Source organism: Gouania willdenowi, chromosome 12 (genome assembly GCF_900634775.1).
Source record: "Gouania willdenowi chromosome 12, fGouWil2.1, whole genome shotgun sequence".
NCBI lineage: Eukaryota > Metazoa > Chordata > Actinopteri > Blenniiformes > Gobiesocidae > Gouania > Gouania willdenowi.
Window position 1 is genome coordinate 82503 of NC_041055.1, and position 69424 is coordinate 151926.

At 39.2% G+C, this 69424-nt stretch overlaps 5 protein-coding genes across 15 annotated transcripts in view; 4 read left to right on the forward strand and 1 right to left on the reverse strand.

The window, feature by feature from the left end:
- The window catches only part of LOC114472812 (RILP-like protein 1), a 51686-nt gene extending 48049 nt beyond the window's left edge, over positions 1–3637 (forward strand). For both annotated transcript variants that reach the window (XM_028462068.1, XM_028462069.1), the window contains one exon: positions 692–3637. In XM_028462068.1, the coding sequence (XP_028317869.1) occupies positions 692–824 (133 nt within the window). In that variant the 3' untranslated portion in view covers positions 825–3637. The remainder of the gene's footprint in view (positions 1–691) is intronic.
- Positions 3638–7915: 4278 nt separating this feature from the next.
- Positions 7916–21512, forward strand: LOC114473638 (N-lysine methyltransferase KMT5A-A-like). 5 transcript variants are annotated; one of them, XM_028463399.1, is made up of 7 exons: positions 7916–8173; positions 9687–9822; positions 9872–10067; positions 17479–17566; positions 17624–17683; positions 17770–17894; positions 20814–21512. In XM_028463399.1, the coding sequence occupies exons 1-7, from the start codon at positions 8165–8167 to the stop codon at positions 21022–21024; spliced, it is 825 nt and encodes a 274-aa protein (XP_028319200.1). In that variant the 5' UTR covers positions 7916–8164; the 3' UTR covers positions 21025–21512. The 5 variants fall into 5 exon arrangements, with proteins under 5 accessions (XP_028319200.1, XP_028319197.1, XP_028319196.1 ...); XM_028463396.1 differs by having other exon boundaries at positions 7922–8173; positions 17482–17566; positions 17770–17960; XM_028463395.1 differs by having other exon boundaries at positions 7923–8173; positions 17770–17960.
- A 639-nt stretch (positions 21513–22151) lies between these two features.
- Positions 22152–50990, forward strand: LOC114473361 (BRCA1-associated protein-like). 2 transcript variants are annotated; one of them, XM_028462931.1, is made up of 14 exons: positions 22152–22527; positions 25499–25660; positions 26473–26662; positions 34683–34872; positions 38025–38138; positions 42573–42721; positions 42787–42862; positions 42949–43087; positions 45441–45550; positions 45648–45737; positions 48899–49002; positions 49071–49210; positions 50494–50701; positions 50907–50990. In XM_028462931.1, the coding sequence occupies exons 1-14, from the start codon at positions 22449–22451 to the stop codon at positions 50944–50946; spliced, it is 1791 nt and encodes a 596-aa protein (XP_028318732.1). In that variant the 5' UTR covers positions 22152–22448; the 3' UTR covers positions 50947–50990. The 2 variants fall into 2 exon arrangements, with proteins under 2 accessions (XP_028318732.1, XP_028318731.1); XM_028462930.1 differs by having other exon boundaries at positions 50904–50961.
- Positions 50991–53459: 2469 nt separating this feature from the next.
- Positions 53460–60102, forward strand: LOC114473456 (torsin-4A-like). 2 transcript variants are annotated; one of them, XM_028463093.1, is made up of 4 exons: positions 53482–53590; positions 53868–54022; positions 58189–58629; positions 59154–60102. In XM_028463093.1, exons 3-4 carry the CDS (start codon positions 58189–58191, stop codon positions 60009–60011), a joined length of 1299 nt encoding a protein of 432 aa, XP_028318894.1. In that variant the 5' UTR covers positions 53482–53590; positions 53868–54022; the 3' UTR covers positions 60012–60102. The 2 variants fall into 2 exon arrangements, with proteins under 2 accessions (XP_028318893.1, XP_028318894.1); XM_028463092.1 differs by lacking the exon at positions 53868–54022 and having other exon boundaries at positions 53460–53590.
- Positions 60103–67319: 7217 nt separating this feature from the next.
- The window catches only part of LOC114473535 (voltage-dependent anion-selective channel protein 2-like), a 12074-nt gene continuing 9969 nt past the window's right edge, over positions 67320–69424 (reverse strand). For all 4 annotated transcript variants that reach the window (XM_028463223.1, XM_028463221.1, XM_028463224.1 and 1 more), the window contains 4 exons: positions 69316–69424; positions 68787–68937; positions 68657–68714; positions 67320–67818 (listed from right to left, as the gene is read on the reverse strand). The exon at positions 69316–69424 is cut by the window's right edge and continues 113 nt beyond it. In XM_028463223.1, the coding sequence (XP_028319024.1) occupies positions 67727–67818; positions 68657–68714; positions 68787–68937; positions 69316–69424 (410 nt within the window). In that variant the 3' untranslated portion in view covers positions 67320–67726. The remainder of the gene's footprint in view (positions 67819–68656; positions 68715–68786; positions 68938–69315) is intronic.

Sequence of the window (69424 nt, forward strand, 5' to 3'; positions counted from 1 at the left end):
CACTAGTAGTTACAGTAGTAGTTACAGTAGTAGTTACACTAGTAGTTACACTAGTAGTTACAGTAATAGTTACACTAGTAGTTACAGTAATAGTTACACTAGTAGTTACAGTAATAGTTACACTAGTAGTTACACTAGTAGTTACAGTAATAGTTACAGTAATAGTTACACTAGTAGTTACACTAGTAGTTACAGTAATAGTTACAGTAATAGTTACACTAGTAGTTACACTAGTAGTTACAGTAGTAGTTACAGTAGTAGTTACACTAGTAGTTACAGTAGTAGTTACACTAGTAGTTACACTAGTAGTTACAGTAATAGTTACACTAGTAGTTACAGTAGTAGTTACACTAGTAGTTACAGTAGTAGTTACACTAGTAGTTACAGTAGTAGTTACACTAGTAGTTACACTAGTAGTTACAGTCATGGTTACACTAATATTTACAGTAGTAGTTACAGTCGTAGTTACAGCAGTCTGTGCCTTAGGATGAAATGTTAGCACTAGCGTTGCTAAGTCCATGCTAATGCTAATCCTAACCCTCTGTGCCTGTTGATCAAACGTTAGCGTTGCTAGGTCCATGCTAACTCTAGCTCTCAGCGTGTACATTTCTCTGTGGATGAAACGTTAGTATTGCCAAGTTCATGCTAATGCTAACGTTAGCTTTCTCTGTGTACATTTCTCTTTCCTCAGGTTTAGTTTCTTCTCTCGTGACAAACAGAGATCACAGCACAACACGCCATTGGACGACAGCGCCGGCTCGTGGGCGGGGCCAGATGATGGCGTTTACACAGAGCAAGCACAGGAGGCGCTACAGCACACATAGTTAGCGTTCCACACGCCATTTATCACCAGATCATTGATGATTTATTTAATAACAATTAAAACAAGGAAAAGAAAAGGATGAACATTAGGAAACTTCTAGAGATTCACACATTCATTCATGTTTTCTTCAGGGGCATTTAAACATCAGCATTATTTAAACATCAGCATTATTTAATAATCAGCATTATTTAAATATCAGCATTATTTAATAATCAGCATTATTTAAATATCAGCATTATTTAATAATCAGCATTATTTAAATATCAGCATTATTTAATAATCAGCCTGATTTAAACATCAGCATTATTTAATAATCAGCATTATTTAAACATCAGCATTATTTAATAATCAGCCTGATTTAAATATCAGCATTATTTAATAATCAGCCTGATTTAAATATCAGCATTATTTAATAATCAGCCTGATTTAAACATCAGCATTATTTAATAATCAGCCTGATTTAAATATCAGCATTATTTAATAATCAGCCTGATTTAAATATCAGCATTATTTAATAATCAGCATTATTTAAATATCAGCATTATTTAATAATCAGCATTATTTAAATATCAGCATTATTTAATAATCAGCCTGATTTAAACATCAGCATTATTTAATAATCAGCATTATTTAAATATCAGCATTATTTAATAATCAGCCTGATTTAAATATCAGCATTATTTAATAATCAGCCTGATTTAAACATCAGCATTATTTAATAATCAGCATTATTTAAATATCAGCATTATTTAATAATCAGCATTATTTAAATATCAGCATTATTTAATAATCAGCCTGATTTAAACATCAGCATTATTTAATAATCAGCATTATTTAAATATCAGCATTATTTAATAATCAGCCTGATTTAAATATCAGCATTATTTAATAATCAGCCTGATTTAAACATCAGCATTCTTTAGATAATGATGCTGATATTTTTTATATATATACTATTTCTAACATCCCTGATAAAGGTCAATCTTCCATTTGGAAAGTTTCCAACCTTTAAAACTCCCAAAATGTTGCAACTCGAGCTGAAATGTTGTTTTTTTAAGGTGGTATTTTGAAAGGATGCTAATATTTATGTTTTAATATGATACTCTTTTTTAGAATCACTTCCAATTTCCGGTTAATTCCTATAAATAATCATTAAATGTTACATTTTGGATTATTCTTGCCCTTTACAACCCGTATTGTATCACATTTATGATTTTTATGGCCTTTAAGCATAATTAGAGCTTAATGTATGGTAAATAATTTATTTATGAAAGGGACATAAAAACACATTAAAGTTTCTCAGACGAACATTTGACTCTGTTTGAAGCAGTTATTGTTCAAACATGTTTTATTGTTCCATAAATATTCATGTAACAGTTGGTTGTGTTTATAAACACATTCTGCTAATTTAGAAGCCATCACTGCAGTGGTTTGTTTATTTATATTTGGTCACCCTCATAACAAAAGTGGCTCAGACCTATTTTGTCATTTTGAGAAAAACAAAAAACTTAACATAATTAACACCATTATACTAAATTCTGTTAAATCAGAATCCTTTTATTGTCATTTTTATAAGCACAATGAAATTAAAAAAATATAAAAAACATACACCAGTAATAATCAAGTACTTTGTGTCCAAACACTGATCTAATGACATGTTCTAACCATCACATAATGTTCAATAGTGAGTTCTGACTTGAACTTTTTCAATTTTTCATACAAAAAACAAAAGTGTAAAAAAGAGAAATTAAATGTATATAATAAAAGTCACGTAGGAAAGTGACTTTTATTATATCATATTATATTATATATAATTGATTAAGGAAAGTGACTTTTATTAGTGTCTGAATGAACAAATAAAATCTTTCTATGGACCACTGGGGTCACAAGTTTTTACAGTTTTACATCAGTTATAAAATATACAAACACCAAAAAAAGACTGAGAACAGCAGTGTAGAGTGGTTCATGTAGCTACAGCTTTATATTACCACATCAACCAGTTTGTTTTTCTCTTCTTAGTCATTTTTTATTTAACGCTCAATTTCCATTGGCCGAAGCTGGTCTGACCCGCCCACTTTATTAGAGTTAAGGTTAGCCCTAACCCGGATCGATTATCACACTGTGTGTGTGCGTGTGCGTGTGTGTGTGTGTGTGTGAGAGAGACAAGGGTCAGAAAATAATGTAATAAGAGAATATATTGCAGTTCTTACGTCATCACATTATTTATAACAATAACAAACTGATGATGTAATGACCTACGTTTACATTTTCATTCTTTAGGAAACATGTTTTTAATTAATCTGATTTCCAAAGCGTTTCACCTCCACAGCTCAGACTTTTTACTCTTAACATTATTTATTAAAGGTTTGAACTAAAGATGACATAAAAATACAATTTGTCCACAAGGAAGAAAAGATCGTTTAAATGTGTTTTCATTTATTTTTACAATGAGTTGCATTTTAGGTTTTTTCCACTAATCATTCCAAAAAAAACTAACTATACCAAATTAATCAGTACCACTTATGATAAAAGGTGTAAAATGACTCATTGATACCTGAGAAACACTCACAAATTCAGGAATGAATTAATAACAAAAACACTTTGATGTTTGACGCTTATATTTGTGAAAACTCTGAAAACATTTCTAACAAAACAAGCTGCTTTATAATGTTTGAATTGTAAAAGAGATGACAAGTATTAACACATTTACTTTGAAAAACCACCTCCTGTTCGATGAAAAAATGTCTTGAGCTCATTGATTTGTGATTGTATCTCATGTGAAATGATAATAAAAGTCAATAATGTTTCAAATCATGCAAAACGTTTCCCTTTTCTGTTGGGGTTGTTTGGTTTAATATGTTTACTAACAGTTCAAACTGTGTGATATTATCGTACTGACAACATTTACCAAGGTCTTTCACAGAGACTCAGTCATTGTTATGCTTAGCACTATCAGCAGCTACAGAACCCTGAAACCTCTGAATCCCAGACCAGTGCCTCTAAAACCTTTGACCAAATAAATCCTGTGTCCACGTTTGACCTTTAACCCTTCAACATGACTTCGTCTCATTTCATTCAAAACCACTACGACAGTTGGGGGCTCGTCCGGGATCTAAATACATCAGATAATGAGGGAAGTGCAGAAGGTAGGGTTAGCTGGTAAATGATAAAGAACTCGTCAAAATCTTAATTTGTGATGGTGAAATAGTATGAAAATGAAAATCCCCCAAAACAAAGAGACGTGAAGCATGAAGGGTCTAAATTTTTATATTATTTAACTCTGCCGTGCTATCGTTTCTCCCTTGGTTTCTATTTCCTCCTTTTCCTACTGGAGACCAGTCTGGGATTGTTCTTCCTTCCTCGTCCTCTGTTTCATCCTCCTGTGAGTCAGGTTCTGACACGGACACCACCCATGTCGCCATGCTTTCCTTCTCCGTCTTCCAGCCACCAGCAGCTCCACCCAGGAAACTCCCAACCACAAGATGAGAGTCCTTCCTCTTGTTCTACTTCTTTTTTGATTTTCCGGCAGAATAGACGCATCAAAGGCGTGTTGCTGCCCCCCACAGGTCCCGTGTTTCCTCACATGTGGTCCATATCTACAGTAAGTGCTGCTTACCCTTTATGGAAAGTTGATGGAACATATATTAGAGATCAGAGCTCAGTTTCCTGTACTAATGAGATCTTTAACTGTACTAGTTTAGCAGTAGAACACTGAAACATGTACTAGTTAACTAGTAGAGGAAACATCTCAACATGTTAACTAGTATGTGCTAAATATCCACTAGTTAACTCGTAACATGTATTTTGTGTTTACTAGTGAACCTCAAAATGTTTACTAGTTAACTAGCTAGAGCCAAGATGTAAACTAGTTTACCTATTTTTTTAACATTACTAGTTAACTTGTTAGGATACAGTTTTTACAAGTTAACTATTAAAAGCAAAAAGGTTGACTAGTTATACTAGAGATGGCTTTATGAGTCATACTAGTGAGGCTCTAAATGTTCACTAGTAGTACTAGTACTTCATTTACAGGCCCTTAAACACTACAGCTACTGTATATCACCAAACCTTTGGCATTTATAGCACCTCAGTGGTGGGGGGTCATAAGGCCTCATGTTGTTGCTAAGGTAACACATATATACTTTAGCAGGCATGCAGTGACATGCCGTGACCACTAGGGTTGGGTAGGCAGGGCGTTGCAAATGGGGACCACCAATGTCAAGTTCATATGTTTCTAAAATATGTATGTATGTTAATCTAACAAAATCAACATCATAAACACCATTAAAGAAACATAAACATTATTTAATATAGCCTCCATACTCTCCAACAACATATATCTCATGACACGACAGCACATCTGTTGTTTGTGTTGGAAACACAGAAACATGGAGAAAATGACAACAACAACAACTCAGAACATCCTCAGTGAGGATCATCCACAAAGTCAATCCTTCCTTTTGTTCTATTCACTGTAGAAAGAACCAACAATGTTCTGACCTTATCTTTGCTGAAGGTCTGGTAGCTCAGGTGTTGGTCTCCATCTTTTAAAAGATGTTGTTTTTCCTCAAAACAAAGTTTCTTTATCGTCTCTAGCGCTGTCATCCTGTAGTGTTATCCCGCCCACTAGCTAGAGAACGTAGCAGCAACCACGCTGGATCAATAAGCCTTTTCACGCTCTCACTCTGGTTCAGTTCTTCTGGAAAAAAGAAAACAACATTAAAATAAATACATAACAATCAAAAGTTGAAAGCTTGGAAGAAGGAGTGGAAACAGGAGGAGGTGTGTCACTGATACTGTTTATAACATCAGTTTTATTAAAGTGCTGAGATAAGCAGAAAGCCATGGTCTCCCTGAGTCTGAATGTGTGCGTCGTTCCCGGGTAGGGTCCACTGGAGACCATGGAGGTCAGGGCTTGTCGTTCAGAGTCCCATCAATGTGTGATACTGGATCCATACTAAGATTAACTACCCTTTGTTTTAACGTTTGTCATATTTTGTGTTTTATAAAAATGAGCATTTTAATGTACACTATACAACTATCTTTTCTTTCAAGACTTAGTGGTTCTATATCATGCAAATCAACTTTTTTGAGCTTTTAACCTTGTTACAATGTAAATTTTTTATCAAAAACACCCCAAAGTATTTTTGGGATTCCTTCCTGCATCTCTGAGAGATCCTCAATAATCTGCTCTCTGAGCTGCTGCTCCGCCCTCTTATGAAAAATGGGCGGTTCATAATTCTAGTGACGACCCCTCAAGGAAATGCCTGCTGACAGTGCCACGCCTCCACAGTGAACATACACGCCCATTCTCTCTGGTGCTAGAGGCCAAAAAACATGTGTTTGAATAGTCGTCGTACTTTCTTATCCAGTCTGCACAGGGAAAAGAAACGGCCTTTGTTTTTGTACCAAACCATAATGTCTGGGAACCAAAAATGCTTGTTCGACTGCGAAAGTCCTTGGAATGTGTTCAAACGTCCTAAAGAAGAGTCTACTCACCAGATGTGTTTGGATTTTATCTCTGGGAGCGCGACACACCATCCATCATCCATTAGTCTGTGACCGTCACTTTAGAGAAGACGACTTGGTGAACCTTGTTCAGTAAATTACATCTTTTTATTTTTATTTATTTATTTATTCAGTTTATTTCCGACATGGTTACATTCACTTTTTTTTTTTTTTTTTTTTTTTTTTTGTACATGCCGAAAAAGGAGACGAGAGAAGCAGTTTGCTTATCTGGGTCCCGTCCCCTGTTTTACCATCGCAAATTTACATGGGTTTACATGTCTCTCTGGTCAAACATTCTTGAGTTGTTCTGAACAGTCCTTTTTTGTGTATTTTCATCTGTAGTCAGTGTTGTCTTGTTTTTATTCCTCCTCCTCTCTATCGTTGTTGGTGTTGGCCTTGTTCCCTGCCAGATGTTGTTAGCATTCCTCCAGTTCAAGAATAGTTCCTCTTTCGAAGGTGTTTGGAAGGTTTTTCCCTTTTCATCCATAATGTCACCACTCGGGAATGTCTCTTTTGGACACACAAGTTTACAGCTTGTTTTGTCTCTACATCAAGGTTAATCCAGCTGTTGTTAGTTCTATTGGCAGTGTTGTATTTTCCACTGTTAGATTTAACTTGTATAAACACATTATTATATCTTAGTTCATAAGCAAGGTAGTAATTTCATTGTACAGGAAAACGTGTTTCTAACTGCACATATGACAATAAACACTTTGAATTTAAATTTAATATAATCCTTAATCACCCCACCACCTAGCAATTGAAATGGATAAATGACAGACCTTTTTTACTCTTGGTTTCCACATTTAATTCAGTCTCCGTAAAATAATCACAGTGAGTTTTGTTTCCAGTGTTTATATAGATCTGGGTCCATATCCATGATTACCATCAGTAATGTTGTTGTTTAGGTGGATCCTTCGTATTTTCCCAAGTCTTCCATCGTTTTGATGAGGATTGGTTTTCCGTTCTCTTCTCCCAGTGGTGTGATGTAAATCCTGCAGTTCCTTGTCCACGTCTTTAAAATCTTTCCTCCTTTTTTTATTTGGCGTGCCTTCCATGCGATGCTTGCATTTTTTTTTTGTCAGGCTTTCATTAATAAAAACCTTCATTTCCTTCAGCTTTCTTCCTTGCTTCAGTAGTTCTCCTTTGAATTTCATATTCGTGAAGGTTATTTTTACAGGTCTGTTATCATTTTTCTTTGGCAGGAGTTGATGTTTGGCATCAAATGTAAAGTGCATTACAAATAAAATGTATTATTATTATTTTTATTCTACTTTACATTATTGAGCTGTTACAGAACAGGACAGTTTACGTAACACAAATAAAATAAAATTACAAATATTCAAATAAACTTATATTTATTGTCAGTGACAGCGACATCCAGTGAAAACAAAGGAAACTTGTACTTTAATTTTTATAAAAATACTAAATCAATAACTAAAACCCAACAGACGACACAATTTACCACTTCTATTATAAATGTTTCTGCTCGTAATAATATGAATGAAAACATTTATTCATAGTTAATATAAAGCTTTTATTTTAATAAAAATAAATAAATAATAAACCTGCACTACCGCTGTCCGCTGGTAGACGGCGTAGTTTCCCGTTTCTTGTCTTTATATGAAGCCGTAACAAAGATGGCGGAGTGCGGCTGTGGGACTGCTACGGTTCAGCTCACGGTCGTTTCTAGCGGCTCTGACGGGACACATTGAGCGCTGAAGCTGGCTGTGGTGTTGGCAGGAGTCTGTCTGACGGACCGGGCTCCAGGTGAACCTTTAGCCGGGTTTGTGTCCACGTTAACCGGGGAAGAGTCGGGACTACACGTCGGACATGAACGGGGTAAGTTAGTCCTTTGGTTCAGACCAAGGCTTTAACCAAACAGATATATGTGAATTAGCCTTTAAAAACATTTATCACATTAAAACTGCTTCATAATGTTTATTATATCATCTGTGTGTTGAAACATGTGAAAGATAAAGCTACAGATACATCAATGGGAGCCTTTATTTCGTCTGCTAACGTTAGCTTGTCTTGATTCAATGAGAATCACTAGCTGTCCATGTGATAGACGGAGCCCACTCAGCTTGTTTTCAGTGTTTAGTCACAGACACGGTGAACACTTCTATTACTGCGGAGAATCTACTGGTTTAAAGGTCCAGGAACAGTTTAAAGGGACTGCTGGTCTTTAATGGGGTGGAGGTGGATCAGTCCAATTCTCCTGAAGCTCCTCCCACAACAATCACAACAAAGTAAACAACTATTATTACAGCATTAATGTCAACAATAATGACCAGCCTCACACTGTCACGTGATTATATTTATTGACTGTTTATTTTGTGTCTGTTTGATACAATTTAACACAACTTTTTAACTGATTATATAAATGTATTTTTCCCTTCCGCTTGTTCAGGTGTAACACTGCTCTCTCTCTCTCTCTCTCTTTTTTTTTTTTTTTTTTCATTTTTTGCTCATAAACAACTTTCCTAATTAAGTTTAGCTCCTCCTTCCCTAGGGAGGGCTGACACTCACTAATGTTGTTTCTTTATTTTTAACAAAAACATGAACATAGTTGTTTTTGTGCAAAGAAAGGACATCATGTGAAGTATTTTTTTTAAAGTATTGCCCCGTCTGTCTCATCTGTAGTATAAAACTGACAGAACCATCAGCACAAAGCAGGTTTTTTCTGATTATTGATCAAATCTTGATGCCATTCTGACAATTTTAAAGAAAAGGAAACTAAAGGAGTCAGAAACTAAAAGAAGAACCTGCAAGTGGTTTTAAGATTAATACTTTCCATCCAGTTATTCTTTATCCATTTAAATCAGTCTAATTTAAAAGCTAAACTTTAACTAGGGCCCTATGAAATCTTTTTATTATTATTATTATTATTATTATTATTATTCTGTTTCACTTTTTTTTTTAAATTCTATTTTTTTTCTTTCAGAAAATGTAATAATTAAACAAAAACGTATGTCAAAAATAAAAATGTAATTTAAAATAATGAATAAGCTACAATTAAACGGTAGATATAAATTGAACTGACATGGATTATTCTGACTGAACCAATGAGATGATACATTACTCCATAACAAACGTTCTTTGCCTCACGATGACAACGTTTTAACCACATTCTGTCATTTTCCGCGTTCAACAGTGGATTGTGTTTTTATTAGTGGATTCTGTTAATGTGGAAGTTTTAGGGCCTATTTGACCATTTCCTCTTTAGTTCACACAGTCATCACTGAGTAGAAATGTGGTTTCCTCCAATCATGAAAAGTTGTATTTTTCTATGCTTCGTTACATTCTCATTGTGAGCATTATTTATTCAGGTTCCGCCCCTCTTTGCTTACAGGAAGTGGTCTGTCAGTGCGCCTCGGTCACCGTCCTCAGCTGCCCCAAATCTCTGTCTTTGCTCCACGATGAGAAGACGACCCTCAGGCTGACACAGGACGACCGCCACTCGCCCGTGTGCCTATTGCAGAGCGAGGGTACAAGCCATCAACCCTCACTACAGTGAAGCACTCATGGTGACTCCAGCCTGTTTTATCTCCTCAGGGAGGATGTCCAACGGTGCTGTGAAGCCTGAGGTGATGGACGTCCAGCGCTCACCGTCCTCGCTGCTGCTCAGTAACGGCTCCCCGTGTGCTCCTCTACACAGCAGCAACGGCAACGGCAACCTGCAGAGGAGAGGAGCACGAGCCAGGGTTATGGGAAAGAAGTCTGCACGCAGGGTGTAAGCATCCATCAACATTTTATTAGTCTGGACCAATGATAAAAGATAAATATATAACCTTTATTAGTCTGGACCAATGATAAAAGATAATATAACCTTTATTAGTCTGGACCAATGATAAAAGATAATATAACCTTTATTAGTCTGGACCAATGATAAAAGATAATAATATAACCTTTATTAGTCTGGACCAATGATAAAAGATAATAATATAACCTTTATTAGTCTGGACCAATGATAAAAGATAATAATATAACCTTTATATAGTCTGGACCAATGATAAAAGATAAATATATAACCTTTATTAGTCTGGACCAATGATAAAAGATAATAATATAACCTTTAATAGTCTGGACCAATGATAAAAGATAATAATATAACCTTTATTAGTCTGGACCAATGATAAAAGATAAATATAACCTTTATTAGTCTGGACCAATGATAAAAGATAATAATATAACCTTTATTAGTCTGGACCAATGATAAAAGATAATAATATAACCTTTATTAGTCTGGACCAATGATAAAAGATATAATATAACCTTTATTAGTCTGGACCAATGATAAAAGATAAATATAACCTTTATTAGTCTGGACCAATGATAAAAGATAATAATATAACCTTTATTAGTCTGGACCAATGATAAAAGATAATAATATAACCTTTATTAGTCTGGACCAATGATAAAAGATAAATATAACCTTTATTAGTCTGGACCAATGATAAAAGATAATAATATAACCTTTATTAGTCTGGACCAATGATAAAAGATAATAATATAACCTTTATTAGTCTGGACCAATGATAAAAGATAATAATATAACCTTTATTAGTCTGGACCAATGATAAAAGATAATAATATAACCTTTATTAGTCTGGACCAATGATAAAAGATAATAATATAACCTTATTAGTCTGGACCAATGATAAAAGATAATATAACCTTTATTAGTCTGGACCAATGATAAAAGATAATAATATAACCTTTATTAATCTGGACCAATGATAAAGATAATATAACCTTTATTAGTCTGGACCAATGATAAAAGATAATAATATAACCTTTATTAGTCTGGACCAATGATAAAAGATAAATATATAACCTTTATTAGTCTGGACCAATGATAAAAGATAAATATATAACCTTTATTAGTCTGGACCAATGATAAAAGATAATAATATAACCTTTATTAGTCTGGACCAATGATAAAAGATAAATATATAACCTTTATTAGTCTGGACCAATGATAAAAGATAATAATATAACCTTTATTAGTCTGGACCAATGATAAAAGATAATAATATAACCTTTATTAGTCTGGACCAATGATAAAAGATAATAATATAACCTTTATTAGTCTGGACCAATGATAAAAGATAATATAACCTTTATTAGTCTGGACCAATGATAAAAGATAAATATATAACCTTTATTAGTCTGGACCAATGATAAAAGATAAATATATAACCTTTATTAGTCTGGACCAATGATAAAAGATAAATATAACCTTTATTAGTCTGGACCAATGATAAAAGATAAATATATAACCTTTATTAGTCTGGACCAATGATAAAAGATAATAATATAACCTTTATTAGTCTGGACCAATGATAAAAGATAAATATAACCTTTATTAGTCTGGACCAATGATAAAAGATAATTATATAACCTTTATTAGTCTGGACCAATGATAAAAGATAATAATATAACCTTTATTAGTCTGGACCAATGATAAAAGATAATAATATAACCTTTATTAGTCTGGACCAATGATAAAAGATAAATATATAACCTTTATTAGTCTGGACCAATGATAAAGATAATAATATAACCTTTATTAGTCTGGACCATGATAAAAGATATAATATAACCTTTATTAGTCTGGACCAATGATAAAGATAAATATAACCTTTATTAGTCTGGACCATGATAAAGATAATAATATAACCTTTATTAGTCTGGACCAATGATAAAAGATAATAATATAACCTTTATTAGTCTGGACCAATGATAAAAGATAAATATAACCTTTATTAGTCTGGACCAATGATAAAAGATAATAATATAACCTTTATTAGTCTGGACCAATGATAAAAGATAATAATATAACCTTTATTAGTCTGGACCAATGATAAAAGATAATAATATAACCTTTATTAGTCTGGACCAATGATAAAAGATAATATAACCTTTATTAGTCTGGACCAATGATAAAAGATAGACATTCCACACATACACTCTACACACACACACACACACACACGTTCTCATTTCTCTTTCATTCTCATTTTATTGTCATGATCTATTTTTTTTTTTTAAATCAAGCTTTATACTGAACAACAACAAAAATACACAATGTCTCCACAACATCAATAAACATGTTATGGGAGAAATATATATGAAATGACTCAAAAAACACAAATGACAAAATAAACACACAAAATGACAGAAAAATACACATGGACAATACATTTGCACAAAAATAACTGAAAAAGATACTATAAAAATACACAAAATGACTCAAAACAATGAAAATACAACAAAAACGTACAAAATGTCGGAAAAATGCACAAGGAATAGAATGTGCACAAAAGAAAATGATAAAAATACACAGTTTGTGTTTTTTGAATGTGTTGAAGGACAATAATAACAATGATATAACCTCCACCAATCACGAAGCGGTTCTGTTTTATCCTCCGTTTGTCTTTCTGTCTGTCAGTGTGTTAGCAACTATAGGTTACTTTAGTAACCCCTGTTCCATGAGTAATATGAGTGAGATGTCTCACTATTGGATACACACTCCCTATAGCCCTCAGAAGCACTTTTTTCAATCCGCCAAGCGCTGATTGGCTGGAAAAGAACTGTCCATCTGCCAGGGACACTCCCACCCTCTACAGTAGTCCCGCGTATATTGTGGGGTTACGTTCTAAAAATAACCCGCAATAGGCAAAATCAGCGAAGTAGTTAGCTTTATTTTTTACTATTATACATGTTTTAAGGCTGTAAACACTTTATACACTTTTCTCAGACATGAATTAACATTTCTCTCTTGTTGAAACACTTTCAAAGTTCAAACCTTTATAGATTTTAAAACATAAACCTGTTTTCAAACATACAACACTTCAGAGTCACACTGCTAGTGATCAGATATTGATGCCAAATGCATTCTGAGTCTTTGTTGACGATGACGTCACATCAACACGTACACCGGTCTGTTCACCCATTCAACCATGGAGTAGAAGCTGTAGGACACGCCCTTTATAACCAGGACCGGGTTAGGATGGATTAGGTGTGGAGGAGAATCAGTGAGGAGATGGCAATAGCAGGTAAAAGTTCTCTCTCTAGCACTAAGCTGGCATAGCATTAGAGCTAATCACACCGGATTTTTTCACTGGTGGTTTATGTTTATGAGAGGAGAAAAAGGAGCACAGCTCCTCACTTCAGCAGGCAGTGAAACCGAGTTGGATGTGTTGCTGGTGGGTAAACGCAGCATTAGCCAATCAGGATGCAGAACACAATGCGCTGTAAAAAAAAATGCATCCAAAATTGCACTGTAAAAAAAAATCCGCAAAACACAGAGGCCGCGAAAGGTGAACCGCGATATAGCGAGGGACTACTGTATAAGAGGGAGGGCAGATGTGCAGTTCCTCATTCAAAATAAGAACTTCTACTCACTTGTTTGAGCAAGAAGGGTTGTCTGGTGAGACATCTCTCATAGAACTGGGGCTACAAAAGTAACCTAAAGTTCTATTTCATAATATTTTGTGAGATGTCTCACTATGGGATATGGGAGCTCCCGTAGTGCAAACATGCTTATCGAGCGAGAAAAAAAAAACAGCCCATAAGGCAGAGTCTGTTATACATCAGGACAGCAAACAGTCCAGCATGTAAACCCGGACAAACGTCAGGGGCGAACAGACACTCCCCTGAACAAGGCCCAGGACGTGGCACTACATCAAATCGAGTGTGCGTGCAGGTGACAGGTGTTGTGCGTGCAGGTGACAGGAGACAAAGAGCTGATAGCTCCTCCTGAGGCCTCCTAAATGTTCATGTACATGTGTATCGCGCAGACTGAACATGAAAAATTATACCGCTGCTCATCCTGCGAGGCAGGAAGGCCAACAGGTCAAAGGGAGATGAAGAGTCGACCACCGTCTGCACAAAGGCCGGGTTGAGCACCAAAATCCTCTTCACATCACCAGGGAAGAGCTGAGCGCATGACGGAGCTTGTGTGCTCCCTTCACAAAAAACGGCCGATCAGCAGGAGCTGACTCACCGTTTAATCCCTAAAGCCCACATGACACGCTGTGATTGCCGCTAAATACACTTTCACAGTGGAACAGGCTACGCGCTTGTCAATCAGGCCCTGCAGGGATGATAAGATCACTCCCCCCGGGCCCTGAAAAGGGGTGTGACACCCCAGGAGAAACCAACCCTTGAAACACTGTAGGTTTTTTTTTTTTTTTACATAACCTCGGTTTCATGAGCAATATGAAAGACGTCTCACTCATATTTATGATAAAGAACCCCCACTTGCATTCATACAGAAATCTAGTGGAAGAGGCCCGGGCGCCCTGTAAGCTGGAGACCACACACTGTGAGGGCATTCAGGGGCCAAGCCCACAGTCCCAGTCACTCTGGGTGTGGTTGAAGATCGTTCCTCCCATCTGTGACAGCAGATCATTGCGCAGCGGGAGCTGGTAAATCTCTGCCAGCCAGTGCATGGCTGGCCAGTGAGGGGCCACCATGAGAGCATGATCCTGCTTCCTCACTCTGGACAGAGTGGGGGGTATTAGGGCTAACGGGAAACGCGTAAAGCAGTGTGTGCGGCTAGACGTGCGTCTACACTGAGGGGAACATCCGTGCCATGCAGGGAGAAAAACAATGCACGCTGCGTGTTTGTTTCCGTGGCGAACAGATCCACCTTGGCCCATCCGTAACGGGCCCACAACTGTTGCACCACCAGTGGTTGTAGCCTCCATTCCCCATACACCGGCGCGCCCCTAGACAGCAGGTCCGCGCCTACGTTCTGGACTCCGGGAACGTGCATCGCTCTAAAAGAAAGGAGATGATCGCAACTTCACAGAATCAGCCTGCGTCCTAGCAGCAGTAGCCGACGGGAGTGTAAACCACCTTGGCGGTTAATATACTCCACCATCGTGGTACTGACAGTCTCCACCAGGACATAATGTTCCCTGAGAGATGGGAGGAAGTGGATCAGCGAGAGGAACACCGCTGACATTTCCAAATAATTTATGTGACGAGGTGGATGACGTGGATGGCCAAAGCCATCAATCCGAGTAACCGGAGACATAATCTGAACTGAACAGATTTGCCTGGTCGAAACAGCGTGAGGCATGCCCTAAACGTCTCCACCCGTTGCGCTGACGGGTGCTCTCGGGTTCAGTGAGAGGTCGAAGGAGAGCTCACAATATTCATAACGTATTCCCCGGAAAGCAAATCTCAGGTACTTTCTGTGAGGGGGATATATCAGAATTCAGGTCGACAGACGTGAACCAATCTCCCTGATGCACCAGGCGTAAGAACTTATATGAACTTATGAACTTATATTTCCTGAAAAAAACTGTTCAAAGCCATTAGATCCAGGATAGGGCGAATGCCAGTCCCTCCTTGTTTGGGGACCAGAAAATACCTGGAGTAAAAACTGCTCTGGGACAGTGCTTGTGGAACGATCGAGTCTGGTCCTCTGCTCAGCCGCGAGCCGATCTCCTCCTGTAATACATGGGCCGGGTCTCCCAGGGTCTGAGTGTGTATTACACCGGCAAAACGGGGAATGACAGCCGCAAACTGCAGCCTGTAACCCCTCTATTGTCGCAACCAGCACCCATGGTGGAGCTGCGATCACTGACCATTTCTCCCTCTTCAGTCTTCAACCTGGGAGGCAATGGTACGGTGGCGCCCTCGCCCGGCGGCAGGCTGCCAGTGGCCGGAGAAACCATTTGTGGTGTAACTGTGCCCTCCTGAGGCGACGGATTGCACACTACCAGAGGGTCCAACAGGAATGCGGTGAAGCCCTCTGTTGGCGGCAGCCTCCCCAACAGCAGAGGAGCCGACCCTGTCACAGCGGCACCCCAGGAACGAGCGTGCAGTACTGCTAGTTTCCGGGACAGTGTGGTAATGGGAGCTCCACAGCATCCAACCTGCAGAAGGCCAAGGCCTCCCGCCGAGTGGAGACAACAAGTACCCTTACCAAGCTATTTATAGTACAGGATTGTGCTTTCTCATGCTGCGCCCCTGGCCTTTGGCCGGGGGACTTGGGCAATGTAAACATCATCTTTATTTGAACATGTGTGTGGATGCGTGCTTGTGGACGTGAATAGGGGGGCGTGAGTCAAACTTCCTGTGAAACATGTCCTCTCTCGACCATCCGAGGGAGACTGACGTGCGCAGGAGCCCAGAAGGCGTTGAGGGCCGTGGTCTGGGACAGCAGCAGATGTGCTAGGGTCCGTGAACTCAGCAGCGGGGCTGTCACCGCGGTCGTACCGGAGTGAGAGGCCGCTGAGGCCAACGTGCATGCCATAGCGGCAATGTTGGAAGGAGCAGTCAGCCGGAGCTGAGGCTTGGGTTTTTCACGCCTTGCGGCAGTGAAGGACGGCACACACGAGACCGGAGGCGCCAAGTGGTGATGTCTGGGAGCTCTGGACCTGTTGGTGCAGAGCACCGGAGTGCGAGAGCTGCTTGAGGACCGTGTGCCGAAGCAACAGCGTTGGAGAGAGCCGACAGCCAGAGCTGGGGCTCTGAATTTTACTTACCTGTGAAGGAGCAGCACTTACTGAGCAGAGCAAGGTAAGCGCTGGTTGCTTCTCGACCTGTTGTGGTCCACACAACGCGTTTATACTTACTAGTGCCCGGCGACTGAAAAACCCCAAGGAAACTGCCTGTGGACAGTTTAGCTAAGAACGCGAGATGTGCATGAAAGAGAGAAGAAGTGTTTGAATGAGGAACTGCACATCTGCCCTCCTTCTTATAGAGGGTGAGTGTCACTGGCGGATGAACCGTTCTTTACCAGCCAATCAGGGCTTGGCTACAGGGATTGTGTATCCCATTGCGAGACATCTCATGAAATATTATTAAATAGAACTTGAAAAGTTATGAACGGTTTTAGATGAAATTTTTAGGAACATTGATAAATGGGACAAGGAACAGGTGGTGATCTGGCTACCAAAAGAAAATATATACAGTACATTCCATTAATTTTCCCATCCATATTGTGGAACTTTTTGTTGATGTCACATTGATGGGTAGTCATAGTAATCCTGTTAACCTTGTAACCGTGACCGGAGCGTGTTAGCTGAGCTCGAGCTGCTTAGCGGAGGTCTGTGCTCTCCGAGTGCTTTTCAAGGTATTATTATTATTGTTATTAATAATAATATATGTTTTCTTTTCAGCAGTGGAGTGAAGAACTCTCAGAACAGAAAAGTAACAGACTTCTATCCAATCAGACGAAGCTCAAGGAAGAGCAAGAGCGAGCTGAAGGTGAGGTCATGTGATCAGAGGTTTAAATGGTGATTGATGAGCTGATGTGTTTCTCAGGGTGAACAGAAGAAGCTTCTGGATGATCTGATCACTAACGGGATAGAGGAAGGGATGGAGGTAGGTTCACGTGTAGCAGCTTCACATCACGCTTCGTTTCATCTTCCACTGATGTCTCATCTCCGCCTCCTCTTTCTCCATCACAGGTGCAGCTGATTGAAGGAAAGGGTCGAGCCGTGTTCGCCACCCGTTGTTTCCAGAAAGGCGACTACGTGGTGGAGTATCACGGGGATCTGCTGCAGATCACGGACGCTAAGGAACGAGAGGCAGAGTATGCTCAGAACCCTGCTACTGGCTGCTACATGTACTACTTCCAGTACCTCTGCAAGACCTACTGGTACGGCTACGCCACGCTAACATTTATTTACCATAGGTTGGGTATGCCACGCTATGCTAGCCTGTATTTACCGTTTGATGGATATGTCACGCTATGCTAACATTTATTTACCGTAGGATGGATGCACCAAGCTATGTTAAAATAATTTACCATAGGATGGATACACTATGCTAACATTTATTTACTGTAGGATGGCTATGCCATGCTATGCTAACATAATTTACCATAGGATGGATAAGCCATGCTATGCTAACATTTATTTACCGTAGGATGGATACGCTACGCTAACTTTTATTCAGTGTTTAATTTGGTTCTAAATACATTTACACAATATTTGAGGAACACAAACACTGACCATGTGTTTGGTTTGGTTTGTGCTTCTGACGACTGATTTACTTGAAATATATCTCAAAGAAAGCCAGGTTTTTGAAAAGAAATCAGATGAAATCAAAATTAGGAAGTATTTCGTAGAATTGTAAGTAAACTATAGATATAAATTAAAACCTGTTAGCTGGCCATAGCTGCTTTACTACCAAGTAAGAGTGTGCGATCTGACGATATTAGATCATGAAGGATTAAAACTTGACAACGATCTGCCAACTCACAGAGATGGTAGAACTGTCTATAGAGCACATTTCATCTATCGCGGTGTCTTCTGTGTCATATGTCTGTGACCCATACATACACAGCACATTCAAAGGTTTTTATATCTGTCAAATCACACTGTTTACTAGTCAGGCTCATGTCAGCACTACAGATACAATAATTAATCAGAGCTCAAAGCTCCGCTCCTCCTCTCTTTCAGTGCACAGACACAGTGCGAGTAGCTACATCCTGTGTTAGCGGCTGCCTTAGAAGCTCGGTGCAGATGCTCGTCTGTCCTGTTAAACTCCATCAGTTTTGAGTTTTGAAGCACTGAGAGACGTTTGAAGTAAAAAGACTGACTAAAATGTCATTCTTTGTGTTTGGTGTTAATTGTACTTGAACCAGTTTGATACATTTCTTACATATATTTTTAAACATGTTTGAAAAGTACTTAAGAGTGATGATTTTAATTAGGTGAATTGGTTTGTTTTGCTGGTAAATAACTTGAAAATAGTCTAATGATCTTAATGATAAAATAATGATCGTGAGTTTACAGAGAAAAAATTGTGACATGAATTATTTTCCATATCGTCCACCCCTACTACCAAGCTGTTTATCATAAAAAGGGGCTGAGTGCAGGCCGCCCGGTCTGGGGGGTGGGCTTGCTGGCGTCTGTAGGGGGATTGGGGCCGGGTTGCTTGGCGCTTCGAGATAATGCTGTTTGCTAGGGGGCGGCGCTAGCTGTTCCGGTGGTTGCGGTCGCTGTCGGCCGCCTGGTAGATCTGTCCTGCTATCTGCGGACCGGGGGTGGGTCCGGGGCGCCCTTGCCTGGGGCTGCTGTTCCACACCGGGTGTGTGCTGTTGGAGTACCTCCTTCCCGCAGTGGTGGCTGCTGGTCGCTCGCGCTCTGGTGGGGGGCATTGCCTTGTGGCTTGCGCTGTCCGGTGGGCAGCGGGGCCTGGGCTGTTGTCCTTGCGCCATCTGGGGCTGTGTGGTCTTGCTGGACTGTGGCCGGTTCATGGGTTGGAGTGGGGAGGGGGCCTCCGGGAGGCTCCCCCTCGGTGGGTTCTTGGTCCCCGAGGGGTGCTCTTGGTTGGATGGATTGGATGTTGGTGGGGGGCCTTTGGGTTGGCGGTTGGGGTCTTTGGTGGGGTGCGCTGGATCCTCGGCATCTTGGTGCTTTGGGCTACAATTATGCAATAAAATACATTAATTGCAGCATGTGCAGACAAGTAAAAAAATAAATGCATAAATAAATAATAGGGGCGGAGTTTGCAGCATTGGACCATTCACAAACATGGAGAGCAACTTACGAGGAGGGCCGTGCTAAACATTGAGCATCAAAGAAGAACTTCATTATGTGATTGCATGTATATTATTTTTACGAGTCAGTTTTCATATTTAATGAAGGGCTGATGGTGATTTTGATTAACAGAAAACGATTGTAAAACACTGCATTAATTAGTGAAGGTGATCTATTCATCTGTTTGATCAGTTTTATTATTTATTTTACTACAGACGGATGTGTGCAGGGGGGTGTGTCTAAAGCTCCCCAGCTGCATCACTGTCTAAAGGAAGCAGGAAGTAACAGTTAACCAATCATGACAGGGATCACATGGTGGTTAAAGTAATGGTTACGCCCCTAATGTTTGATGTATTGTACATAATGTGTTAGTAGATTTTTTGTATTTCACACAGACTTTATGACCTCACCTGCTGTCAGGTAAAGGCCTTCTTTGATTGGCCATATGTGCAGGTGAGCGGGGAAATGTAGCTAATTCAAACTCTCGCCATGATCCAATCAGGATCAACTATCAATGGGCAGCTTATTGGTCAGGAGTTACCATGGTGATTTACCTCATTGAGCAGTTTAAAGAAGATCCAGGCTTAATCCAGGAAGTTATTGTGACAGAAAGAATCCATGTTTGTGATGAAAATGTTAGTAAACGTTTGTTTCACTGTCTCACTAAGCCTCTCATCACCTCACTGTTTGTGCTTTGGCTCCTCCCATCACCTCACTGTTTGTGCTTTGGCTCCTCCCATCACCTCACTGTTTGTGCTTTGGCTCCTCCCATCACCTCACTGTTTGTGCTTTGGCTCCTCCCATCACCTCACTGTTTGTGCTTTGGCTCCTCCCATCACCTCACTGTTTGTCCTGTGGCTCCTCCCATCACCTCAGTGTTTGTGCTGTGGCTCCTCCCATCACCTCACTGTTTGTGCTGTGGCTCCTCCCATGACCTCACAGCTGTCCTGTGGCTCCTCCCACAGCGTTGACGCCACCAGGGAATCGGGGCGAATGGGTCGACTGATCAACCACAGTAAAAACGGGAACTGCCAAACGAAACTCCACGACATCAACGGCATCCCTCACCTCATCCTGGTGGCGTCCCGCGACATCGACACGGGGGAGGAGCTTCTGTACGACTACGGCGACCGCAGCAAGGCCTCCATCGACGCCCACCCCTGGCTCAAGTACTGATGGGGCGGAGCCATGGACTCGTGTACAATAATGCCTTAGAAACAGAATGTGTTCCTTTAGCTCTGCTCTAGGTTTATTTCTGGGTTTCTACGAGCTTCAGCACATTTCTTTTGTACGTTTTGTATCTTTAGAGCAGCTTGATGCAGACATCACTCTCAGCTCTGCACTTTTATACCTTTTTTTAAAGAGTAACGCATTACTCCACTTCCTCTATTTATTCATCCTTTTTTCAATCAAACAAACATTACTTTGATGCAAAGTATTTTTAAAAGTGTGTGTGTGTGTGTGTGTGTGTGTGTGTGTGTGTGTGTGTGTGTGTGTGTGTGTGTGTGTGTGTGTGTGTGTGTGTGTGTGTGTGTGTGTGTGTGTGTGTGTGTGTGTGTGTGTGTGTGTGTGTGTGTGTGCATTCATGGCTCAGTTTAATAACATCAACATTGTTAGCATTTTATTCTCTTTTGTACGCATTAAAAGATTCATCATGTCTGGAATCTGCTCAAAGAATTGTTTTTTAACATTTTAAACTCAAATTATTTATTTCTAAACAAGATTTACTTAAACTTCAACACCTCAAAACGGAGGTAAAGGTTATAGTAAGGTGTAAGAAAAGATTCAGAGGACAGTAGTGGTGAAGATAGAAGGTGATCAGGAGGAAAATGGAATAAACTCAGTAGAAGATAATGATAAAATAGAGATGATGCGTCCTATTGGATTAATCAGAAAGTTAGAAATAAAGTGATAGAAATGATAAAGTTTGTAGAACAAAAGTACAGAAAGATAAAACAATGAGAATGAAGAGTGTGTGTGGAATGAAAGTGTTGGATATGTTTGTGATTGGACAGAACAGAGTATGAAGGTATCTGGGATTGGTTTGAGGAAAGTTTGGAGATTAGAGGAGTGTTCAGAACTGAAGGAGGTACGTGGCAGAGATGTCCAAAGTGTGGTGAGGATCATAGGTTGGAGGAGTGTAGAGAAGACGTGAAGCTAAAGTGCTGCAACTGTGGAGGAGAACATCAAGTAATGGACAGGAAGTGGAGAAATATTTAATGATCTCAGCTATGCTGGGGTGGGGTGGGGGGTGGGTGGGCAATGAACCACACAAGAAGAAGAAGAATGCAGTACCTCCTCCCTCCTGTAGGGGCAGCAGCTCAGCTAATCAACACACGTTTCTATCAGCTGAGCAGTTAGCACAGTTAGCTGCTAACACCGACGCAACAGAGCTTAAACTATTATTAGTAAATGTTACAGTTATACTCTGCTTCATCTAAAGCAAGCGACACACATACTGTTAATTATCATGTAGACACACGGATAAATGTGTTTTTATATCTTTTTAACCACTTCGTTAGCTTGCATTAGCAGCTAGCTAGTAGCCGACAGCACCTGGTTGTTGTGGTTCTATCGGATTGTTAGTTTGTTTTGACCACATGAGCGTGTCTCTGGTTGTGATCCGTCTGGAGTTAGCCGACCAGTCTCCGTCTCCACTGGGCTTTCAGTACTCCGCAGGTGAGCCTTTAGCTTAGCTTTAAAGTTAGCTTCAGAGCTAACTGTTTCCTTTAAACAGTGATTTTATTAGCTCCACCTCACCTTGATAATAAACAATACTTTGTCAGTGTTTTTGTAGATCTTCAAAAAGCATTAAGTCATACAAAAATACTATATAAAATGTACAAATATGTTATAAGAGGAGTGTCATGTTAATGTGTAACTACTAGTTATTAAAAAGACAGGAAACATAAATAATAATATAAAATCAGATGTTTGGGGTACCCCAAGGCGCAGTCCTTGGACCTCTACTTTTTCTTATTTATGTGAATAATATTGTCAGTGTCATATTTACCAAAGTGTATATTATTTGCAGATGATACTACCTTATTTTTCTCCAGAAAAAATCTAAAACATGTCTTAGAAATTGTAGAGAACAAAATTAGGAAGTTTATAAAATGGTTTGATATTAACAGGTTGTCCTTAAATATTGGTTAAACTACATTTAGGATTTTTGGTGAAAAAGCCTCAGATGTTCAGACTTTTTTATTTATTGAAGGAATTCAAATACGTGATTTATTTTAGGTTAACAAATTGTTATATCGTGATTTTATTTGTCAATCATTATCTGTAAAAAAAAAAAAACTTTATTTCAATAGTTTTTTAAAGCTATAGGGAGCCATTGTATAAGAGTCAAAGGGCCACATTAGGCCCCAGAACCACAGGTTGCAGACCCCTGCTCTGGTAGAACCACAGCTGAACATCTGTCCTGGTATCATAGTCCATCAGTTCTGGTCCCTCCATGATGATTCTGATGAGTGTGTACGCTCTATTGCTGAGCTCAGCACATTTTACATTTTTACTGCTGCTCTCAATGTGAGCGTGAACTCAGTGATCGACTTGTTATGTCTGACTCTGTTCATGGACCCCACACACACACACACACACACACACACACACACACAGAGATGCCCACTCACCAAACACACTCACTCGGATGTGACCAGATAAAATTTTCACTCGCACACACTGAAAAAATACTCGCATAAGCGACCATTTTGGTCGCAGTCTAGAGCCCTGATTTATGAGATGAACTATAATTAAAATCACTTGACTACATTTTATCGTTTAAAATGGCAATTAAGGTTCAGTTTATTTGTTTTTTGGGGTGAGGGATGAGAACTGATTAATCAGCAGGATTCATCTAACCAAACATTCCCTGTCAGAGAGAAGCTGTCCTATGACAGTCGATAACAACACGCTAATTTAAGCCAAGTGTTTTCAGCCTGGTTACGTGCGTGTTCACATAAAAGGGGTGGAGCTTGCAGCATCTGACCAATCAATGGAGAACCTGACAGACTGAGTGTCTTTACAGGAGGAACAGATAATGATCTTAAACAAATATAATGAATATAAATCTATGATGACAGTGAATATAACAGTTAGTGCAGCGCACACCAGGAGGGAAAGCTGGCAGCAAATCACCAACTCTGTTATTGTGTAAAAGCGTGAGATTATTTATGATATGAATCTATTGGATGATAAACAGACTCTTTATTATCTCTTATACATACACTTTGAACTGATTTATATGTTTATTTATATATTTATATATATATTTACATGTTTATTTATATATTTATATATATATTTACATGTTTATTTATATATTTATATATATATTTACATGTTTATTTATATATTTATATATATATTTACATGTTTATTTATATATATATTTACATGTTTATATATATATTTACATGTTTATTTATATATTTATATATATATATTTACATGTTTATTTATATATTTATATATATATATTTACATGTTTGTTTATATATTTATATATATATTTACATGTTTATATATATATTTACATGTTTATTTATATATTTATATATATTTACATGTTTATTTATATATTTATACTGCATCTTTCTCTGACCTGGTTTTTATCTTTTTTATTTTTTTATTCTTGCTGCTAATCCAACGTAATCTGGTTCTGAGTTCATCTCTGATGTTATGTTGAATGACCATAAATTAATGTAATGATTTAACTCATGTTTTTCTATTCAAACGTATTGATCACACACACACTGGGACGAGAACACATTGTTTTCATTACAGTCATCCTCAGTGTATGAGTTAATAAATGAATATGATTTCACCCGTCATATATCAGCTGACTGTAGATCAGTCTATCAGACATAAATCTATATCTTTCATAAATGATGTCATCAGTAAATGAAAGGATGAATTTATCATTAATAATCTGTCAGATGTATGCCAACCAGGGTCTTCTATCACTGGGCAGCTCGTTTTACTAAGGAGGCGGAGCTTTAGTACTCGCTAAGATCCTAGCCAGAACAAAACTTTCAGCCTAAGTTACCATGGTGATTTAGCTCCGTAAGTCGTTGATGAGCTTTGTAGTCCAGCACATACTGATTTAATCCTAGAAGTTAGCACAATAAAAGCTAATCTAGCTTCATAATTAAGGCCCTTATTATAATGAGTTATAGTTGTCAACCTACAGTAAATCTATATTTATTCTCTTAACTTTTACATAAGTACAGTTTGTACTATTACTTTGTGCTCTGAAGAAGCTTCAATTACAAATGACTTTTTTTTGATATTTCAATAAAATATTATTGCGCATCAGATATTTTAGTGTACATATGTATATGTTGTGTTTTGTTTTTATTGTGCAATGTCTTCTCTGTACTGTGTATGTCTACATTATGTTTGTAATGCGTGTGTATGTCTTGTTTATCTGTTTATTTACCTAATGCTGCTGAAACACTGCAGATTTCCTCTTTGTGGGACAAATAAAGCTTATTTTATCTTTTCACCACCTGTTAGTTTATCTTTAAATTCACTAAACCTTGTTTCTAATGTGTAATTATTGGGTTTTTGTCCCATACCTTCATTTTTCCTTTGGTTTTATTTTGAAATTGGACGGTTTTCCTTGTTTCCCTGTGGTTTTCAGTGGACGACATGTCTGACGGCGAGCTACGGGACAAAGCTCTGGGATTGGCTGAACACGCTCTGAGTGGAAAGTCTGAGCTAGAGCGATCAGCGCTGCTGCATCAGCACATTGGGAGCAGAGCCATGGGGGACATGGTCATAGAGACCTTTGAACTCAGCCCAGGTAGGAGGCTGGACACCAGGGGTGGGCTCAATTACATTTTAATTATCTATGTTCAATTACAACTCAATTTAGATTACACTGACCAGCATTTTTTCTGATTACAATTAAAATTTCAATTATTATTTTTCCACTGAAAGACAATTACAATTATGTTCTCAATTATTAAAGTTAAATTACAATCAAAAACAATTACCAAGCCTGAAATAAATAACCCTATGAAACATCTTTTCTCTAGTGTTAGCTTTCTGTTAGCATCTCTAATGCTAACGGGTCAGTTTGACCCATGTCTATAATCAGCTGTAAAATACACTTATAAATATGATTTATAATCTAATTAGTTTCTAATCTATTGATTACCTTGTTAGGCTTCCTGATCAATGAATATATTGGTATTAATATTTATGTTGTGGGCGTCTGAGACTACCCCTAGATTTAAATTTTGTTTAATCTTTTTAATAATGAAATGATTCTCAATCAAAGTGAATATGAAACATATTTTAATAATTAAGTACGTCTGTGTAAGACATAGAACTGGTTCCACAGGTTCATTTAAATTATAAACAACACTTTTTATAGAACGTTCATGTCAATTACAATTAAAAAAGTCAATTATCTCAACTCAATTACAATTAAATTACGATTACAACAGCAACAGAGTTTTCCAATTACAATTACTGTTAGAATTACGTCATAATTATCAGTTACGTGATTACAAATATAATTGACCCCAACCCTACCAGACACCACCTCACACCTTGGTTTATCTGAGCAATGTCTGTGGGGGTGTGTCTTAAAGTGATGTGTGTGTTCAGATAAAGGTGGAGGTGAGAGGCAGGAGGAGGAGCTACAGGCAGCTAAAGACCACGTTGAGGAGGAGGGAGGAGCCACACCCATCGCGGCCCCTGACTCTCCGTCCAAACTGCTGCCTGATCAGATCTCCTTCTTCAGTGGGAACCCGTCAGTGGAGATCATCCACGGCATCATGCACCTCTACAAGACCAAGTGAGTCCCTCAGTCTGATGATCATAGAGCTGGGCAATATAGACCAAAACTCATATTTTATCTCTAAGTGTCAATATATGATATTAATCTCAATATTTTAACTATTAAGTCTGAGCAGAATGATATGAAAAATGAGACACATTAACTAACAGCTGATCAATATGTTCCACTTTTGGCTTTTTCTCCTCTGAGGGACAGCACGTGTGAGTGAGTTCTGTAGTGTGTTTTGTTTAGATGAAGGTCTGGGTTCAGGATGATCCAATCACATGATCAGAAATCAGACCCGATCACGTGATTTCAGACTCGATCAGAATCTGACGTTATGTCCCGATCAGGATATACAGTTGTGTGTGAAAGTCAGGGCACCCCTTTAAAAACAGCATATTTTATATATTTAAAAAGTTATATTCATATTTACTGTCTCTCTGGTATATGGGAAAAAAAGACAATATTGTCAGGAAACATTAATGCATAGTTACATTTTATTTTATAAATTGAACAAAATTACAAAAATGAAAAACATAATTTTGGCATGTGCAAAAGTCGGGGCACCCTACAGCATCAGTACCTTCAGTACTTAGTAACACCCCCTCTGGCAGATATCACAGCTTGTAAACGCTTCTTATAGCCAACAACAAGTCTCTGGATTCTATTATTTGGGATTTTTCCCCATTCTTCCTTGCAAAAGGCTTCCAGTTCTGCAATATTCCTAGGACGTCTTGCATGCACAGCTCTTTTAAGATCTACCCACAGATTTTCGATAATGTTTAAGTCGGGAGACTGTGAAGGCCATTCCAAAACCTTCAGCTTGCGTTTCTTGAAGTAGTCCATGGTGGATTTGGAGGTATGTTTAGGATCATTATCCTGTTGTAGAAGCCATCCTCTTTTCAGCTTTAGCTTTTTTACAGATGCTGTGATATTTGCCTCCAGAATTTGCTGGTATTTATTTGAATCCATTCTTCCTCCACCCGAGCAATGTTTCCTGTCCCACTGGCTGCAACACAACCCCAAAGCATGATGGATCCACCCCCATATTTAACAGTTGGCAAGGTGTTCTTTTCATGAAATGCTGCTCCTTTTTTTCTCCAAACATACCTTTGCTTATTGTGGCCAAAGAGTTCTATTTTAACTTCATCAGTCCACAGCACTTGTTTCCAAAAGTCATCAGGCTTCTGTAGATGTTCTGTTGCATATTTTTGACGTTGTATTTTATGATGAGGTCATAGATAAGGTTTTTTTCTACAGACTCTTCCATGAAGGTCTTGTTTGTGCAAGTATCGGCGCACAGTGGAAGGGTGCACCACCACTCCTGAGTCTGCTAAATCTTCCTGGAGGTCTTTTGAAGTCAAATGTGGGTTTTGGTTTACCTTTCTGACCAGACTACGAGTTGTTCTCTCCGAGAGTTTCCTTGGTCTTCCAGATCTCTTCTTGACCTCCACAGTTCCCCTCACCTGCCATCTCTTAAATATGCCTCGCACTGTGGAAACTGCAAGCTGAAAACGCTTTGCTATCTTCTTGTAGCCCTCCCCGGCATTGTGGGCATCAATTACTTTCATTTTTTCTGTCTAACACAGCTTCTTAGAGGAACCCATGGTTGCTGAGTGTTTGTACAAGGTTTGTGGAGTCGCCGTATTTAAGAAACCCTCAAATTGGCACCAGCTGGCACTCCCTAATGACAATTGTTGACACATGCTTCAGGACCAATGAGCTGGTAGAGGTCTGAGCTTGTAAAAAGAATCTGACACTTTGAAACTCTCAGGGTGCCCCGACTTTTGCACATGCCAAAATTATGTTTTTCATTTTTGTAATTTTGTTCAATTTATAAAATAAAATGTAACTATGCATTAATGTTTCCTGACAATATTGTCTTTTTTTCCCATATACCAGAGAGACAGTAAATATGAATATAACTTTTTAAATATATAAAATATGCTGTTTTTAAAGGGGTGCCCTGACTTTCACACAACTGTATATGTATATTTATTATCATTATAGGGGTGGGCGGTATACCGGTTCATACCAAATACTGCTATATATTGTAGTTATGATATACATGTTTAATACATACTTGCCAACCCCCCGATTTTCCCGGGAGAATCCCGAATTTCATTGTACCTCCCGAAAATCTCCTGGGGCCACCATTCTCCCTATTTCTGCCCTGACATTGTGGGGGCGGACCATCCTTCACTGAGCGTCGTTTACGGCCGGACAATAATAACGATTACACCGCATAAGAAGAGGAAGAAGAGACATGGCGGCATGTAAGAAGAAGAAATATGCCTGCAAATTCCAAAATGACTGGAAAAAACAATTTAACTTTATTCAGAACAGCTGAAAAGGGAAGGGTTATGTGGCTGCAGTGTGTGTAGGTCAGACTTATCGATTGAACACGGAGGCTGAACGGACATCACGAGTCATCAACGGTCAGAGAAGCACAAAGATGGCTACGCTGTAGCTACAAGTAACATCCCATTTACGTTTGCGGATGTTTTCAACAAATCCGTGAAGGATATTTTCCCGGATTTAGAGATCGCTCACCAGTACGCAGAACAAAAGCTACTCAAATAGTGAAAGGTAAGTGTATATAAAATAATATTGTTTTCTAAGAGTTAGTATTTTAAGATTAAATTGTTAAATATATATATATATATATTTGTGTGTGTGTGTAAGCAGAACGTACAGTTTTTACATTATTATGTACTTTGATAGGTGCCATTGCCCCAGAATTAGACAAGGAAGTGATCGAACTGTGTCAAAACCAACCCTTTGGTTTGATGTGTGATGAAAGCACAAGCTGAAACATGGATAAAGTATGTATTTTATATTTACACTTCTCTTGTAAAGCCATTTGTGGGTGCTGTCAGTGAAAATTACTTTCTAAATAAATATTCTTTTTTGTTGGCCAGGGTTTGTGATCCAAAAACTCAGGAGGTGGTGACAAGGTTTCTGCACATGCCAGTGTGTAACATTGGCACAGCACAGAACCTCTTTGATCAGTGAACACAGTGCTAAGGTAAATGTAAATACATTACAATATGTTGGAGACAGACCACTAATAAGTCATGTTGTATATTGTTTATTCCTAGTGACAGAACAATTGATTGGAGAAATGTTGTGGTATTTAATAGTGATGATGCCAGTGTCATGGCATGCAGACATCCCTAATGGACATGTGATGCATCTGTCCTTTGGTCCAGTGAGCCTCAGGATGTGGCATCAGGCTCTATTGAAGACATCCTCAGCAGCATATATGCTCACTTTGACATCAGGTCATCATATTAATGTCACATGTTACACTTGCACATGTTTTCATTATTTAACAATTTCTTCGCTTTAAAAAAAAAAAAAAAAACTTAACTTCAGTGCCAAACGTTGTGAAGTCTTCAAAGAGTTTGTGGAGTTCACAGACAGAGACTCTGAAGATACTTTGATACTGTGCAACCAGGTGGCTCAACTTGCTGACTTGCATAAATCAGGTGCTCTGCCAGTGGGATGCACTGCAGACATATTTTGCCAGTCATGAGGATGTGGAGAAGCCTGGCAAGGTGAAGATGCTGGCAGAACATTTAACCTTTTCCTCTCCCTGGTTCTCAAACCACTGGCAGAGTTCAATGTTATGTTTCAGGTCAGCCAGCCTATCAAAAGATAAACTTACATAATTGTGATAATAAATAATGCCGTTATAATTTTTCATAACTGATAATCATGTGTTTCTAGGCTGAAGGAGTGATGGTTCATAGGCTGCACCAGGAGATGACCAACCTGGTGAGAAGATTCATGGGAAGATTTCTTCCTGCCAGCCTTATCGCTGACATCCCACTGAAGGATGCCAGCCTACAGTTACCAGACAGTGAACTCTTCCTTGGAGCAGCTGCACAAAACCTCTTGGAGGACAACATGGATGACCTTTCCTCCTCTGTCCCAATGATGATCAAGTAAACATTATGATTATTGTGTAGAGCTAACTGACATCCCATCATACAATGCCTGTCATTTTTTTGATCTGATCATGTGTCACAGGGCAGTTAGAGACTTCTTTTTAGCTGTGACCACAAAGATGATAACTACATTCCCCCTCGACAACATCATCCTCCAAAACCTGTCCGTGTTGGACTCAGAGTCACGGCATCAATTTTCTCCAAACTCAGGTGCACCGTGCATCCCCATTAATTGATGGTGGTAGTTGTTTAAGAGGAAAACAGAAAGCAATTATATCCCCAGCTCACTTATGCTAAATTTGCTCATTTTCATTTGCAGTTATAGAGTTAGAGAAAAGTCTGCCTCAGCTGTGGTTGGACCTGGATAACCTGAGGGAGGAAGTGGTGGAATACCAGGTGCTTGGCAGGAAAGATCTTCCTCAGGAAACAGGGATGGACAGGTTTTGGGCCATGCTAGGGAGAGATGGAAGATTCCAGACTCTGGTACATTTGATGAAGGCACTTTAGTGCGTGTCCCACAGCAGTGCATCATCAGAGAGGGTGTTCAGCATGGTTAGAACGATAGTGACAGAGAATAGAACAAGGATGGACAATTCAACCCTTAACGCACTCCTTTCCTGCAAATTAAATTTTGAAGGTCCTGCCCATACCTACGTGTTACTGGCTGCAACGCATTGCTCCTTCAAATCCAACCATGTGTAGGGAAGTGTTTGTTATGGTTATAGCCATTGTTGTATCGGCTATGTTTAATTTTCCTTTTGTTGATTATTTTTATTTTTATTTATTTTGATGGATAATTTATGCAATGTATGCCTTTTGTGTTTAATTTTATGTTATTTATTTTATTTATTCTACTACTACCACCATTTACCATTTGCACGGGTACTTTAAATGTGTTGTTCAAATAAAAGAACACTGTGAAATTGAATTATTTCATTTTCTCTTTCAAAAGCAAACTATTCCCCCCCCCCCCCCCCCCGCTCTTTTGAAAATCTCCCTAATTTTCAGGTCTCAAGGTTGGCAAGTGTGGTTTAATATACAGCCGTATCGGTATATTGATTACACAACGTTCAGACCTTTTCATTGTTGCACTGTGAAGGTAAACAGGAGCACTCTGGTTACCATGGTTACGGTGTAAATGGATCAGAAAGCTCTGAAGCTGCAGAAAAACTAGTAGAAAAAAGAGGAGGAGCCTGTCTGTTGTTTGGATGCAGAGCGGAGGTGGAGAGTTAGACACAAGTTCTCATACGTTTGTGAATAAATGAGTTCAACATCAGATAAATCTCTACATTTGTTCTGTTTGGAAGAGACCAAACGTACCGCTAGCCTCTCTGCTAACTAGCCTGATGCTAACTAGCCTGATGCTAGTGTGTGTACACTGTGCACAGATGTTTGAGGGCGTGTTTGTGTGATGTGTGTGTGAGAATAAACCATCCTAAGTCAATCTACTACAGTATGTCTATATCATCAGAGCCTACAGCAGGACGTACAGGTGTGTTCTACATCAACCTCTATCTACAGACCTCACACACTTTATTTAATAAACAGCTCATACTTTACATGATCTAAACATAACATTTTGATTCAATATTATTTAATCTTACACTAAAGTCTAAAGTTTTTAATTTATTGATTGATTGATTGATTAAGCTAGGTCACAGAAGTGTCTGTTTAGGGTTGAATGTTAAAATAAGGTGAATTAAATAAATAAGGGACGTCCTTAGTTCTGTTAGAACACACTGTGTTCATCTAAATGAGCTTTTCATGTATTTTGAGAAGTAACGAAAGCAGCGACTCCTAAAATCACTATTTTAATACAGAATAAGATAAAAATATATGTCTCAGAAATATGGAAAAAGTGTAAAGGACACTGTTTGACTGCATGCTATGAATAATATTAGATACTTGTAGGATGTGATTGGTACTGTGTGATTTTATACATAAAAACAAGTTATACTATATTGTCATTTTCTATATCGCCAAAATATATAAGTTGATACCATCTTTAATCTGGTTATATTGCCCAGCCCTAGTCTCACACTCAAGGATTAACCACAGTGGTGTGTTCTAACGACGTGTGTTCTAACAGTAAAATGACGTGTGTGTTCTAACGACATGTGTTCTAACGACGTGTGTTCTAACGACATGTGTTCTAACAACATGTGTTCTAACAACATGTGTTCTAACAACATGTGTTCTAACAACATGTGTTCTAACGACGTGTGTTCTAACAACGTGTGTTCTAACGACATGTGTTCTAACAACGTGTGTTCTAACGACGTGTGTTCTAACAACGTGTGTTCTAACGACATGTGTTCTAACAACGTGTGTTCTAACGACGTGTGTTCTAACGACGTGTGTTCTAACAACATGTGTTCTAACGACGTGTGTTCTAACAACATGTGTTCTAACGACGTGTGTTCTAACGACGTGTGTTCTAACAACGTGTGTTCTAACAACGTGTGTTCTAACGACATGTGTTCTAACAACATGTGTTCTAACGACGTGTGTTCTAACGACGTGTTCTAACGACGTGTGTTCTAACGACGTGTGTTCTAACAACGTGTGTTCTAACGACGTGTGTTCTAACGACGTGTGTTCTAACAACATGTGTTCTAACGACGTGTGTTCTAACGACGTGTATTCTAACAACATGTGTTCTAACGACGTGTGTTCTAACGACGTGTGTTCTAACGACGTGTTCTAACGACGTGTGTTCTAACGACGTGTGTTCTAACAACGTGTGTTCTAACGACGTGTGTTCTAACAACTTGTGTTCTAACGACGTGTGTTCTAACAGTAAAATGACGTGTGTGTTCTAACGTGTGTTCTAACAGTAAAATGATGTGTGTTCTAACAACATGTGTTCTAACGACGTGTGTTCTAACTACGTGTGTTCTAACGACGTGTGTTCTAACAGTAAAATGACGTGTGTGTTCTAATGTGTGTTCTAACAGTAAAATGACGTGTGTGTTCTAACGACGTGTGTTCTAACGACGTGTGTTCTAACAGTAAAATGACGTGTGTGTTCTAATGTGTGTTCTAACAGTAAAATGACGTGTGTGTTCTAACGACATGTGTTCTAACGACGTGTGTTCTAACGATGTGTGTTCTAACAACATGTGTTCTAACAACATGTGTTCTAACGACGTGTGTTCTAACAGTAAAATGACGTGTGTGTTCTAACAGTAAAATGACGTGTGTGTTCTAACGTGTGTTCTAACATTAAAATAACGTGTGTGTTCTAATGTGTGTTCTAACAGTAAAATGACGTGTGTGTTCTAATGTGTGTTCTAACAGTAAAATGACGTGTGTGTTCTAACGACGTGTGTTCTAACGATGTGTGTTCTAACAACATGTGTTCTAACAACATGTGTTCTAACGACGTGTGTTCTAACAGTAAAATGACGTGTGTGTTCTAACAGTAAAATGACGTGTGTGTTCTAACGTGTGTTCTAACATTAAAATAACGTGTGTTCTAACAGTAAAATGACGTATGTGTTCTAACGTGTGTTCTAACAGTAAAATGACGTGTGTGTTCTAACAGTAAAATGACGTGTGTGTTCTAACGTGTGTGTTCTAACAGTAAAATGACGTGTGTGTTCTAACGTGTGTTCTAACAGTAAAATAACGTGTGTGTTCTAACAGTAAAATAACGTGTGTGTTCTAACAGTAAAATGACGTGTGTGTTCTAACAGTAAAATGACGTGTGTGTTCTAACGTGTGTTCTAACAGTAAAATGACGTGTGTGTTCTAACGTGTGTTCTAACAGTAAAATAACGTGTGTGTTCTAACAGTAAAATAACGTGTGTGTTCTAACGTGTGTTCTAACAGTAAAATAACGTGTGTGTTCTAACAGTAAAATAACGTGTGTGTTCTAACAGTAAAATGACGTGTGTGTTCTAACGTGTGTTCTAACAGTAAAATGACGTGTGTGTTCTAACGTGTGTTCTAACAGTAAAATAACGTGTGTGTTCTAACGTGTGTTCTAACAGTAAAATAACGTGTGTGTTCTAACAGTAAAATAACGTGTGTGTTCTAACAGTAAAATGACGTGTGTGTTCTAACGTTTGTTCTAACAGTAAAATGACGTCTCTGACTGAGGATGTGAGACGCAGTGCGATGGTGTGTATCCTCACCGTTCCCGCCACCATGACCAGCCATGACCTGATGAAGCTCATGGCTCCTTTCAATGACGTGATGGAGCACATGAAGATCATCAGAGACTCCACCCCCAACCAGTACATGGTCCTCATCAAGTTCTGCTCCCAGGTGAGTCCTCCACAGAGAACACTGTTAACAGCAGGACTGATCATTAAGACACACGTGTTGTTAACAGGGTTGGGTTCAATTACATTTTTCAATAACAATTGTTATTAATTACCCATGTTCTTTTACAATTCAATTATGATTACAGTGACCAGTGTTTTTTCAATTACAATTGTTGTTTTATCCTCAGAAAGTCAATTACAATTACGTTCTCAATTACTAAAGTTCAATTAGAATTAGCTCATTCAGTACCAGCCGTTTTTGAGCATTTTGACTGATTTTTAAAGACCCACAGAATATTTTCTACTATGACTATCTGAAATCTGACACCAGATTCTGAAAGATTGAAGCCTCTACTTTATTTTTTTCTGGCTCGTTCCGTTCTTTTGTAATCAGCTGTTAAACAGAGCAAGTTTTACTGAAATCTTCAGTTTCAGAGCAAAAAGCTGAGAAAAAAGCCTTTTTGTAAAAAAAAAAAAAAAAACCCTGTCAGTGACTTTAAAGCTATGTTTTTGCTTTAGTGACAACTCTACCATCTGAATATTGTTTCCTTATATAAAACAAATAAAAACACTGAGACCAGGCTTTTGATGATAAAATTATTATTATTCATCTATCTGGGTCAGAGTTGAATTGATTTCTTACTGTATTTTGGCGTTCCTCCAACTTTCTCTCCCGTCAGTCTGCACACGTAACTTCCTCTTCCTCCCCGACATGCAGTGTGTCACTGCTTTCCCTGTTTTTTTATTGTTTTATCTCACCATCGCCACATTATCCATGAGTTCCACAGATGCTCTGGTTGAGTGTGTGCTGCTGGGAACGTCAACTCTGTACGTAGCGCCATTTTTTGTCTCATAAACTCCTTTCCTCTCTCTCTCTGAGCTCTGCTGAGCATGGATGATCTCTCATCCAAAGGTGCTGCTACCTCCTACATGTCACCTATTATTTTGCTATCTGGCTCACAGCATAAGAGATGCTAATGGTCCCAAATCAGCTGTAAAATACACTAAAAACAAATATCTATTGGTTACCTTCTTAGGCTTTTTAATCAATACAAATATTTACTACTAACTTAAACTACTAACGTAAACACCGTGGGATCAGGGGTCACCTCAGGACCTTTTCTGCGCAATGCGCGTCCCTTCAGGGTTGCATTACGTTCATACTCCAAACTGATCTAAAGGGGACATATGATGCTAAATCCACTTTTTTAGCCCTTAAATGCTTTTTGTTGTATATTTAGAGTGTTTAGAAGTACAGAAAAAATCAAATTAATCTCTTCAGGTGCTCCATTGATATCTTTATATTCTGTTTTGCTCATATTTTTCAATCTCTTTAGATTTTTCTATTCTCTATTACGTTTTTTGAACTATTACATCACAGTATTTGCAGCAGAACTGCCAAATTAGTTCATCAACTCCAGGTCCAACACTTCGAGCAATCCACCATTTTTATTTCTGGCTTTTATTTTGTAGTCCAAGCTCCAGGATGCAGAAGTTACGAGAGGATAAGTCTAAATGTTGGGTTGTTGGATGTAGTAACCCACACGCTTCATTACACCGTCTCCCAGCATCAGAACCTTTTCAAAGTGTCTGGTTGAGTTTTATTTTTTATAGAAATGTACCACATCTGTGGATAAGGTCATTTTTGTGTGTGTGAAGCACTTCAATGATGACTGCTTCATCAACCTCCACCAGTATAAAGAAGGATTTACAGAAAGACTTTGTCTGGTTGAGGGTTCAATTCCTTCTATCTTTGGAGACGATGAACAGAGCACTTCGGTAAGCTGTAAATAACGCTAAAAAGTGTGATGATAAGACGTCCCTGTCATTGTTTTGTTAGCATTAGCAGTTGCACCGTCTTCATATGTTAGCGCTGTGTGCTCGTTTTAGATCCTTGATGATATGGCCTACGTGATTTAATTTAAGTCTAAAGTTTTCATTAGTCATTTCATTTTGACGTTTTTGTCTTTGAAAAGACTGTATTAAAATGCATTTTGTGACGTTAGCTTGGCGCTAGCGTTAGCTCGGTGCTTGTGTTAGCTCACTTGTTAGGGTTCTGCAGGTTCATCATCTTCATTTTCATCTCGCTCCACTGGGTCAGACTCTGGCTGGAACATGTAAGGCTGGATGGACAAGTCTAACGTTGTTGACATTTTGTAAATAACCTCTGAATAAAAAGTTTATGAACCGCTACATAGCCGTATCTCTTCTATCAAACTACAAAAATGGCCGAGCAGGGTGGAGTTGAACCGAGTGTCACCTGAAGAGGGGGCGGGGTATGGAGTGTCTCATTTGCATTTAAAGAGACAGCACCAAAACGAGTTGCTCTAAGAAGCACATCAGAAAAGGGGTAGAAAAGGGGTGGAGCTATAATAATGAGGAATTCAGACCCAAGCATTGCAGTTCTGCTTTATATAGACCATAACTGTATGATTTATATGTAAAAAGGAAGGATTTAAAACCATGATATGTCCCCTTTAAGAAACATTTAATGTGTAATATGAACGATCACCAAAAAAAAAATCAGTTTGAAAAAAATCCAAATTGTGCATTAAGACCTTCACTGTGAACATTATAATGGTGTACTGTGGTGTGTAGTGGTAATTAATGGTACTAATATCAGCTGGAGTGATATGATACGTAAGAAATCCGCACTCTTGGAATGTTTGGAACTAACTGTTGTACAATAAAATATAACAAGATCTGTCATTGTTTTCATCAATAAGTCATTTATTTTTTTTCCCGGGGTGAGCATCCGTGTGGTGTTGGCCTAGCTCACTGTACTTCTATATAATCACACAAACAGCACAGATCAACCCGAGGCATAAAACACTGATTTATAAAGTCGGTCACGTTTTTAAGACTCTTTTTTATAAAACAGCATTAAAAAAACGTTCCAACTAAAACTATTATTCAGGATAAAAAGAACTAAAATGTGACTAAAACCAATATGTAATTAGCTGGAACACGCTCTTTCGTTTTCTCTGCTAACAGTGAGCGGTGTGATCACTAACCACGCCCTCAAGTCATGATCACATGTCAAACACAAACTCCGCCCTTTTTTAGTCTGCCTCTCAGAAGCATTTCTGCCCACATTTATGCTGATGCATTAAAATAACTGATATGAATGATTGGTTTGCTCTGTGCTCTCAGGCAGACGCCGACAGCTTCTACACGGCCTGCAACGGTCGACGGTTCAACTCCATCGAGGAAGCCGTTTGTCAGCTGGTGTATGTGGAGCGGGCCGAGGTCATCAGATCTGAGGAGGTGAAAGAGCACCCTGTAGAACCCTGTAGAACCCTGTAGAACCCCCAAACAAGCAACGTGTTTTATCTCATTGGATATTATTTACTTTAAAGGATCCTCCACTGTTTTTATAAATGTGTCCTAAAACCTTCTACTTTATAGTTTTAGATCCTGTGTTCCTCCATCTTTAAGTCACATGATTGATGATGTCACAAGGCCCCACTGCCTGTAAACATCTCATTGTTTCCTATTGGAGTGAAACATTCAGCCTGATTTTTAGATCATTTAGTAGATTTTTAGAATCAGAATCATTTTATTGTCATTGTTACTTCTTAGATGCACAATGAAATTAAAAAAATAGCAGCTCTCGTAAAAAAGTGTGAACAACAGAAGGTAGTGCAAAGATAAATGGTGCAAAAAACATTTAATCAAGTCTGTAAAAACTGCAAAATAAAATAGAATAGAATAGTGATGGACATTATAATCTTAAGAAAACAAAGGATATTTTACAAGAAAAGAGGGGTATTAAAACAGCAGATTCAGGGTTTGTTGGGGTTTGAGGCGTTCAGGGCAACAGCAGCTCTTGAGTAGAAACTGTTTTTGTCTTTATTGCCCTGAAACACTTCCCTGAGGGCAGAAGTTGGAAAAGGTGGTGACCAGGGTGTGAGGGGTCCCTAAGGATGTTGTGGGCTCTCCTGAGGTAGCGGGTGTTATATTTGTCTTCCAGGGGTGGGAGAGGGCACCCAATCAGTCTCTGGGCGGTGTTTATGACCCTCTGGAGCTTCTTCCTATCTACTGTGGTACAGTTGGAGAACCACAGCGAGATGCCTCAGCTCAGCACTGACTCCACCGAGCAGCGGTAGAAGCACAACAAGAGCTCTGATTTTAAGTTGTTCTTCCTGAGGAGTTAACAGTCCAGCTCAAGTCCCCACTGATGTGGATGCCCAGGAACCTAAAGTCTGACACCATCTCCACCCCATCCCCATTTATGTTGAATGTCCGGTTTACACCGGCTGGAGGTTGCTGGTGGTGCACCATTCTGACAGACTCTTCACCTCCACCCTGTAAGCTGTCTCATCTCCTCCTGAGATGAGCCCCACCACCGTGGTGTCATCTGAAAACTTATTGATGGGGGTGCAGTCGTAGGTGTAGAGGGTGTAGAATAGGGGGCTTAGTGCACAGCCTTGTGGAGAGCCGGTGCTGGTGCTCAGTGCTGAGGACAGGTGGTGTCCTACTTTCACCCTCTGGGAGCGGTCTGTCAGGAAGTCCATAATCTAGACGCAGATGTTGTGGGAGAGACCCAGATCATCCAGCTTGCCTACCAGTGTGCTCGGGATGATGGTGTTGAAGGCCGAGCTGAAGTCCAGGAAGAGCAGTCTCATGTAGCTCCTTCAATGTTCCAGGTGGGTCAGTGTGGTGTGCAAAGCAGTGGCGATGATGTCCTCCATAGACTGGTTGGCTCTGTAGGCAAACTGGTGGGGGTCGAGTGTGGGCGGTAGGCATGATATGATGTGACTCCGGACCAGTTTCTCAAAACACTTCATGATGATGGGGGTGAGTGCCACTGGCCAGTAGTCATTGAGACTGCTGATATTGTCTTTTTTTGGCAGAGGGATGACGGTGGATGACTTTAAGCAGGATGGGATGAAACACTGGGAGAGGAACTGGTTAAAGATGCTGGTAAAAACCCCAGCTAGTTGGTCTGCGCAGTCCCTCAGCACCCTTTCAGTCACACCATCAGGTCCAGCAGCTTTTCGGGGTTCGCTGCCCTCAGGGCCCTCACTTCCTCTTCCTGCACGGTGAAGGTCTGGCTGTGGAGGGATGTCAGCTGCAGTGTGGGCCCCGCTGATGGCTCAACCTCTAAATGGGCGAAGAAGTGGATGGTTAAACTCCTCCGCCAATGAGGCGTCCCCAGAGATTGTGGTGGTGTTGGTGATGTGCTGGATCCCTTGCCACATCTGCCAGCTGTTGTTGCTGCTGAAGTCCTCCTTGATTCTCTGCTTGTAGACTGCCTTGGCCTCTCTGATGCCTCTCTTCAGAGCAGCACGAGCACAGCTGTACAGCTCCTTGTCTCCAGAGCTGAAGGTGCTGTTTCTCTCCTTCAGCAGTTCCTTGACCTGCTTGTTCATCCAGGGCTTCTGATTTGGAAACATCCAGATATGCTTATCCACTGTGACGGTGTTAACACAGTGTTGGATGTAGCCAAGTACTACTGATCTGAATACCCCCAAGTTCTGATGGCAGAAAATGTCCCAGTCTGTGCTTTCAAAGCAGTCTTGCAGCTGCTGCGGAAGCACCGTCGGGCCAAGATGTCACAGTTCGAGTTGTGGGGGGTGAACGCCTCTTCAGTGGTTTGTATGCAGGAATCAGGAGCAGTGACATATGATCAGAGGAGCCCAGGTGGGGCAGCTGAGTGGTCCTGTAGCATGCTTAATGTTGGAGTAGGCTTTATCCAAGGTGTTAGCTCCCCTGGTGGCACATTTAATGTGCTGGTGGAATTTAGGAAGCACTACTTTCAAATCAGCATGATTGAAGTCCCCCGAGATCACATGCACTGCTCCGGGGTGGTTGTTCTGTTGCCGGCTGAGAGCATTGTTTAAGTGGCTAATAGCCGTGCTAATGCTAGCATCCAGTGGAATGTACACAGCAGTTACCAGGACAACGGCAAACTCACGCGGAGGGTACAGGGGTCTGCACCTAACCATAACAAATTCCAGGTCTGCAGAGCAGTGCCTGTCAATAATGGTGGCATTTGTGCAACAGCTGTTGTTCACGTAGATACAGAGCGCCCCCTCCCCTGCTCTTACTGGAGTCCAGGTTCCTCATCCATCTTGTTTGCGAGGGATCTGACATTAGAGAGGAAAATGTTGGGCAGCGGCGGTTTGTGTGGCCTTCTCCGCAGCTGTGCGAGGACGCCTGCCCGGCAGCCTCGCTTTTGTTTCCTCTCCCTGCGTCACCTCCTCCTCCTGCTCGTAGGCAAGTGTCTCCACGGGGAGCTCGGTGTCTGGGCTATGTTCAGCGGTTTGTTATGCGTGTCAATAAAGTCCTCGGTTACGCCTTGTTCGCTTCGTAATCCATTGAGGAAAAGATCCTCTCGGCTGTAGGTGATAAGCGCACAGCAGGTCGAGCTGAGAAAAAACATCATTTAGTAGCTTTTTAGATCATTTAACAGCTTTAATAGAGTATAAATAATAGAAATAACTAGAATATTTACATTTCCTGAAGAAAATACAAATGAGGATGCAGGTGCTGGCCTGCGTTGCTCACTTAGTTGCTCAATAGCTGCTTAGTTGCTGATTTACTTGCTTAGTTGCTCACATACTGCTTAGTTGCCCACTTAGTTGCTTAGTTGCTCAATAGCTGCTTAGTTGCTCACTTAGTTTCTTAATAGTTTCTTAGTTGCTCACATATTGCTTAGTTGCCCAATAGTTGCTTCGTTGCTCACTTAGTTGCTTGATAGTTGCTTAGTTGCTCACTTTGTTGCTTGATAGTTGCTTCGTTGCTCACTTATTGCTTAGTTGCCCATTTAGTTTCTTAGTTGCTCAATAGTTGCTTCGTTGCTCACTTAGTTTCTTAATAGTTGCTCAATAGTTGCTTAGTTGCTGACTTACTTGCTTAGTTGCTCACTTATTGCTTAGTTGCCCAATAGTTGCTTCGTTGCTCACTTAGTTACTTGATAGTTGCTTAGTTGCTCACTTATTGCTTAGTTGCCCACTTAGTTGCTCAATAGTTGCTTAGTTGCTCACTTCATTGCTTACTTAGTTGCTCACTTAGCATTAGCATTAGTGCAGCAACCTTATTAGCCTAGCTGTAGCATTAGCCTAATGCTAGCATTAGCATAATTAGCCTAGCAATAGCTTATTATTAGCATTTAGGTTGTAATGGTTGGTGGTAGTAGCTGAACATGTTAAAGGTTCCATGGTTTGCATCAGTTACAAAATGGCTGACGATGAGGGCTTAAAAGTTCCAATAAGAGGAAAAAAAGTTGGAACTTTCAATGAAAATGGAAGAGAGCAAAAAGTTCTACGGGAAATAACTCAAAAAGGTGAAAAGTTTCAAAAAACTGGAACATAGCAGAGATGTGTAGAATTTTCAGAAAAGTTTGATAATCAATTGTTGAAATTGGTTTAAAATTGTGGGACGAGTTTGAGGAAACGGAAGAATAAAATATAATAATAAAGGTTAATGATTTATATAATAATCTAAATCTGTGACCACAGGGGGCGACAGTTCCAACTCTGTAGTTTGGTAGTAGACAATGAAGCAGAGAAGAAGAGCTCTCATAAGGGACCTTTACTCTCCTTTAAACAGTGCGCTGACACGCTCTGGTGGAGGAAGTTAGAGAGTAAATCACTGACTGTAGAAGTCACTTTGGGCCACACTTGTAAAAACAGTGGAGGATCCTTTAAAGCCCTTTTATTTTGAAGCTCAGGTTTGGCCCTACATCCTCCTCAGGGGGCCAGCCTGCCTGTGATGGAGCTGACCGAGCTTCCTAAATGCACCGTGTGTCTGGAGAGGATGGACGAGTCGGTGAACGGCGTTCTAACCACGCTGTGTAACCACAGCTTCCACAGCCAGTGTCTGCAGCGCTGGGAGGACGCCTCGTGAGTGCCACGCCTCTTCCTGTGATTGTGTGTGTGTGTTCCTAACACTGCTGTGTGTTCCTCAGATGTCCTGTGTGCAGGTACTGTCAGACTCCAGAACCCGTGGAGGAGAACAAATGCTTCGAGTGTGGCGTGCAGGAGGTCCACCACGCTGCTCATCTTCTACAGAACATCACTTTGGTTCCTCTGTCGTGTTTTTCACGTGTTTCTAATGTTTGCGTCTGCAGAACCTGTGGATCTGTTTGATCTGTGGTCACATCGGGTGCGGCCGCTACGTTAGCCGTCACGCCTACAAACACTTTGAGGAAACGCAGCACACGTACGCCATGCAGCTCACCAACCACCGTGTGTGGGACTACGCTGGAGGTAAGAAACCTGCTGACTGTGCGTCTGTGTGTGAGTGAAGAAGATTAAACGTTCTACATTTATACAGAGGTGCTGTACACCATCATGTTCCACACATACTGTAAGATACTACGTTCATATTACTGCTGCACAGTCCCCCCTAAACACTCCCATTGACCTTGGTGCATTGCATTATGGGATGTGGAGTCCTGTAGACTTTTGGTTCTCAACCTTTTCAGCCTGCGACCCTCCAAAATAAAGGTTTCAGAGAGCAGGGACCCTCCAAAATAAAGGTTTCAGAGAGCAGGGACCCTCCAAAATAAAGGTTTCAGAGAGCAGGGACCCTCCAAAATAAAGGTCCAGAGAGCAGGGACCCTCCAAAATAAAGGTCCCATAGAGCAGGGACCCTCCAAAATAAAGGTCCCAGAGAGCAGGGACCCTCCAAAATAAAGGTCCCAGAGAGCAGGGACCCTCCAAAATAAAGGTCCCAGAGAGCAGGGACCCTCCAAAATAAAGGTCCCATAGAGCAGGGACCCTCCAAAATAAAGGTCCCAGAGAGCAGGGACCCTCCAAAATAAAGGTCCCAGAGAGCAGGGACCCTCCAAAATAAAGGTCCCAGAGAGCAGGGACCCTCCAAAATAAAGGTTTCAGAGAGCAGGGACCCTCCAAAATAAAGGTTTCAGAGAGCAGGGACCCTCCAAAATAAAGGTCCAGAGAGCAGGGACCCTCCAAAATAAAGGTCCCATAGAGCAGGGACCCTCCAAAATAAAGGTCCCAGAGAGCAGGGACCCTCCAAAATAAAGGTCCCAGAGAGCAGGGACCCTCCAAAATAAAGGTCCCAGAGAGCAGGGACCCTCCAAAATAAAGGTCCCATAGAGCAGGGACCCTCCAAAATAAAGGTCCCAGAGAGCAGGGACCCTCCAAAATAAAGGTCCCAGAGAGCAGGGACCCTCCAAAATAAAGGTCCCAGAGAGCAGGGACCCTCCAAAATAAAGGTCCCAGAGAGCAGGGACCCTCCAAAATAAAGGTCTCAGAGAGCGGGGACCCTCCAAAATAAAGGTTTCAGAGAGCAGGGTCCCTCCAAAATAAAGGTCCCATAGAGCAGGGACCCTCCAAAATAAAGGTCCCAGAGAGCAGGGACCCTCCAAAATAAAGGTCCCATAGAGCAGGGACCCTCCAAAATAAAGGTCCCATAGAGCAGGGACCCTCCAAAATAAAGGTCCCATAGAGCAGGGACCCCCACTGTATCTGAAGGTGGTTGAACACAGACATGAACATTGAAGAACAGTCATATGGAGACAGGACCATCTATAAGGGGGAATAAAGGAGAGATTTTTGGGGTCCATCCATAAAGTCAGTAAAATGATGGTTTATTGTTCTATTAATCTGTGATAACCACATTTATTTATTCATCTGAATAATATCCACTGTTATCCAGGAACGTTTATTATTATTATATTCATCTTAAAGATGGAAATCATGGTTTTAATCACTAATAAAATGGTTCAAAGTGAATAAAAATGGTGGAAAAGGAGGTGAAATGAGATTTTAAAAACCACAGAAATTGGTTCAAAGTTATAAATTAAAGTGAATAAAAACAGACAGAAAAAGTGTAAATATTAGAACAATTAGTTTAAACTGATAAATAATGGACATGACAAATGATGAATGTGGTTAAATTGTCAAAAATAATCATGAAATATGATGAAAAGAGGTTAAAAGTGACAATAATAGGTCAATATATAGACATTAGGTGTAAAAGTGGTGGAAAGGGTTTATAAGTGATGAACATGTCTGGAAAGTATAAAAATATGGAGTAAAGTCATTAAAAGTAAAAAAAAAAGTGATGAAAATAGATTAAAATATGGAGAGTTTCAGAAAAAGTAAAAACAAGGAAAAATGGGCTGAAATTGTTTAGAAAATATTCTTAGTTTCTTGAAAGCATCTGGTGACCCACTCCCAGTGTCTCGTGACCCCTAATGGGGTCCTGACCCCAAGGTTGAGAAGTGTTTAGTGAGTTTTTGTGTTAGTTGCTAAAAACTCTGACAGTGACTCCAACACATTCCCAGATGTTTGTTCAACACAAAGATGTGAATGTGTCTGATTTATAATGTGTGATGTAATGAGTGACATCACAGAGAATAATGACCTATTCATATATTATTAATAATAACATGTCACTTCCTCTTTGTTTGGAGGAGAAACACAAGAAATCACAGACAGAATGAAGTAACTCCACATCCCACAATGCAATGCACCAGTCTGAGAATGTTTACAGTGAAGAAACTTTAGTCTCTTTAAGTTCCAACTGATCTTTGATGTATTGATCATGAATGATGTCATCAACATTCAAACTGTTTGATTGTGTTCACAGATAACTACGTCCACCGCCTGGTGGCCAGTAAGACAGACGGTAAGATGGTCCAGTTTGAGTGTGAGGGGGTCATGTGTCACGCTGAGAAGATTGATGCTCTGCAGCTGGAGGTCAGCCTCTGTCTCACACACACACACACACACACAGAGGAAGGAGGTTCAAATACTGTGTGTGTGTGTGTGTGTGTGTGTGTGTGTGTGTGTGTAGTACTCCTACCTGCTGACCAGTCAGCTGGAGTCCCAGAGGATCTACTGGGAGAACAAGATTGTCCACCTGGAGAAGGAGACGACCCAGGAGGTGATTAGAACCTATAGTGAACACTTTGATGTTTTTATTAAAGAATTTAACAACTTATTAAAATCAGAATCTGTTAGAGAAGCAAAAGTTCAACTTCTATAAAATGTAATTTAACACTTTGATGAACATTCCACTAACTGTATTTACTGGTTCTCACAAGTTATAAAATTAATGAGTCGTATTTCATTGCATTAGTTTGTATTCTTTGATATTGTGATGTATATAGTATTGTTTAGTAACAAGATCGTATCGATAGATCCATGGCAATGAACAGGCCTAATAGAACCAGTCAGATCTATTCATGCATTTCTATGTAGAGCTGATGAACTTCACCTTTACTTTGAAACTTCTGAATACATTTGAAGAATCAACAGATATTTAGCCTCAGTGTGCGTCAGCTTTTTAATGCTGCAGGTTCTAAATGTATCTGGATAACTTGGAAGAACGCTCCTTTTTCTAATCATACTATAGTATATACTAGATACCCTCATTTCTGGACTGTTAGCCGCTGCATTTTTCTCACGCTTTGAACCCTACGGCTTAAACAATGACGCTGCTAAATTGTGGATTTTTCCCAGTCTTAAAGCTTCATGCTGTCACATTAGATCAGGTGGAACAATGAGACTGTTTACATTAGATCCTTTTTGCTCACACAGAATCATTTTGATCACTATGATACACACTGCCTCGTCATAGCAACAACACAGAGAAATGTTGTCAGAGAGAGAGAGAAAGGCCTATTCACTATGGCCAAGACCAAAGAGCTGTCAAAGGACACCAGAAACTAAACTGTAGACCTGCACCAGGCTGGGTAGAGTGAGTCTACAATAGGTAAACAGCTTGGTGTGAAGAAATTAACTGTGGGAGCAATTATTAGAAAATGGAAGACATACAAGACACTGATAATCTCCCTCCATTTGGGGCTCCAAGATCTCACCCCGTGGGGTCAAAATTATCACGGTGAGCAAAAATCCCAGAACCACACGGGGGGACCTAGTGAATGACCTGCAGAGAGCTGGGACCAAAGTAACAAAGGTTACCATCAGTAACACACTACGCCACCAGGGACTCAAATCCTGCAGTACCAGACGTGTCCCCCTGATTAAACCACTACATGTCCAGGCCCGTCTGAAGTTTGATAGAGAACATCTAGATGATCCAGAAGAGGATTGGGTGACGGTCATATGGTCAGATGAAACTAAAATAGAACTTTTTGGTAAAAACTCAACTAGTCGTGTTTGGAGGAGAAAGAACACCATACCTACTGTAAAGCATGTGGGTGGTAACATCATGCTTTGGGGCTGTTTCTCTGCAAAGGGACCAGGACGACTGATCCATGTAAAGGAAAGAATGAATGGGGACATGTATCGTGAGATTCTGAGTGAAAACCTCCTTCAATCAACAAGGACATTGAAGATGAAACATGGCTGGTCTTTCAGCACGACAATGATCACAAACACATCGCCCTGGCAACAAAGGAGTGGCTTTATAAGAAGCATTTCAAGATCCTGGAGTGGCCTAGCCAGTCTCCAGATCTCAACCCCATAGAAAATCTTTGGAGGGAGTTGAAAGTCCGTGTTGCCTAGCGACAGCACCAAAACATCACTGCTCTAGAGGAGATCTACATGGAGGAATGGACCAACATACCAGCAACAGTGTGGGAAAACCTTATGAAGACTTACAGAAAACATTTGACCTCTGTCATTGACAACAAAGGGTACATTACAAAGTACTGAGATGAACTTTTGATATTGACCAAATGCTTATTTTCTACTATAATTTACAAATTAATTCATTAAAAATCCTACAATATGATTTTCTGGATTTTTTTCTCATGTTGTCTCTCATAGTTGAGGTTTATCTATGATGTAAATTACAGACCTCTCATCTTTTTAAGTGGAGAACTTGTACAATTGGTGGCTGAATAAATACTTTTTTGCCTCTCTTATCTCTCCCTGCTGCTGCTTTGTCTGGTCCTGTGATTCTAACGAGTTTCTCTCTGTGACTCATTTAAAACTGGAATCATGGAATTAATTAGTTGTTCTCTCAGTGCTATCAACCACATTTTCTACAAAAAGAACCGGGGGTGGTGAACCTGCATGTCCAAGTGGGACGTTTACGGCTGGATACACACTTGACCCTTGGAATAAGTGGCGAGTTGTGAGTCTGTCGATTCTTTCCATGGAAGACGTGGAGGACATCTACATGGTAGTAGACATGCTGCTGATCAGAGCTAATGGTCTCCTGATCTATTGAAAAGTCCGTACTACGCTGGTGACTGTTTAAGAAAAGCTGAAGGATGTAGCAGAGCTCTGAACACTCAGTCATGTGTTGGTCGATATCAGAAGCAAGAGCTGCTTATGGATCATCTACGCGTTATGGATAATAACTGGGAGAAGTACAGCAGAGACACCCAGGACAGAATATTAACATATAAATATAAAACACATTGTTTATCTTCCTTTCAGCTCAATAGCTAGCTCCCTAGCTAGCTCCCTAGCTAGCTCCCTGGCTAGCCAAGGTCATCTCATTTCTTATCACCAAGAAGGTTCCCCCCCCCCCCCCCCCCCCCCACTCCTTCCCTTCATTCCCACCTGGAACTGTTGATGCTGAACTGTTGATGCTGAACTGTTGATGCTGAACTGTTGATGCTGAACTGTTGATGCTGAACTGTTGATGCTGAACTGTTGATGCTGAACTGTTGATGCTGAACTGTTGCTGCTGAACTGTTGCCATACGTTATCTGGCTGTTGTCAGTAGCTCAGCTCCAGGTCTTCAATTTCAAAAACCTTCGTTGACCATCTTCCCGCCCCCCTCCCATTCGTGCTACTTGGAGACGTGGTAGCAGCGCCCATGTCCCCAAATGGCTGGAATCCTGTTCTCCGGACCCCCTCCCCCAGCCCACCTCCTACCCAACCCTACCCTTGTGTCTGGTCTCGTGTTCTTTGACTGTGTCCTGCTTAAATGTATGTTTGTAGACGCGTTTTATTCCTGGTTTTACACTGTCATCTCTGTTTAGGGAAACCAGTCTCTCACCTCCTCCTGTTTTTATCCTTTTTCACCTAAATATGAGAACGCCTCAAACGGCTGCTCCTTGTGTTCTAAGCTGTACCTGGCCAATGAAATGATTCTGAACTGTATCTGTGACTTTGACTCCTCAGATCAACAACATGAAGGTGAAGTTCAAGGAGACGTTGGAGCGCTGTGATAACCTGGAGCGACGTCTGGGAGAGCTGTCCAAGGACAAGCTGGGAGTGGAGAAGAAGTAGGTGGTGTTAAACACTTTAGAGACATTACAGCAGAGCATCAGAGAGCGTGTGTCGCCCCCTACAGGTGCACCCAGCTCGGTGCTAGGGTGATGAAGCTCAGCCAGGAGCTGGAGGAGGAGCAGGAGATGAACCGCTGTCTGAGAGCCAATCAGACGCAGCTACAGGCCAGGCTGCTGGAGGAGGAGCAGGGACGCAAAGAGAGTGGTGAGTAGCATCGCTGTTAGCACGTTAGCCTCATTAACCCGCCCCCTTTGTTCATCCAGATGTTTCCACATCATAAACACAGTGAAACACGTCTCCATCTATTTTACTAATTAAAAACAATTAGAAATGTATGTTTTGAATTCTGATTTATTTTGGTTTTTATCTTATTTTCTGTTTGGTTTTTCATTGTCAATGTTGTGTTTTGTGTTTTGATCTTTTTTTTCTTTTAAATTAACAATTAAAAACCACAAAATGATTATTATTATTAAAATATTTAATAAACATGGTATGGTCAGTTTACATTGTAATATCTTTGTCGTAAGGCTTACAGTGAAGGAAGTGACGTAATCTAAAGGATCCGCTGTAAGTACACGTCAGTGCAGCCAATGCCGTACGCACACTCTTGTGACATCATCGCAGTCCGGACACATTTGGTACTCATAACAGAGCCACAGCAGGTGGGCGGAGTTAAACACAGCTGACACGTTGAGTGACATCACTTCCTGTTGGGAAATGTCAGTTTAAAGGTTTGAGTGGAAGCTCAGTATTTGTTCTGCAGCTTAACACGCACACACACACACACACACACACACACACACGTGTGTGTATAAACAGTCAAGTTAAAGGTCAGCAGCGTGTTTTTAAAGTCTAATGTTGCTGCTGTAATATTTATTTTTATGAACGTACGGTTTGTGACAAACATTCTGTAGTTTTATTTTAATCAGAAGTTCGTCTGTTACGTTTATAATCAATTGATTATTTTATTAGAATATTATTGTAATAAATATGAGGAAAAACACAAGTGTTTCTGGTAATACTGTATTTTTTATTCATTTTGTGTGTTTATGGTGTCATTTATTATGTGTTTCTCTCGTTTTGTGTGGTTTTGTTGTTGTTAGTGCAGGGTTTTTTAACCTTGGGGTCGTGACCCTATATGGGGTCGCCTGGGGGAAAAATGGGGTCGCCCTTTTGTTGTTGTTTTGTGTGTGTATTTGGTGTCATCTACTGTTCTCACATTTCGTGTGTGTTGTTATATTGTTGTAGTCATACTGTGTCATGTTGTGTGTTTTTAATCATTCTGTGCGTTTGTTTTTGGGGCCGTATGAAATAAGATCGAGGACCGCTTGTGGCCCCCAGGCCGCCCGTTGATCATATCTGAAGTGTTTTCCTCAATTCTAAATATGAAAGTTGTGACTTTTATTGTGAAAACAGTATTTATTCAGTGTTCAGCGTCCTGTTGGAGAGTTGTGATGAATGAAGTGTTTTATTTTGGCGGTGTGTAGCAGAGCACAAAGACGCCACCATAGCAGAGCTGCAGGAGCAGCTGAGAGACGTGATGTTCTACCTGGAGACGCAGCAGCAGATCCAACACCTTCCACCTGACGCTCGCACTGAGATCCAGGACGGACAGATCAACATCCCTCCAGGACCCTCGGACGCCGCAGCTGCTTCCTGTGGGCGGGGCCGCAGGGGGCGGGGCCGGAAGAGGAAGTAGGATGGGACGCGCACAAAGAAAGAAAAACTGAAAATGTTTCCATTTGAGAACGAAAGATAGTTTGACACTTTATTTATTCAACTTTCTGCTTCATTTTGAATGTTAATGTTTAAATATTTGAGAAAAATTGTCTAAATTAAATGTAATAAATCTTTAGATTGAGTTTGAATTCACAATTGTTTCTTTCTTTTTTAACAGAAGATCAGTTTATCTCAGGGAAAAAAGCAGAAAAGTCCCATAAACTCCTGATGATGATCAATGCTGTGGGGAAAACAAGAAGAACAGCAGATGAAATATAATAACTTTAAATAAAAACATTCACTTTTTTTATTTACTAAAGTTTGTGTTTGAAGAACAAAAACAGAAAGATTTATCCTTTAATAATGATTTAGACAAATGTTTGATCTTTTTCATTTTATTAAAACTGTTTCATCAGTAACAACATGATCTGTTGGAGTTATCTTAGGCTCTTATTGTGAAAGGTTCACAGTGGAAGTTGGTTTTCATGTGTTTGAATGAAGTAGTTTTAAAAATGATTATAACTTCTTAATATAACTATGACTAATTATTATTATTACTTTTATAATTATGAATGACTAAGAGGATTTATGTATCTTTACATATTAACACTTATATTAATAAACCAAAGTAAGTGAGATTAATTTGCTGATATTATTAAAAAAATGTAATTAGGTTAATGTTTAAATATGCCAGTTCAAAACGATATTTTTTAAATACAATAAACACTAATAATCTACATGTTTTAATTTACTGTTTCAGAGTTTTTAGAAGCATTTGTTTGTTGAAAAATACTTTTAACATTTTTTTCTTTATTTTAAACCTTTGTGTGTTTAGAAGAGACGGTTTAAATGTGAAGAAATGTGATTATTTTCCCTCCAATACAAACAGTTTATTCACAGACAGGAAGTGGACACACACACACACACACACACACACACACATCTAACCCTAAAGGTGGAGCTGACATTTAGAAAGTTGTACATGTAGTTGTAACTAATTCTGCTGAGTCACAGAAAGTAAATAACACAAAAATGCACAAACTGACTTAGAAAAGACAAAATACAGAAAATGACTCCAAAACCAAATTACAAATTCACTCAAATACGTCCCAAAATAAATAAACCTACACAAAGACAACACAAATATTAAAAAGCATAAAATAACAGTAAATTTCACAAAACCAGAAGTAGAAATAGTTACTGATGGAAATAAAACTTAAGTACAAGTAAAAAGTAGCTCAATTAAATAGTATCCAAAGTAAAATTTACTAATTACTTTCACACATGTTTATTGTTGGTAATAAATCTTGGTACGGGTCCCTTACATACAGTAAACATCTCATGTAGAAACTTAAAAAGGAAGAAACACAATCTACCATAACTGGAACTTAATTTATTGGCATTTGTATAAAATAAAAGGTTTGTTAAAATGTACAATTATTTTATAAATAAAATAACACCAATGAATTCCATTGTAAATAAAACAATTCTCAGGCTTTAAGTATAGATACATTTATGAACTGTAAAACATGGGTAACTAACCATATAATATAACATAATGTCATATGATATAACATAACATAATATAATATAACATGATATAAGATAATATAATATAACAACATAATATAATATGATATAACATAATATAATATAACATAATATGATATAACATAATGTAATATAATATAATATAACGGACTGGCGCCCTGTCCAGGGTGTACCCCCACCCAACGTCCTATGAGAGCCGGAGATTGGCACCAGCAGACCCCCACGACCCTGATAAACGGGAATAAGCGAGTATGAAGATGGATGGAATATAATTTAACATAACATAACATAGTATAATATATGATATAACATAATATAATATAACATAACATAATATAATATAACATAACAAAATATAATATAATATAACATAATATAATATAACATAACATAATATAATATAACAATATAATATAACATAATATAATATAACAATATAATATAACATAACATAATATAATATAACAATATAATATAACATAACATAATATAATATAACAATATAATATAACATGATATAACATAACATAATATAACATAACATAATATAATATAACATAATACAGTATAATATAATATAACATAACATAATATAATATAACAATATAATATAACATAACATAATATAATTTAACAATATAATATAACATAATATAACAATATAATATAATATAACATAACATAATATAACAATATAATATAATATAACAATATAATATAACATAACATAATATAATATAACAATATAATATAACATGATATAACATAACATAATATAATATAACAATATAATATAACATAACATAACATAATATAATATAACACAATATAATATAACATAATATAACAACAAAATGTAATATATTATGATATAACATAATACAGTATAATATAATATAACATAACATAATATATTATGATATAACATAATATAACAAAATGTAATATATTATGATATAATATAACATAACCTAACATAATATAATATAATGATTTACTCAGTAATGGTTGGGTGTAGAAATCTTTTAAAACCTACATGAGTAAAAGTAAAACTACTGTATTAGAAATATAGTCAAAAAAGCAAGTGAATTACAGTAACGTGTGTATTTGTAATCTATTACTTTTGTGTGATCACAGTGTAACGTGAGAACGTTTGTTACACTTTAGCAGTGAAAGAGGAAGAGGAGGAGGAGGAGGGGGCGGAGCCAGAGCTGGATCTAGAGTTTGTTCCTGACTCCACTTTTACTCCTGTGACTTCAACGAGCTGTGAAGAACATCTGCACACATCTGTCCTCTCCTCACACACGTGTAAAGGTGAGCACTCTTTGTTCTAAAGGTTCTAAAGGTTCCGCTGCACCAGGCTGCAGCTCTGATGATACTAACAGTACTAAAGTCTTTTTAAGGACCCTTAAAGCTCCTGATGTGCATGTGGAGGCAGGAAGGAGACAAAGTTTCCTCTGAGCTGAATTCTTGAGGAATGATGTTTAGTGTGTGTGTGTGTGTGTGTGTGTGTGTGTGTGTGTGTGTGTGTGTGTGTGTGTGTGTGTGTGTGTGTGTGTGTGTGTGTGTGTGTGTGTGTGTGTGTTTGCAGGTGGAAGTGAAGCCAAGACAAACAGACGCTCAAAGGTCATGATTGTGTTTGACCTGCTGTGGGTGTGACGGACACTTCCTCTTTTCTGTTCAGCAATAAACGCTGCAGCTGAGGAATGTTTGTTTGCTCTCAGTAATCTGATATGATCATATACAGTACGTACAGTATGTAAACCGTCAGACATCCATCACACATGCAGAGCCTTCAGGGAAAGTTCCTGAACAGATTGAAAGATAAAACCCTCAGAGGAATGTTCCCACTGTTCCCAGTTTGAGCTGCAGCCTGTTTTTACGAGTTAAACCTTCATAAAATAACAGAGGAACAACATGTGATCATATCAGCATTAGAATAATAACCAGTCCTAACTTTAACACAGCCATGTTAGTGGAATTCTTTGTCCTTTGTGTATCATTCCATTATTTTGTGTATTTTTGTACTTCTTTTGTATGTTTCACTGTAACTTTGTACGTTCATTAATCATTACAGTCATTTTGTAGTTTTTTGTTGTCATCTTGTGTTTTTCTTTTGTCCTTTTGTATATTTCTACTGTCATTTTGTCAAATCTGTTATTTTTGTGTGTTTCTGTTTTCATTTTGTTAATGTTCAAAATCAATTTATTTGGTTTATTTGGACTCATTTTTGATGATGTTCAGACTTGGTTTTGCTGTACTTCTTTAAGGAGTTCATCACTAGTTTAATTTATCCACTTGTTTAACAGTAAGATTTCATTAGTTTTAGAATACAACAGTTTATCAAACCACTTTATTTGTTTAATCATTATAAACAGCTGTTTTTAGATACTTAACTACTGTTAAATGCACCAAAAAACATCGACCTTATTCTCTATTTAGTGGTTTTAACACCGCGATGACTGTGTTACATGGAGAGTAAACAAAGACATCACCATGTGTAAAATAGACACAGGAAATATGATGTAGAACTACAACAAAGCCCAAAATGATGAGTTAAAACATAAAGTAACAGTAATGCATGTAAAGTAACAGTACCACACGTTAAGTAACAGTAACACACATAAATTAACAGTAACACACATAAAGTAACAGTAACACACGTAAAGTAACAGTAACACACATAAAGTAACAGTACCACACGTTAAGTAACAGTAACACACATAAATTAACAGTAACACACATAAAGTAACAGTAACACACAAAGTAACAGTAACACACATAAAGTAACAGTAACACACGTAAAGTAACAGTGACACACGTTAAGTAACAGTAACACACATAAAGTAACAGTAACACACATAAAGTAACAGTACCACACGTTAAGTAACAGTAACACACATAAATTAACAGTAACACACATAAAGTAACAGTAACACACAAAGTAACAGTAACACACATAAAGTAACAGTAACACACGTAAAGTAACAGTGACACACGTTAAGTAACAGTAACACACATAAAGTAACAGTGACACACGTTAAGTAACAGTAACACACATAAAGTAACAGTAACACATGTAAAGTAACAGTAACACACGTAAAGTATCAGTAACACACATAAATTAACAGTAACACACATAAAGTAACAGTAACACACATAAAGTAACAGTACCACACGTTAAGTAACAGTAACACACATAAATTAACAGTAACACACATAAAGTAACAGTAACACACAAAGTAACAGTAACACACATAAAGTAACAGTAACACACGTAAAGTAACAGTGACACACGTTAAGTAACAGTAACACACATAAAGTAACAGTGACACACGTAAAGTAACAGTAACACACATAAATTAACAGTACCACACGTTAAGTAACAGTAACACACATAAAGTAACAGTAACACACATGAAGTAACATTAACACACGTAAAGTAACAGTAACACACGTAAAGTAACAGTAACACACATAAAGTAACAGTGACACACGTAAAGTAACAGTAACACATGTAAAGTAACAGTAACACACATAAAGTAACAGTGACACACGTTAAGTAACAGTAACACACATAAAGTAACAGTACCACACATAAAGTAACAGTAACACACATAAAGTAACAGTGACACACGTTAAGTAACAGTAACACACATAAAGTAACAGTGACACACGTAAAGTAACAGTAACACACATAAATTAACAGTACCACACGTTAAGTAACAGTAACACACATAAAGTAACAGTAACACACATGAAGTAACATTAACACACGTAAAGTAACAGTAACACACGTAAAGTAACAGTAACACACATAAAGTAACAGTGACACACGTAAAGTAACAGTAACACATGTAAAGTAACAGTAACACACATAAAGTAACAGTGACACACGTTAAGTAACAGTAACACACATAAAGTAACAGTACCACACATAAAGTAACAGTAACACACATAAAGTAACAGTAACACACGTAAAGTAACAGTAACACACATAAAGTAACAGTGACACACGTAAAGTAACAGTAACACATGTAAAGTAACAGTAACACACATAAAGTAACAGTGACACACGTTAAGTAACAGTAACACACATAAAGTAACAGTACCACACATAAAGTAACAGTAACACACATAAAGTAACAGTGACACACGTTAAGTAACAGTAACACACATAAAGTAACAGTAACACACATAAAGTAACAGTAACACACATAAAGTAACAGTAACACATGTAAAGTAACAGTACCACACATAAATTAACAGTACCACACGTTAAGTAACAGTAACACACATAAAGTAACAGTAACACACATGAAGTAACATTAACACACGTAAAGTAACAGTAACACACGTAAAGTAACAGTAACACACATAAAGTAACATTAACACACGTAAAGTAACAGTAACACATGTAAAGTAACAGTAACACACGTAAAGTAACAGTGACACACGTTAAGTAACAGTAACACACATAAAGTAACAGTACCACACATAAAGTAACAGTAACACACATAAAGTAACAGTGACACACGTTAAGTAACAGTAACACACATAAAGTAACAGTAACACACATAAAGTAACAGTAACACACATAAAGTAACAGTAACACACATAAAGTAACAGTAACACACGTAAAGTAACAGTAACACACATAAAGTAACAGTAACACATGTAAAGTAACAGTACCACACATAAATTAACAGTACCACACGTTAAGTAACAGTAACACACATAAAGTAACAGTAACACATGTAAAGTAACAGTAACACACGTAAAGTATCAGTAACACACATAAATTAACAGTAACACACATAAAGTAACAGTGACACACATAAAGTAACAGTAACACACATAAAGTAACAGTAACACACATAAAGTAACAGTAACACACATAAAGTAACAGTAACACACGTAAAGTAACAGTAACACACATAAAGTAACAGTAACACATGTAAAGTAACAGTACCACACATAAATTAACAGTACCACACGTTAAGTAACAGTAACACACATAAAGTAACAGTAACACATGTAAAGTAACAGTAACACACGTAAAGTATCAGTAACACACATAAATTAACAGTAACACACATAAAGTAACAGTGACACACGTAAAGTAACAGTAACACACATAAATTAACAGTACCACACGTTAAGTAACAGTAACACACATAAAGTAACAGTAACACACATGAAGTAACATTAACACACGTAAAGTAACAGTAACACACGTAAAGTAACATTAACACACGTAAAGTAACAGTAACACATGTAAAGTAACAGTAACACACATAAAGTAACAGTAACACACATAAAGTAACATTAACACACGTAAAGTAACAGTAACACATGTAAAGTAACAGTAACACACATAAAGTAACAGTACTACACAAAGTAACAGTAACACACATAAAGTAACAGTAACACACATAAATTAACAGTACCACACGTTAAGTAACAGTAACACACATAAAGTAACAATAACACACATAAAGTAACAGTAACACACATAAAGTAACATTAACACACGTAAAGTAACAGTAACACATGTAAAGTAACAGTAACACACATAAAGTAACAGTACTACACAAAGTAACAGTAACACACATAAAGTAACAGTAACACACATGAAGTAACATTAACACACGTAAAGTAACAGTAACACACGTAAAGTAACAGTAACACACATAAAGTAACAGTACTACACAAAGTAACAGTAACACACATAAAGTAACATTAACACACGTAAAGTAACATTAACACACACAAAGTAACAGTAACACACATAAAGTAACAGTAACACACATAAAGTAACAGTAACACACGTAAAGTAACAGTAACACACATAAAGTAACAGTAACACACAAAGTAACAGTAACAAGTTGATGTTTTTTGTGGTCGAGCAGATGAGCGAGCAGGACAGTAGCTCCTCTTCTCAGACGGAGGAGGACGTAGACGAGGAAGTAGAGAGACAGACGGAGGAGGAGGAGAACCAGCAGCAGAGCGAGGCTTCACCCGTCACTTTGTCCAGCTTCTCCTCGTCGCTTCGCGCCGTCATCAGAATCAAACAGAAGTACCAGGCCCTGAAGAAACGTCGGCAGGAGATGGCGTTGGCTCTGGGGGGGCCCGGCTCCGTGGTGGGCGCCCCAGTCAGGACCAGCCCCAAGATCTTCACATTTGATGGAGCCTCGCCCACCGTTGGGTTGGCCCCACCACACCAGAGGAAGAGGAGGAGGAGGAGGAGACGGGTACTGTTCCCAGAGAGGAGAAGAAGAACTCCACCCACACAGGAAGTCAGCCGTGCTCGGAACTGCCTCTACCTGCTGCTCACCATCCTCTTCTTACAGGTACGGTTTGAGTTTATTAAAGAAGAAACTTATACAACCTGTATAACCTATAGGGTGGAGCGACCCATCAGCACCATCTTGTGAGCACAATGTGAATCACCAGAACAAGTAATTAACATAAAGCAGTCTGGTTCTACCCACTAAAGTAGAGCTAACCAGCAGTTAGCGTAGCATGCTATCAGTTGTCTGATTATTGTAAAACACTCGCACTCTTGTCTCTCGTCTCAGTGAGACGTCGTTTATCACAAGAAACTCTTCTTCAACCAATAGTGTTCCTCATTAGTAACGGAGAACGCTATTGGCCGGAGCGACTTATCTGTGGAAAAACAGTTCATTTCTTGGGAATTGACTTTTATACCAGTGTAACTTATAATATGAATTTCGCAGAAGTTGAATGACTTATTGAGACAGAAAAGGTTAGGGGTTAGGTTTTGGGGGAGGAGCTTAACGACAGTCACATGGTTTTTTATTTCCTACTTTGTGTTGTGGGCGTGTTTGTGTCCTTAAAGCACTTTTCTTTGCAGGTCTACAACGCCATCGAGAACCTGGACGACCACGTGCTCAGGTACGACCTGGATGGTCTGGAGAAGATGCTGAGGAGGGAGGTGTTTGGCCAGCAGGGGGCGGTGGAAGCGCTGGTGACCCACCTCAGGGACTACCTGTCCACCTACGTCCATAACAAACCTCTGGTTCTGTCCCTGCACGGGCCCGTGGGTGTGGGAAAGAGCCACCTGGGACGCCTGCTGGCCGGACACTTCCGCTCCATCGTGGGCGACCACCTGGTGCTTCAGTACTACGTCCTCCACCACTGCCCCCTGGAGGCTGACGCCCCCTCCTGCGCCGGCGACTTGTTGACCCGCGTAGCGGCGCTGATGGAGCAGGCAGAGGAGGAGGAGAAGATCCCCCTGTTGGTGTTTGACGAGGCCGAGCACCTGCACCTGGATCTCCAGGACGCCCTGGGCCACCTGCTGCTCACCAAACGCTCCACGGAACACCTCAATGCCATCTACCTATTCCTCAGCCATATTGGCCACGCCCACATCACCAAACACATTCTGCACAACTCCTCAAGCGTCTCCATGGCAATGACTGCCTCCGGTCGCCATAGCAACCTGGTGAAGGACCTCACCCCGGTGCTTCGTGCCACTTTGGAGGAGCTCCACCCACTGTTGGGCGGAGCTAAGATTGTGCCTCTGGGACTGCTGGACAAAGGTCATGTGATGGAGTGTTTCCGGGAAGAAATGACCCGGGAAGGGTTCTACCCCGACCAGAACAACATAGAGCGTCTGGCGGGGGAGATCGACTACTACCCCTCAGTGGGGGGGCGGGACTACTCCAAGAGTGGCTGCAAGCAAGTGGTGTCAAAGGTCAACCTTCTGTGAACCCCCGCAGAACCCCCCCAAGATTCTCTATAGCAGGGCTGGGCGATTTGGCCCAAAAGTCATGTCTTGATTTTTTTTTTCTCAAAATGTTGATATACCATAAAAATCTCAATAATTTTATCATATGAAGCCTGACCAGAAAAACAATTCTGGGTTAAATTTGCTGATGCAAAATGCTACACAGGCTCATTTATTAACAAACAGCTGATCAATATGTGACACTTTTGGCTTTTTATCCTCTAAGGGACAGCATGTGTGAGTGAGTTCTGTAGTGTGGTTTGTTTAAATGAATGTCTGGGTTTCAACACTCTCAGTGGCCATCGAACTGAGATTTACATGTTCTGAGAAGTAGAGAAAGAAACCGCTCTTAAAACAAGTATTTTAATACAAAATAAGCTATATATATATATATATATATATATATATATGTCATTTCTACATATATATATGTGTGCAAGTGGTAAGTCACCCGACTTGCAAACAGAAGACCCCGGTTCGAATCCCCGTTGGGGAAATGAGCTGCCAGTGTGGGTCCTTAGGCAAGACCCTTCACGCTACTGCCTACCTCATACAATGATGAGAGACAATGAAATGAATGACATGACGCCTCAGACGTCGCCCAACCAAACAAGGTCTGCGTCAGGTGCTGGGGAACCAGAGCACCTCGATGTAAAATGGGCTACTGGAACAAGGAAGAAGTGGGTGAGATGCGAGAACAGGGCTCTGATGGAATGCTACTACTCCAGTAACAATAGTCAGAGGGGCTACATGCAGAGGATGTGGGAGAAATGGTTACTTTGAAACCCACAGTCCAAACTCACGACGAAACAACTAGTAGCTCAGTGTTCCAACATCCACAAACGGCAACTGCTATCACAACACCAGCCCCCCCAATGGAGATTGGGTACGAAGCCCCAATAAGTGCAATCACGCTGAACAAGGCAGCGACTGACCTGAAAAATAAGATCATGTCAAAAATGTCCAGCAGGCAACCCCGAAGCCAATTACAGAGGCTAAGAGAAGTACTGTCAGAAAGTCTCCTAGAAGATGTGAATGCAGCTCTGAGAGCAATTCCTACATCAACCATCACTGAAACCAATGAGCTGATATACTCCACAGCAGCAGTGATCCTAGAGACGCTTGGCTATCGTAAGAGCAACCATGAGAAGAAATACCCACCGTGGAAAAGAAGGCTGGAGGCAAACATCAAGGCAGCACGGAGAGAAGTGAGTCAATTGACAGAGGCCTTGAAAGGTGCAATGAAAAAGCAAGTACCCAAAAGGTACAGCCAGATGCCCATACCTGAAGCATTGGAAACTGCCAAACAAAGGCTCCATGCCTTGGCCAGCTGCCTAAAGAGTTACACGAGAGACAACAAAGCCAGACGAGTAAATTGTCTGTTTGCAACTCAACCAGCGACAGTGTACGCTCAGTGGCAGGGTAACAATAACAGAGCAGACCCACCAAGGCTGGAAACTGAACAGTACTGGAAAGGCATATGGGAGAAGGAGGCAGCACAGTGATGCACAGCTGGTGGCTCTGAGAGAGGACCACAGCAACCTCCCTGAACAGAATCCAGTTACCATCACAGTGGCAGACGTCCAAGAAAGAGCCTCAGGTATGAAAAACTGGACAGCACCAGGCCCTGACATGATACACGCCTACTGGCTTAAGAAACTCACGGCACTCCATGAACGCTTGGCAGCACAAATGAACCAGCTGCTGAGAGATGGGAATCACCCTGAATGGTTAACCAAAGGGCGCACAATCCTGATCCTGAAGAATCCCTCAAAGGGTACAGTCCCATCCAACTATCGCCCAATAACCTGCCTCTCCACAACATGGAAGCTCATGTCCGGCATCATAGTGGCTAAGATAAGCGGGCACATGGATCAATACATGAGCACAGCTCAGAAGGGAATCAGTAAAAATACCAGAGGTGCCAAACACCAGCTCCTGGCTGACAGAACAGTCGATAGAGACTGAAGAACCTGACATACTAACCTGAGCACTACCTGGATTGATTACAAGAAAGTCTACGACTCAATGCCACATACTTGGATCATTGAATGCCTGGAGCTATACAACATAAACAGGACTCTAAGAGCCTTCATTGCAAACTCGATGAGGCTGTGGAAAACCACCCTTGAAGCCAATGGTAAGCCACTTGCACAAGTCTCCATCAAATGTGGCATATTTCAAGGAGACGTCCTGTCCCCACTGCTGTTCTGCATAGGTCTGAACCCCCTCAGCCAAATAATCAACAAGACTGGCTATGGATACCGACTCAGGAGCTGGGCCACCATCAGTCACCTCCTCTACATGGATGACATCAAGCTGTACACTAAGAATGAGTGAGACATCGACTCACTGATCTATACCACCCAGATCTACAGCGCAGACATTGGGATGTCATTCGGACTAGAGAAGTGTGGTCGGATGGTGACTAAGAGAGGGAAGGTAGTCCATACAGAAGGGGTCTCACTTCCAGAAGGAACAATGGCAGACATTGAGGACAGTTACAAGTACCTCAGAATCCCGCAAGCAAATGACAACCTCGAAGAGGTGACAAGGAAAGCGGCTACGGCCAAATACCTCCAACGAGTACGGCAGGTCCTAAGAAGCCAGCTCAATGGCAAGAACAAGTCCCGGGCAATAAACAGCTACGCCCTGCCAGTAATCAGATACCCTGCAGGAATAAGAAGCTGGCCAAAGGATGAGATACAGACCACAGATGTTAAGACACAAAAGCTCCTAACCATGGACGGAGGGTTCCACCCCAAATCCAGCACTCTGAGACTGTACGCTAGCCATAAGGAAGGAGGCCGAGGACTAGTGAGTGTGAGAAACACTATCCAGGATGAAACATCTAAGATCCATAAGTACATCAAGGACAAGGCTCCAACAGATGACGTGCTCAGTGAATGTCTCAGACAATGGAGAACAGAAGATGAGGTGCTGGAGGTTCCATCATGGGAGGACAAGCCCCTACATGGGATGTACCACCCAAACATAACTGAAGTGGTGGATATCAGGAAATGGTACCAATGTCTAGACAGAGCTGGACTAAAGGACAGCACAGAGACACTCATCATGGCTGCACAGGAGCAGGCCTTGAGCACCAGAGCAATAGAGGCCCAGATCTACCACACCAGACAAGACCCCAGGTGTAGACTGTGCAAAGAGGCCCCTGAGACAATCCAGCACATAACTGCAGGGTGTAAGATGCTGGCAGGGAAAGCTTACATGGAGCTCCATAACCAAGTGACTGGTATAGTGTACAGGAACATCTGTGCAGAGTATGGGCTGGAAACCCCAAGGTCAAAGTGGGAAACACCTCCAAAGGTGGTAGAGAATGGCCGAGCCAAGATCCTGTGGGACTTCCAGATACAGACGGACAGAATGGTAATGGAGAACCAACCAGACATTGTGGTGGTTGTCATAGCAACACCGAGTGACTGCAACATCAGGAAAAAGGAACACGAGAAACTCGAGAAATACCAGGGGCTCAGAGAAGAGTTGGAGAAGGTCTGGAGGGTGAAGGCATCAGTGGTGCCCGTGGTCATTGGGGCACTCGGGGCAGTGACCCCCAAACTGGAGGAGTGGCTCCAGCAGATCCCAGGAAATACATCAGACATCTCAGTCCAGAAAAGTGCAGTTCTAGGAACAGCAAAGATACTGAAGAACCCTCAAGATTTTGGAGGAAAAAAGAGAGAGACCGCCCACAGTGGGTGAGGAAGAGTTTATATATATATATATATATATATATATATATATATATATATATATATATATATATATATAGGCGATACTGTTTCTATATTACAAAAATAGAAAATGTGATATATTGATATATCGTCCAGCTCTACTCTCTCCAAGACTCTCTAGGACCATGTAGGAATCCTTCAATTATGAACCGTATAGCGGCAGCTTCAGTAAACGTTAACACAAGTAAACAAAACAACAAACTCAGGTTGCGCTCATTTCAGAGTCGACCACTTTCAATTTTTCTAAATAAAAATGTTTTTCATGTACATTTTTGTTAAAATTATTTTATTGTATTTTAAACCTGAAGAATCAAAGACCAAACAGCAGTTTGTGAGAACGTAGACATATATAATATAGAACCGAACACAAAGAATGGCCGTTCATCACAGGGAGAACAACTTTACATTACATTATATTATATTATATTTCATTACATTAAATTAAATCACATTATATTATATTACATTATATTTGATTATATTATATTAAATTATATCATACAGTGTGAATGCTGTATTCTTTTTACAGTCTATGGTTTGAACTTCTGAACCATAGACATTATATACATAGACAACGGATCGACTGTAGAGGAACACGTCAACAGCGCCGCCATCTTGGACCGGTGGTGGTGGAGGCAGCGGTGCATAGACATTATGACAGAAAGAGATATTTCTCAATCTCTAAGTAGAATTATTAGTTGAATTTTGAACCGATTTCTAAACTGTTTAAGTTTTAAAAACGTCACAGATGTAGTTATGATACAAGGTGCTTGGATATATTTAAAATGCTGGTTTTAACATTTAATCTCTACACCCACAACCTTTAATATTTCAGTTATTTGGCTACAATAATTAATGATGATGATATAATAGTAATGGTTATAATAATAATAATATAGCAATAATAATAATAGCATAACAAAATAATACAATAATCCCGTAACAGTAATAAAAAACAACAATATTAATAACAAACAATATTTATTAATAATAATAACATAGCAATAATAATAATACAATGATAATACCTATCTATCTATCTATCTATCTATCTATCTATCTATCTATATCTATACATCTATATCTATATATATATATACATCTATCTATCTGTCTATGAGAAGTGAGTGATTTATGATAACTTTAATAATATAAACACGTCATTCCTCTATAGATGTAATACACTGATTGACACTGATCCAAAATGGCCGCCTTGTTGACGCACCGCTCTAGTGGGCGGGGCAGTCGATGCGACGTCTAAGTATATAATGTCTGAACGGCAGGTCACGTGTTCTATGTGACAGATTCTATCTAACTGTCACTATTTTTAATGACTCATCAGTTTCCACACAAACAACATGTAGTGAATTCTCACGCTGTATAAAAGTATAAAAATGTAAAAGTATAAAAATGTAAAAGTATAAAAATGTAAAAGTATACAAGTGTAAAAATGTATAAAAGTATAAAAACGTAAGTGTAAAAGTATAAAAATGTAAAAGTATAAAGTGTAAAAGTATAAAGTGTAAATGTATAAAAATGTAAAGGTATAAAGTGCAAAAGTGTAAAGTATAAAAATATAAAAATGCCAAAGTATAAAAGTGTAAAAGTATAAAAGTGTAAATGTATAAAAATGTAAAAGTATAGAAGTGTGAAGTATAAAAGTGTAAAAGTGTAAAAGTATAAAAGTATAAAAGTGTAAAAGTGTAAAGGTATAAAAGTCTAAAAGTCTGAAAGCGTAAAAGTATAAAAGTATAAAAGTGTAAAGGTGTAAAAGTCTAAAAGTCTGAAAGCGTAAAAGTATAAAAGTGTAAATGTATAAAAATGTAAAAGTATAGAAGTGTGAAGTATAAAAGTGTAAAAGTGTAAAAGTATAAAAGTATAAAAGTGTAAAAGTGTAAAGGTATAAAAGTCTAAAAGTCTGAAAGCGTAAAAGTATAAAAGTGTAAAAGTGTAAAGGTATAAAAGTCTAAAAGTCTGAAAGCGTAAAAGTATAAAAGTATAAAAGTGTAAAGGTGTAAAAGTATAAAAGTCTAAAAGTCTGAAAGCGTAAAAGTATAAAAGTATAAAAGTGTAAAGGTGTAAAAGTCTAAAAGCGTAAAAGTAGAAAAGTGTAAAAGTATAAAAGTGTAAAAATGTAAAGGTATAAAAGTATACAAATGTAAAAGTATAAAAGTGTAAAAGTGTAAAAGTATAAAAGTGTAAAAGTGCAAAGGTATAAAAGTCTAAAAGTCTAAAAGCGTAAAAGTATAAAAGTATAAAAGTGTAACGGTATAAAAGTGTAAAAGTCTAAAAGCGTAAAAGTGTAAAAGTATAAAAGTGCAAAAGTGTAAAGTATAAAAATATAAAAATGCAAAAGTATAAAAGTGTAAATGTATAAAAATGTAAAAGTATAGAAGTGTGAAGTATAAAAGTGTAAAAGTCTAAAAGTATAAAAGTGTAAAGGTATAAAAGTGTAAAAGTCTAAAAGCGTAAAAGTATAAAAGTGTAAAGGTATAAAAGTATATAAATGTAAAAGTATAAAAGTGTAAAAATGTAAATGTATCAAAGTATAAAAATGTAAAAGTGTAAAAGTATAAAAGTGTAAAAATTTAAAGGTATCAAAGTATAAAAATGTAAAAGTATAAAAGTGTGCTTTCACAAGTATATGTTTCTCCTCCCAATGCACTTCATTCAGAAATAGGGAACATATGTTTTTCTCGTTATAAAAATTGTAATAAAAATATTGGCGCTTTATTCCAGAAATAGTTTGTATCCATTCCTCATATTGTTTGATATTGTTTCACATTTTGTAGAGAATATTTCATGTATAAAATCATTCATAAACATTAACCTATTAATCATTTGATGACGAAATTCAAAAGTGATATTGATCTGTTCCTCCACAGACAATAAACACCTGTTTAGATATTTATGGTAGGATTTCTGCAGCTTTGTAATTAGCATATTCTGGTTTTTTTTCTGTATACTTGTTATTAATAAAAAAGATGACTGAAAAAAAAAAAAGTTCTATATGACAGTTACGTCATCAAAATGCGATAACGTCATAAATCTGCGTCCCAGACGGAGCGGAAGGGGAGGGGCGATCCCCCGGTAGACGACGTAAGTAGAAAAGTAGAGTAAGTTCTTAAAATTAATAAATATTTATTATATTCTACATATTATCACACACACACGCCTCCATATTTACTTCCGTAAACAGTGTGCAATGTAGTAGCTCAGGACCTCTTCTGCGGGTCACATTCTGTTCATTTATATTTATTGTTTAATTATGAATTCATATCTGAATGTAGCATTAAGAGCTGCAGTGTGAACGTTTTGTCATTTTCTGAATTTTTGTTGTTTTTAGTTTTAACGTCTTTTTTATTATCATTCTGTCATTTCTGCATTTCCTGATTTGTGTATTTCTGTATTATTTTGTGCAACTGTAGATTTGTCATTTTGTGTATTTGAGGAATTTTTGTGTGTGTTTTGTTGTTACTTTGTGCACTTGTGCTGTGTTTCTTGAGTTGTGTTGTGTATTATTTTGGGCTCATATTCATTCCAAGGTTTCCTCCAGATTTATTTTATTATTAGAAGTTTCTAAGTTCACATTTGGAAAAAAGAGGAGCTACTGTGTGTAACCATGACAACAAACACATGATGAAACATTTAACAAAAATCAGACATTGTTTTAAAGATGAGATTTTCAGCCTTAACGTGTAAAACTCAAACAGCTGCAACTAAAAAAAAACAAGAGGAGGAACAAACAAACCACGCCTTCTTTTTCAACCAATCAGGTGAGCTCTGTCTCGGTCACGTTTACTACTTGATCCTACAGGTGAATAAATACGTACAGGCATTTGCTGCAGCTGTTAGAAATGCTTGTGTGAATGAAAGGGAGGGGGAGGTGCTACATGAAGGTGAGGGTCAGGTGACGTGAGCTGCTTCCTCTTCTTCTTTCAAAGGTTTTTATGCTTCCAGCTCGAAACCCATCCCGACTTTGTGTCCACCGGCGTTGAAGTTCTTTCCATCCACGAGGGCTGAGAGGGTCACCTTCACGCCTGCACACACACACACACACACACACACACACACACACACACACACACACACACACACACACACGTGATCCAAGGTTATTTTACCTCCATAGAAACTACTGCTGTTCAAAGTGTTTCATCATCAGAAACTAACATTTCCAACTACAGTGAAGGCAGCACAGGCTGAGGGAGAGATGATGACAATTAAGATAATAAATTTGCACCTAATAGCTAGCATGTAATGTGCAATTAAAAGCTAACATGTAGCGTGCAGCTAATAGCTAGTGTAGGAATGTGTCCACTGTGAGCATTTAGTTGGTTTATTCACAACTCGTGACTATCTGTGGAACTACTTGCAGGGGATCCTTTTTTCAGAGAGGTGGAGCATGCGCACTGATGACTAGTACGGCAAGCGATAAGGAACATAATCATTATAACAGAATGATCTACAGCTAGCATGTAACGTGCAACAAATAGCTAGCATGTAGCATGCAGCTAATAGCAAGCATGTAACTAGTTGCTCGCATGTAGTATGCAGCTAGTAGCTAGCATGTAGAAAACAGCTAGTTGCTAGCATGTAATGTGCAAGTAATAGCTAGCATGCAGCTAATAGCTAACATGTAACTAGTTGCTAGCATGTAGTATGCAGCTAGTAGCTAGCATGTAGAAAACAGCTAATAGATAGCATGTAATTAGTTGCTAGCATGTAGCATGCAGCTAATAGCTAGCATGTAGTATGCAGCTAGTAGCTAGCATGTAAAAACAGCTAATAGCTAGCATGTAACATGCAGTTAATAGCTAGCATGAAGCTAATAGCTAGCATGTGGCGTGTATTTGCATATGTGTGTGTGTTTCCCACCTGGTCGGAGGCTCTGTGTGTAGCCGATCCCGATCAGACTAGCGTTGTTCACTTTGGCCTGAGGGAGAGAAACAGGAAACCATGTGACACTGACCACCCGTTAGAGGGGAAGGGGCGGAGCTAAACCTACCGACAGAGATGCGTCTTTATCCAGTTTGTATTTGGCTGCGATGCCAAAGCGAGTGTTGTTACTTCCTGCAGTCCATGCCAGAGTCACCGCTGTCTCCAGCTCCTCGTTCACCTTCTGATAGATGGAACCACCGAACTCTGTCCCATCGTTACTGAGAGAGAGAGAGAAACTGTTTGGAATGCGGGAAATTTAGCCTCAGTAACTGAAGCTCAACAGCACACAGGGAGACGATAAAACATGTCTACACAATGTCAACAAAATACAGTGACTTAAAACACACAAAACAAAACAAAATGAGTGCAAAAATACAACGATTACTCTAAAAATACAAAACACACAATCCTTTAAACGTTCCATGTGTTGAAGGTGAAATGTGTCCGTAGTATAAACGTTGACAGGAACGTTTTGATAATTACAGTTTTGAAGTCCCGCTGTGATAAAAGTCTGCCATCTCTGATTTAGACTTTAGAAGCCTTTTATTTTGAAGGGTTAAAGCATGCTGTGGTGTTAGCGTTAGCTGAGCGCTCACACGTTGGTGTGCAGCTGGAAGTCTCCGGTCTTGTATCCTAGGGCGAAGTTGTTTTGGCTGAGTTTGGACTTGGCGGTATCGAAGGCCATCTGGTAGCCCACCACCCAGC

Bases quoted from the DNA above. Each gene is read 5' to 3' on its own strand.
- LOC114473638 (XM_028463395.1), top strand. The intron at 9,823-9,871 runs GTACAAGCCATC...TGGTGACTCCAG, and splicing joins GTGCCTATTGCAGAGCGAGG to CCTGTTTTATCTCCTCAGGG. The intron at 10,068-17,478 runs GTAAGCATCCAT...TTTTCTTTTCAG, and splicing joins AAGAAGTCTGCACGCAGGGT to CAGTGGAGTGAAGAACTCTC.
- LOC114473361 (XM_028462930.1), top strand. From the start codon at position 22,449: ATGAGCGTGTCTCTGGTTGTGATCCGTCTGGAGTTAGCCGACCAGTCT. The intron at 25,661-26,472 runs GTAGGAGGCTGG...GTGTGTGTTCAG, and splicing joins GACCTTTGAACTCAGCCCAG to ATAAAGGTGGAGGTGAGAGG. The intron at 49,003-49,070 runs GTAGGTGGTGTT...CGCCCCCTACAG, and splicing joins AAGCTGGGAGTGGAGAAGAA to GTGCACCCAGCTCGGTGCTA.
- LOC114473456 (XM_028463092.1), top strand. From the start codon at position 58,189: ATGAGCGAGCAGGACAGTAGCTCCTCTTCTCAGACGGAGGAGGACGTA. The intron at 58,630-59,153 runs GTACGGTTTGAG...TTTTCTTTGCAG, and splicing joins TCACCATCCTCTTCTTACAG to GTCTACAACGCCATCGAGAA.